General features: G+C 45.0%; 3 protein-coding genes across 10 annotated transcripts; 2 read left to right on the plus strand and 1 right to left on the minus strand.

The window, feature by feature from the left end:
* Positions 1–1,139: 1,139 nt before the first annotated feature.
* On the minus strand, positions 1,140–10,954 carry myb (v-myb avian myeloblastosis viral oncogene homolog). The gene is made up of 15 exons (XM_023806637.2): positions 10,530–10,954; positions 8,482–8,599; positions 8,188–8,259; positions 7,389–7,481; positions 6,873–7,093; positions 6,403–6,631; positions 6,058–6,117; positions 5,696–5,800; positions 4,990–5,205; positions 3,945–4,081; positions 3,745–3,859; positions 3,443–3,562; positions 3,206–3,301; positions 2,824–2,931; positions 1,140–2,276 (listed from the first exon to the last, which is right to left on the minus strand). The coding sequence occupies exons 1-15, from the start codon at positions 10,634–10,636 to the stop codon at positions 2,166–2,168; spliced, it is 1,908 nt and encodes a 635-aa protein (XP_023662405.1). The 5' UTR covers positions 10,637–10,954; the 3' UTR covers positions 1,140–2,165.
* A 3,538-nt stretch (positions 10,955–14,492) lies between these two features.
* hbs1l (HBS1-like translational GTPase) lies at positions 14,493–41,255 on the plus strand. 7 transcript variants are annotated; one of them, XM_072702849.1, is made up of 20 exons: positions 14,498–14,682; positions 15,168–15,233; positions 15,514–15,648; positions 16,782–16,982; positions 17,925–18,089; positions 24,863–24,913; positions 32,603–32,711; positions 33,373–33,617; positions 33,707–33,872; positions 33,973–34,090; positions 34,666–34,812; positions 35,102–35,176; positions 35,268–35,385; positions 35,565–35,633; positions 35,716–35,820; positions 37,585–37,675; positions 38,032–38,140; positions 38,216–38,316; positions 39,274–39,418; positions 40,224–41,255. In XM_072702849.1, exons 1-20 carry the CDS (start codon positions 14,640–14,642, stop codon positions 40,233–40,235), a joined length of 2,271 nt encoding a protein of 756 aa, XP_072558950.1. In that variant the 5' UTR covers positions 14,498–14,639; the 3' UTR covers positions 40,236–41,255. The 7 variants fall into 7 exon arrangements, with proteins under 7 accessions (XP_072558954.1, XP_072558950.1, XP_072558951.1 ...); XM_072702850.1 differs by lacking the exon at positions 24,863–24,913 and having other exon boundaries at positions 14,499–14,682; XM_072702851.1 differs by lacking the exon at positions 17,925–18,089 and having other exon boundaries at positions 14,499–14,682.
* Positions 41,256–41,411: 156 nt separating this feature from the next.
* aldh8a1 (aldehyde dehydrogenase 8 family, member A1) lies at positions 41,412–52,967 on the plus strand. 2 transcript variants are annotated; one of them, XM_072702856.1, is made up of 7 exons: positions 41,412–44,010; positions 45,023–45,170; positions 45,461–45,616; positions 46,330–46,479; positions 47,703–47,959; positions 49,911–50,072; positions 50,376–52,967. In XM_072702856.1, the coding sequence occupies exons 1-7, from the start codon at positions 43,864–43,866 to the stop codon at positions 50,826–50,828; spliced, it is 1,473 nt and encodes a 490-aa protein (XP_072558957.1). In that variant the 5' UTR covers positions 41,412–43,863; the 3' UTR covers positions 50,829–52,967. The 2 variants fall into 2 exon arrangements, with proteins under 2 accessions (XP_072558957.1, XP_072558958.1); XM_072702857.1 differs by having other exon boundaries at positions 41,412–41,534.
* Positions 52,968–70,669: the final 17,702 nt, after the last annotated feature.

Genomic DNA, 70,669 nt, shown 5'->3' on the forward strand with positions numbered 1-70,669 from the left:
GCTCTGCTTTAAAAACTCACCTGAGTCATCATCCACCTCTTTCAACCAATCTTGAATACCATTGGTGATTTACACTGGCATATATTAATCTATTATATTTAATTTTGAGCCGAGAAAGTAAAGTAGCCAGCATCCTGCCAAATATATGGTTGTCCATACTGGCATTATGAATAGAACATATACAGTGCCTTACTTTTCTTGCTGACGGTGAGTCGATTAGGCCCATATTAGTCAGCCTGTGAAGTCCTTTCGGTGAGTAAACAGGCTGAGCAGCATCCCACTGTGTGGCTTTCTTGCCCAGTGGAGCAAGGGATTCTGGGAGCAAAGCAAAGGGGCAGGTGGCCAATGGGGATGTGAAAACATGGAGTCTTAAATATAGACCTGTATGCCCACTGCTGCTGTTCTTCAAGGAAGTGTGCTCCCTCAAGAGACTATGCTGGACCTCATATTTGTCACAATAGCCAGGTTTAGTGGCACCCGTACTCTGGGGAATGAAGAGAAAGTGAGGAAGTCATAAAGACAGATCTCCCTGACAGGTGTGGGTGGGTGTGTGTGTGACAGATGCTCTTGCCTGCCCCCATAACCCCGAAAGCACTTGTTTTGTCGTGTGAAAACAATGGAAATACCCCACCATACCAAACACTGTAGGTCTTCATGTTAATTCCATACAGTACATAATCCTGGCATCGTACTCATTCTATATCACTAGTTCCACCAAAATAAGACCTTTCAAATATATAAATATATATAATATATATGTGTGAATGTGGACTGAGCTGTAGAGGAAAAGTGTGGAAGGCAGGGTAAGACTAACCACTGGAGATAGAAAACTTGGGTCATTTGTGTTTTTTAAATCATCATAAATATGAACATTTTTGGCCCATAATGTAAGAGTCCTGCTCAGAAGAACATGACTGACGGCTCCCCTTTGCACAGCTTGGGGTTTGTGGTCATCTACATGCTAACATGAAGGTCACCTTGTAGCAGGTCGCTACAGAATTAAAAAAAGTAAAAAATGTTGTGAGTGTTGTGAGGCTAAATCACCTTTCAATGACCACAGCTCTGAATGCTCGTACTGAACCTTTGGCCTGATTAAAATACTTCTTTTTTTTTTTTTTTTTTTAAAAAAGCAAAACAGCTGAAAAAAACACACCTTTATTTACAGGGCAGTAAACAAAATTTTTATAAAAACAGAATTGTGAGAGTTTTGCAAAATAATAGTATAAAAGGCAACCAAATAATACGTCTGTAAGCTAAGAATGGGTCACAGAAACTTTGCTACAGCTGACTTTGCATTAAGCAGATGTCATGAACGTAAAAAAACAGATCAACACTATAAAAACAATCTTGAAAACAAGGTTTTCCCCAGACCTAGTGATACTGTATTGTATCATGTATACAGTGAAAAAATAATTCTCTCATGCTAGTGCATGAACTGCCTTTTCGTTAGTTAAAACATGCCAACCTTAGCAGCAACAACACCCAGGTCCTTTAGCATTCACTGTACTACAAAACAAAACAAAACAAACAAAAACAAAACAAAAATGTACATTAATTTGTTCAAAAGAATTTTTTCCATACAGTATCATTTACGGGCAAGCTGGCAATCGAAACACAACTGAACTAGACAAAACTGAAAGACACACAATAGTAGTTTTAAAACCAAGTAGTCAAAATACGTCAGAAGAAATGTTATACTTTTTAAATATTTCCCTTGAACTAATTTGGTATGTAATAATGCTTTTAGACACATACTGTTTGTCTGTTTGTCACAAACGTGTGAGTCAGAAAGACCCAATACTGGAGAGAAACACTGCTTGTTTTGCCAATAGCAGAAAAACGACCTCATGGAAAATAAATTATTCTTGTTGTTCTTTATATTAATATCAATAAAAATACATTTAACAGTTATTAAGTTTACCTAGGGAGTTTAGGCATGTGTTCCATTTTACAAAAAAAGAGAAAAACATCATTATCATACATCATTGAAACATCTTTGGTTTGTTGAAATCCAACAAGCGTGTGCACCATGACACCTCCCAACTGTTGTACCACAACAAATAGATTCTGTGCTGCATCTCCACCAGCTTCATGCAGGGGAGAGTTGATGTTTTACAATCAACTTGAAGTGTTTTCCTTTGTTTCTATCATTACGCTTGAGGCCATCACATGACCAGTGTCCTGGTAGAGAAAGTGTTAATGTACTTGTGGCTTGGCTCTGGCACCAGCAGGTGGTCCTCCGTCTTCCCACAAGGCACCGCTTCCCATGCATTCATCTATCACCATCAGAAGGCAGAGACATGGAGAGATTTCAGCATCAAGTTTTCAATGGAGAACATTCGCAAAAGATAATCACAGCTGTGGGCAGCACCAAGCTCAAAGGTCTGAAGGTGAATTTGTTTATTTAGGTGAAGTTTTACACTGGAGGCCCTTTAGTTATATAACTGTGTACCAGTATCACTGCTACCTTAGCATGCTCACAACTCTGTAGTTACATTCAACGTACCAGGTTTACGAGTGAAATTGTCACAGAAGCTGTTTGATGTCAACAAAACCTTGATTTACAAGATAAGCTTTTATATTTTATCAGGATAATCAGTTTTGCCCCAGTGTTACATTTCCTACAAACCACACGGTCAGTCTTAAATTAGCAAAGACCTTCAATATCCAGACCTTTACAGATGCTCTCTAATCGGTATCACTAATTCCAACTGGTATACAGATTGTGTGTTGATATCTTTTCACTTCCTGATCATTGAGGAAAAGCCAGATGCACTGACAAAGCCCACAAAGGCCACAAAACCCACAAACCCCGCCCCTTACCTGTATGGGACTCCCTATGGGCCTTCGTGGAACATGGTACACTTTAACGTGGCCGTCTTCGTCCTTTTCACATCCTGGCACCATTAACACTGAGCTGGTAAGGAGGTCCTAGGAGAGAGAAACACAAAATAAAACAGCATTAATGCCAGAGATATTGTTGGGTCCGCAGCAGATCCTCCACGTTCCCATGCAATGGGGCTGAGACTCTTTACAGCTGCGAGTAGATCCTTTGGAAGGACTCAGTGTACACAGTAGCTGTTTGGGAGAGCCAGTGTGCAGCTAGATGCTATTGCAAGCTGTCCATTGCTGTCTCTTGACGATCAAGGTCGAGCTGGTGTGAGGGAGGCGTGCTGGCTTGTTGTGGACACAGGAGGACACTCACAGGCATGTTGTCCAGGGAGCTGCTTGGGGGAAACAGCTGGGTCTGGAGAGACTCCCCCTCCCACTGGAGGCAACTCCGCTCGCAGGCAATGTCAACCTGTGAGCACATCAAGGATGGGTTAACCCACACACATCCAGTCAGGTAACACCTGCACAAGCATGGAGCGCAGGTCAACCCACACACAGCTATTGAACCCTACACACCTCAGTGCATCGAGGCTTCGGTAATGGAAAGTACCTCTTGTTTGATCTTCTTCAAGGGTGGTTGGTCATCCAGCTCGATCCCTGGAGATGCTTCGTTCTCCAGGGGCTCCTGCTTGATCACTTCAGCCAGGTCGGGCTGCATGGGACTGTGTGGCTGGAAAACACCCGTATTTTCCAGGATCAGAAAGGCATCATAACAGGAAACTGGGCGCGTGGCCACGGAGAGTCACATTACTCTTCGGAAACATTAAGTGTCATGTGGGCTCAGATGATTTTACGAGATCACTGCATTTTCTCGGAGTAAAAAAAATAAAGTGTCGAATGCTGTTGACTCACCAACATCTTTAACGGACCATATTTGATCTCCTGAAGAGCCAGAGAGGTCCGGAAAGGTGTGGGCGTTCGAGGGGAGGTCTCCATGATCGATCGCCGGAGGTTAGGGGTTCGGAAACTACAAAAAAGCAAAGCACAGTGCTGTGATACCGACGGTCCTGTCACGGTGACGCCGACATGCTTGAGGAGGAGATGGGACTCACATGTCGTTTTCTTTTTGAGGCTTGAGCACATGGTCACGATGGAGAGAAGCTGCACTCAAAGACTTCTGGGAGCAAACAGGTGTTGAGGTTAATGGCGGAAGATCAATGTCCGAATTTTCTGGAACCGTGTTAAAAAACTGCAAGGAAAACAAAACAAACAAACAATGGCATGTTAATATCGACTGAAATGAAAACACAATAATTTCATTTGATTTTTCAGTGAAATGCCATGTATTGATTGTTGAGGACAAGTTGAGTTTAACGTAGGTTTTGGCTCTTGTTTCACGTTAACATCAATCTTGAAGGGCTTTAATTTTGAATTCTGAGGTTTGCATCTCTGCATACACCTCTTTACCAGTTACTGACACTTCATGCAGAACCTGGAAAACACATCGGAAGCTAAAAATATAACCTTCACAAAACTCAACTTGTGCTTGTCCATCAAGGGTGAAGAAAGGGAATTCATGAGCAACAGTGAATCAAAGAAGGATCTAGAAGGCCAAGGTGTGAATGGAGGTTAAATATGAGACCTACTCCTATACAGGACTTGACTGATCCAAGAAAGGCGGAAAATCAGCAGTGATTGAGCCTAAGGCACTGAAGAGGAGTTACGCTAATTAGATGCTGATCTACGTGCTGATTAGTCTGTTGATTCTGAACCCGTTCTCAGCCATTGTTGGCTCTCAGCTACCTGTGAAGGCGAGAAGGGCAGGTGTTTGACAGGGGACAGCCCAGGGGAGGAGCAGGCCAAGGCGGACAGAGTGAAGATTCCACTGTCGGCCTCGTCGCCGCCCCCCCCCTCGGGCGAGACGCAGCCCCCAGAGTCCTGACTGACAGCTGGCTCGTTCAGGGCCCCAGAAGAAGCCCTGCTGGCCTGGCCCACACCACCTGCTTTGGGCCTGTGCCCCCAGGCCCGGGGGTCCTGAAAGATGGAGGAGGCAGAGCTTTCAGGGGCAGTTTCTCTCCGTCTCAGCGGGTTTTGGCCAGGGGTGACGCTGCGACAGACCCCCTCTTGCAGAGCCTCTTCCGCCGCACGCACACTTACCGAGTCAATGACGGAGACGATGTAGTCGGGGAGGGTCGCCATCGGCTGTGGCCGGCCTGAGGACGCACCCTCCTCCGGCAGGCAGCCACGGTCAAGCGGAGGGGGCGGCGCTGCCGGGTGCTGCTCCCCCAGGCAGGAAGTGGTCACGCCCTCCCTGTGGGGCCCCGTCCCATCAGCCAAGGTCCTGTTCCATCCTGGGTAGCTGGGCATGTGGCCCTGAAGAGAGCCACAGAAAGGGAACTCAGGTCCGCCTTGCACAAGATAAGGCGATTGCATCAATTCAGCAGTTTGCATGTGAAATCAGGCCCAGATGTTTCCTTGCACTGATGGTACAGAAACCATTGGATTCTTCATAAACAGGTTGGAAGATAAGCTCTGCTCTGCAACCAGCTCGCAGTCAAGGATATTTAAGCTACTAGCAAATGGAGGGAAAACTGGAGGCTGGTCGATCTTACTAGATGTGCATTTGGTAAGATCTAGAGTTATGTAGCCTGCTCAGGACAATCGATTCAAATGAAAGAAATTCACTTTCAATGGATATTCCTCTAGTTTTAAAAACTCTTGTCTGAAAACCAGAAAATGGTATAAAAACCAGTAAATTAAAAAAACTTTTCTTAAAGTACTGAGGATTACATCTTTAAACATTATGATAGACATTATTAAAGTCTCTGGGAAATACCGCAGACAGTAAGCCAAGCGCTCTTACCGGCAAGGCTGCCTGTCCTCTCAGTTCATTCTCGGTCGACTTCAGCAGCAACTCGATCTCCTTCACCCGTTTCTCCTTCTCGGGATCTTCATCATTGTAGCACCTCTGTGATGACGAGTGAGGTGAAGGACCCAGTCAAAATGCAGGTGTACAGGTAGACACAGACAAACAGAGTCTGCTCTGGCCATCAGCATCGCCACAGTGTTCAATCCTTGGTATATAATTTGAATGCATATTTGTTTAAAAATTGTTTCTATTCACCTTACATAACCCCAAGCCTTAAAACAACATTTACGGAGGTAAGCGTCCACCTGTTACACACCCTGAGCAATATGCTCTTCAGCCACAACAACGCCACTTACCTGTATAGCAGCGGCCCTGCGATCTGGGATGTTCAGAATGTTGACATGCAGGAAAGGCACCTGATCACGAAATCAGAGAGCAGAAAACGCATTTCAGTCCGGAGCAAGTCTCAACAGGTGATCGCACCACCAGGTCAGGTCAGGTTTGGGCAACTGGAACAGCTCGCAGAATGGGTTTCTAAGAGATTCCTGTTACCTGCTAGCATCACAGTATAGCACGACAACTACAAGAGGAGCTCAAGCCTAGGGAACTAGCTACCTAATGCTAACCCTCTGCCACCAGCCAATAAGCAACCATGCTCAAGCCTCGACACATCAGCATATGGAAGTACAGGAAGCTCATACCCGGGGTGTCTCTGAGGTGGGGTAGTAGGAGAAGTCGCCACTGACAGGTGATGGTGGGGGTATCTGGGAGGGGGGCGAGGGGTGGGTGAAGCCCATGAGTTGACTAGACTTGGAGTACCCCAGACCCATTGCTGGGGGGCCAGGCTTAGGGGCCGGCTGCAGATAGCCCTCCTGCTCCACCTTTCGCCGCATGGTGGAGTTCCAGTGGTTCTTGATAGCATTATCAGTCCTGTGCAAGAAATGAATTAATGAAAAATTAACCTTCTGCAATCCCATCCAAACCATCAAAACATATATTACTCCATCCACTATGGTACATACACACTCTGCGTATATTACACCATTGGGAGATTTTGCTGAGTTCACACTGGGAGGAATTAAGAACTCAAACCCAGAGTTAGACAAATATCGCATCCCATTATAGTGCATGGGGATTTTACAGATATACAGGCGGGTGATAGGGGCCCTACCTTCCAGGCAGTAGTTTGGCAATCTCGGCCCATCTGTTCCCTAGCTTCTCGTGGGCTTGGTAGATGATGCGATCCTCCTCCTCCGTCCAAGAGGTCTTCTTCACCTCAGGGTTTAAGTGGTTGTGCCAACGCTCCCTACACTGTTTGCCAATCCGGCCCTTCAAGTGCTTGGCAATGACGGACCAGCGTTTGGGCCCATACTTCTGCACCAGTTCAATCACCTGCACGATCCAGAACATGCTGGACTTAAAAGAGTCCCTGACAAACAGGAGTGTTGACGACCCTCCCCCCCCCATTTAGAATTAATGGTTCCACAGAACCTTGGATGAGTGTTAGTAATGAACATAATTTGTCCTGCAGGAGACCTATATTTCATTGGTCCATTATTACATTACTCAAGACATCTAAACACCATTTCACCACAATGAGGTGTTCATGTAATCTGTCATAGAGTAAATCACCAAGGCATTTGTCCTAGAGATCTACCCATTATTTAGCAAGTTAAATGGTTCTTACCCGTTGGTCCTCTTCCTTGGTCCACGGGCCTTTGATGAGTTCTGGGTTCAGCACTTTCTGCCAGCGGTGCTGGCACTGCACATCTGTGCGGTTCTGCTCAGAAATGGGGAAAAAACAGAGCCATTCAGGCAAAGGGACTATTCAAGCTCATTTCTCCACAATTTTACCACCCTTTACTAATTCAGGACATTCAAAACGTACAGCTGTTTCTTGACCGCATTCGCCAGCTGATGCTCGATCAGACTTCTCCCTTAAACTACATATGAAAATAGCAGGTGCCTGAAATCCTTACATAATTTAGAAATGAAACAATTCTAGTTTTCTATTCTAATTCTACAACTCAATTAAAAGTTATTTGGAGAAATGAAATCACCTACAGGTGCAATGTCATTCTAAAGTGGGCTATCAAAACAGATTCCCATTTTCCCAAGCCAAAAGAGACACTTTACAAACCTCAAATAAATAACAACTCTCGAAATCTTTTCAAAGAAATGCAAATCGGCAAATACATGTCCGGATATCAACCTCAAATTCTGGCTTTAGAAACATGCAAATGGACTAAACAAAATGTTAGAGTGAAAAACCACTGTCATGAATGACATGGCCTGGTAGTATCTCCTTCGCTCTGGAACACAAGGCATTTCTTTAACGAGGTGGATATTACGAGTTAAGTATAGGCACATATAATGCGTAGATAAAAGAAAGATCTATAATGTCATTGCAAAAAGGAAGATAAAATTGTTGAATTGAGGCCAAGAGGCTTCTAGTGCCTGATCATTGAGAAAGATGCCGTTCTTACAGGAAGGAAACTGGCAATAACTTTCCAGTCTTCAGAACCATGGTGCTCAACGAGTTTCTTCAATTTTTCATCCTGCAAAAGAAAAATTAGTGACTGTTACTAAACACCAGCCATCATTACTAAGGTTGACTGAGAGAATAGCTAAGAGATCATTACACCCTGGTAGATAGTAACACATCATCATACTCTGCATTTGTATGGTTTGGAATCAGATGAGTCGCATGTGCGATGTAAGTGGATCATACACACATGCAGGTCAACTAAGTCACCAGATGATCGGTGGCTCTTGCCCACCTCATCCCGGGTCCACCGGGTTTTGCCGAGATGCCGTTTCCCTGACTTTGGCACCGGTCCATCGTAGTCGTGGTCATAGAGTTCCACATCATCATCTTCCTCGTCGCTGCTGTACACACTGTAAACAGGGGAAGAAGAAGCATGGGAGCATTAAACAAGAAGCTGAAACTTTTCCTTGTTCCATAAGAGAAAGTGGAATGAAAATTGTGAAAACAAAAATAAGCCCCCCCCCCCCGCCAAAAAAAAAAAAAAAAAAAAACTTACTACTGACAAAACCAGTAAATCTTGCAGGATCAGGTTTGAGTAAAGTAAGACGTAAGGTACATATTTTGAAAAACTGGTTTTAATGTTTTTGGTTTCCACAGATACGTGAACAAGAATTGGCAATGTTAATTACTTTTTCATGACTTCTGCATGTCCAGACCTGTGCATGTATTGTTGGACAACAAGATAATCAGCCATTTGGCAGAAACTCCACCAATCAAACTTCAAAACAAAGTTAAACGTGGAGAATACTACACTGAAGCAGGAGATAATGCCCTTTGTGCACAAAGCCTATATGAACTTAACCCTTACATTGTTGGCACAAACACTATTAGGAACCATTATTGCTACTGAACAAAGGAAAACTAGACAACCACACTTGCTTTATTTCTACTTCCCTAACTAGCAGGTATATTTTAAATAATATATGAATTAATTACCAAAACAATAAATAACGTCGGTGCAAATCAGTCAGATTTATCAGATTATGCATTATTCACCAAATGAGTCAGTTATTATGCGTAAGTACCAGCATTTCCCCCCACTGACAATATACGTGGAAATAACGTACGTCTATGAAACGAATATTGATTTTACTTTTATCACATCATAAACTCTAATAAATGCATCGGCGAAAACTTGAAGGTTGAGATTAGAGAAATAAAGCGCTCACAAGAATAAAACTAAAAGTTACATAAGCCGACTTGTAGCAGATGAAATTTGGGACCAGCACAGAGACGCTTAAGCGAAATCCAATTAATAGCATATACGGCACTAATATGCAAAATAAGTTGTTTTACTTCATACGTAGTTTCTGGATGAACAGCGATTTAAAAACGAGAATTTCTTTTTTGTAAGAAAACATTTTAAACAGGTTCTCTCGTTATTCGGTGACATTGGTGAGTCACTCTCTGGTCGTCTCATCTCAAACTCTGACTCGCAAGTCAAATTGCACGACGAGTTCATTCTCTAAATTACTTCAAGTCCGAGATCTTACAAAGTCACCTTTTACCAAACTCAGCTAAAACACTCAGTGAAGCGGCAGCGTGGCAGTACCATGAATGCGTAAGTTGTAACCTCTAATTTCCATAGAACAGCGATCTAAAGTAATTTTCAATTAAAAACACTCTTTCAAAATTCAAAACTATGACAAAATGTATTTAACACAAATTATTGTGAATAATAATCGCCTAAAGTATTCCATGTTAAAACAATAAAAACTAGATTTAAGATGGTTAACTTCCACTTAAATCAATTAGGAGCGATTGGCATGGTGGAGAACAGACCACAGCGTGTTGTGTATGAAGAAACACACGGCCGCTAATTCCTCACGCACCGAGTCCGTAAGCTGCCCGCATCTGCCGCATCCCGGCCGGTCGCGGCGCTCCCTTGCCCACCTGTCACCTGACCTCCTCTACCTGCTTCCCCTCGCAATGAATGAAAATATAAATGAAACGACCCGGAGGCACGCCGGGCTGCCCCGTTTCAAAACTTTCCCCATCTGCCATATGCTCGCTTTGACATTTCCACAAAACAGAACTATCAAAACCATAGCGTAAAAAAATTCAATTAAAATTAAAGTTCACGCTCCTTCAACAGCCTATTACCCGCACGCTAAGTGCGCCTTCATGTAGCAGGCATAAGCGCATTTATTAAAATAATAAAAAAAAACTATAGCAATAATGTAAATAATCTGCATAAGCATGCGTAAAATCATGTAAATAAGATTATGTTTTTAAAAGTGCAATGCGTTAATGCGGAAAACAAAAAATGCTTTACTGTACCTATGCCTTGGCCGCCTAGCCATCATCAAGGTAAGAAAGCGGTGACTTGCTGCAAGTATTCGTCTATAGCACTTGGAGTTATCTCGGGACAAGGAGCAGGTTGACATTAAAGAATGAAGGGAGTGTAAACAGATGCCATCAAACAAAGCTTTTTAGGGCCCTCCCTCCGCGCTAAATTTGGCGCCCCGTTTCTTTACGCAAGCGCAATATTCTGCTGCCCCGGTGTGAGCAAGGCGCGTTTTTCGGTCCAGTCCCCGCTAAACTCTCAGCACTTAACATTACTTCTTTTTTATTGAGGTGGGGCTAACTGTTACTGTGGAGAATATGCACAATTAAGGAATGGGGTATGTAGCAGGAGTGGTAACGATCGGTTTGACTAGGTTTCTTTCCCCCCCTGTATTTTTCGGTTTGCTATTGCTGTGGATACTTGGGAGCATAATATGTCCTCCATGCTTTTCTAGAAAGCTGCTAGAAGTGAATGGGGACTTTCTAAAGTTAATATTTAATTTATATTGTATAGACGCTCACATGTGTAATATTAGTTTCACTTTGCAAAATGTTTGTTTAAACCTACTTTGCTTAGTAAACTCCAGACGATCGAACAATATTATTTATGTCTCCGAAGCTTAAACGTTGGTCAGAAACTTATAAATGTTTTGCTTTTTCAGTAAATGAAACTTCTCGTTAAATGGAGAAAAAACTGACACGTGTCTTACCTGTTTCTAAGCGAAGAGAATTACCCCCATAATTCTCTATAATCCACCTGTTTGTAATGAAATACGTTATAGGCAAATTAGAAGTCGAATTGTTTTCCGGATATGAATGCGTAAACCTATGTATTCACAAATGAATAAAACTTTAAATATTTAATAGAGACCTAGCTGAATTAGACGCGCGTTCGCATGCGCTAGAGCCGCACATGGCGACGTGCTGTCAGACGGGCTCCGGTGGGTTTCCCACATGTCACATTAAGATGTAAATTTATGAGCTCAGTCCAATGTGGTACTACGTTACTGTCGCACATCAAGGCTGTTACAACGTGGCATATTATCTCTGCGAAAGGAAATTTAAAAACTACTACCCGCGTGGTTTTAATAAGGTCCGTAATCCTGAATGCCAATTTATTCTGACTTGAGCCTTTTACATACCGTTTCTAAAAACCGGTTAAAGTGATGTACATTTAAAATGGGCTGTATCTATTATCTGAGCAGAAAGCTTCGTGTTTTTGCTGTTGTACTACATTGTATGCCAACGTGATACAGTTGAATCTTCAAACAATTAGCAAGACGAGCTATTTTGTAAATGAAGGCCAATACTAATTTGATCACAATATAAACTCTCCGAATCTTTAACGTAGAAATATCGTTTTATTTCCATAGTCTATGCTGTCTTGCAGCCAGGTGAAATAGTACAGTTTCGTGGATTGTAACGTGAGCTGCCTACAACCGGAACTATTAAATAAGAGGAACAATATCACTTTCCCTGATTCATTTTACTTGTATGGTGCTTTTTCAGAAAATATTCGGAAGTTTTTTTTAAATAGTTTGGCTTACGCCACTCCTTTATGAATCAGAACAAAGTGGCAAAACCAAAGGGAAATATCCAATATGCAACGTTTTAACTAGAATTTTAGCAGATTGGTGGAAGTTTCAACCTCTGGTTTTCTGAAATTTGGAATTAAAGTTTTCTTGGAAAAAAAACTCCTTTGAATGTCCTTGTCACTTCCAATTATCTATCTATCTATCTATCTATCTATCTATCTATCTATCTATCTATCTATCAACCAATCAATCAATCATCCGACTGGGGCACGGTGGTTGTAGTGGTACCAGTCACATCCACTATGGGCATTTTACAGTCAGCAGTCAGCATACCTGCATGTCTTCGGACTGCAAGATGAAAGCAGAGTAGCTGGTAGATGCTTATGATCCATGAAGACTCCACACACCTCAAAGGTGGGATTTGAACATGCTGCCCTTTACATCCATTTGATCAGTTTTAATTTCCAAAACACATGACCAATCTTCAATAGAAAAAATGGGAACAAAAGGCCCTATCCATATTTTTTATTATTATTTTTAAATTACTGTCATATTATCTGGGTGTTGACCTCATTCAAAGAGAGAATTTCACAATTAAATCTCACCTTTTCAATGAAAGGAAAAGGTAATTCTAGAGCAGCTCATCAGCCTGGAGAGAGATAAGGCAAATGAAAAAAGACCTATCAGTTGTGAACTGCCTATGCAAATGTTTTTCGATAAGATGAATGCTAAGGTTTATCTCATTCAAGTAGTTTGGTTGTCTACTGCTATGTGTTGTTGCATTCTGTAGTTTTTGCTGAACATTGTGTGCCACTGAATGAGTGCCATATCAAATGGGCATCTCAGAAAATGCAACCAAGACAGATTGAGTCATTCGTATATATGTAGATATATACATAGTGTTCTTTAGCTCTGTGGGTGTTAAGGCTGCTTAAGTTTGTCAGTCTAGCTAGACTCAAGAGTTGTTGCATGGAAAAATAGCCCCACAGTTGAAAGTAGAAATGAAATGAGACAGTTAATAGTTGATTTTTTCAGTCGTCTGAACCTTAAGCAATGCATAGAAAAAGCCAAAGCTATCCATCTGCCGGCTTACGCTTCAGATAAGCTGACTGAAACCAATCCTGATAGCACTGCAGATGTCAATCTTGTCAATTTGGTGAATTTGGAGCATGTTCTTGAAGATTAATGAGTTATTTAGAAATATGTGCAAATTTTATGCTTCATTCGCATGACCCTCAGTGGTTAACACATTTTGAAAATGGTGAAGGAAGTACAGGAAATGAAAGCCCTGTGGGTGCACTCGTGACCCTTAACCTTGGATAGCGCTGGAGGTGAGTGTGAGGGCATGTCATTTTTTGTTTTCTTTTGATGATGTCAATTATTTATTTATTTATTTGTAGGGTTCCCTGCCTTGTGCCCATAGTTTCTGGGACCCCCATAATCCAGCATAGGACAAGTGGTTACAGAAAATGGATGGACTAATATGTTGTATGCAACTTGGATAGTTATCCCTTTATGTTGGACACATTGTTTTAATTAAGATGACTTTATCCAAATAACATCACTGTGTGTCGAGGTTCAGAGCACTGTTTTCATTTCTGACTGAATACTACTGGGACACCAACCTGGTTTGTGTAATTTAGATGTCGAGTAAGACATTTGAATCATCCTCACTCTCCGTCATCTCCAGCAATTCACAGGACTCATTTCTGGATACAACGTACCTTGAAAAAATAGGCTACTCTAAGCTTTTTGGGGCACATGGTGAATAGTTTTGTATTTGTCTTCATAAAACTTACGTGTCTGTCATACATGTCTTAAATTAAACCCTGACTGGAGACCTGAATGGGATTACTCAGATATTGCAACTAATGTAAGAAATGTAATACTGCTGCAATAAATGAAATAATATTTGTTTTCTCTTTAAACGGAAATGAATGCGATAATGTTTAAGATCAGTCTGAACGCGACTCCTGTCTAAATGTTTTGCAGAGTTGCCAACTTTGGTCAGCTGGCTGGAGCAAGGTTTTCAATTCGAGACAAGTCTGCACACATGCACACGCACTTACATGTATGTTTATTTATTACTTTGTAAATACTCTGTAGGGTTTGCAAACTATTAAAACAGTTTTAAGATAGCTCTTTTTAGGTTTATAATAGAATAATAAGGATTTGCCGTAAGATTTCTTACGTGAGAGTCTCAAAGCGCGAGTGTCACGCCAGATGAGTGAGAGTTGGCAACCCAGGTTTTGATACAGCGACACTGATCATGGATATAGAATTAGCTAGCAAGCCACCGTGTTACACACACAGTCCACTGTCAGTTCTGTCAGCCCAGTTACCGTTCCACCTAACCATCCCTTCCCATCCCGGAGCTGAGCCACGCTTTGCCTTGTACTTTACGACAGCAGCGTGTCACGTGACTGTGGAATACGCGCCTGCGCAAGCTGTTTAAAGTGGAAGCCGACATGGCGGACGGAGAGTGAGGCGTTCGCGGTGGCTACCAGATTCCTGTCAACTGTCCGTTTTTTCTGAAGCACACTAGGGCCGAGAAGAAATAACGTTCAAAATGTCTCGACACAGAAATGTCCGCGCTTATAACTACGACGAAGGTAGATGCTCTGAACCGCCTTTGAGTGCATTTTTAAAGTATGCCTTCAAAGGCCTGCAAAGCGATACTCAGACTTTACTGCTGTCGTGTCGGTTTTGAAAGGCTGTCAGTTCATCCGTACGGCCCAGACTAAGGTGCTGTTTCATCCGTCATTTGGATTTAAGGCTGTAAAGCAAAATAATACATACAGTAATAAACTACTACTGCCTCACACACGTTTGGCTAATGCTAGCTTCATATGTTGCTCGCTTCCTAGATATCTATTTAGTCAAAGTTGATTACGTCTTACTAGGTTAAGCAGTATATACTAACCAGATGACGCTCTGCACAACTTTATTAAGAACTTGTCCCTAAAACTATAGTTTGAATCATGAAACACATACGTAGCCAGCTAAGTCTATAAAGCCAATGTTTCTGCAGTTATCATAGTCCTGTATGTTTTATCATTTATCCATCATATTTATCTATTTGTCTATCATTTCATAGACTTTGAAGATGACGATGTATACGGGCACTCTGTGGACGATGACTACTGTATATCACCGGCTACAGGTTTGTGTCATTCCTTGCAAGTCAGTGTACAGTAATATTTAATTTTGTTGTAAAATTAGGAAATGCATATTCCCATTTAGTTGTAAAGTTAACAACCCAATTTCGTGAAGTAAGCCAGTACGTCATTAATTTCTTTGTCATTGAATTGAAGATGGATGAGTGTTGTTGTATGTAGTGGAATCTGCTTAGATGTAGGCAATGTTGAGATTGACTGATGCTTGCCGAACTGCTACTGTGTCCCAAGTATTGTTCTGAGGATACTCTCTGGTTGATTGCATAGCTGCCCAGTTCATCTACTCTCGGCATGACAAGCAGGCAAGCTGTGTGGAAACCCTAGAGGAGGAAGAGTATGAGGCTGAGGAGGAGACGCCCACGTCACCCAGTCTGAGTCACAACCTCAATCCCCTGGACCAAGGTAGGAACAACATTAGAGGCCCTAATGGAGGATTCACTGCCATGGACTTCAGTGTCTCTTTGTATGACAACTCAGAACTACAGTTTTTTTTCCTTCATGTTGTCTTACTAGACAGCAATATGCAGTAATCTGTGATACTAAAACTGAATGATTATCAGTCTTTATACATTAAAACACTTTGAATTCTAAATATTACATTTTAGTTTTCCGATTTATTGCTCTCTTTCTTGTTTTTATCAACTGTCATGTGCCATCTTTGCATAACATTCAGTGAGGGGAAAATACATTTATGCTTCTGATATGCTGTGTCTTGTGTTCCTAAGGGTGTCCGTTCAGTTGAAGTACTTACCTGCTTGCATAGATTTATTATCTAGCGTTAGGTAAAATCCTTGTATTTCTCTGTTTTATCTGCACTGTCTTAATGATCTTAGGTTAGACAATATCTGCTTTTTGTAGTTGCAGCTGGTTGAGCCTGTTGGTTTTGGCTTTGATTTACAAATTGTGCAGTTTTGGTGTGGGGATTGTGGAGCCCAATTTTTCAGTTTGTTAAAGATGATTTCATGCATTCATTGTCTTGAACAGCCTATCAGAATGTTTTAAAATTCTATTTGGTTTGAGGGGAAATAGTGCACATGAAAATCTGTAAATAGATTTGATGTTTTTCAGCCTTATTAATTTGTAACCTGGCTGTCATTGTAATTAATCTTTACTGTGTCAGAGAGCTTTTTTTCCCTCATGAATATGTGTCACGCCTTTTAATAAAGAATGAAGCTAGTATGTTCTTGCTCTTAAAAATGTTGAGTACAGTTTGACTTTGATGGGGATCCCGTCCACCCCCAGAATGAAACCAACGTTCAGCCACACAACGAGAAAAGCGGTTAACTGTCCAAATGCTAATTATTTTTCTCCCCAAAATGGATATTTTCATTTTATTCTAAGAGTGGTACACAGGATTCACTGAGCTTATAATGGAGCACTCAGGGGAAAAAACAAGTTTAAGAACTCCTTCTTGAGGGGGAAGCTGTGTTTGAGTATTTTTCTTGAGTTCCCTCTACCCGTTTTTATGATGCAGAGGTGCGTGTGTATGTGTGTCTTTTGAGAGTGCACATTGTAGTTTTCTGTGTGTTTTCCAGGGAGGTTGTACTCCTGCCTGGATCAGATGCGCACAGTCCTGGGGGACTCCACCCCAGAGTCGGTCCTTGTTCAAGCTGCTCTCAAAGTGGACTTTGACCCACAGCGTGCCCTTGACCTGGTGCTGTCTGATGAAGGAAAAGACCGTGTCGTCCCACGGAACCAACCAGAAGCACCGTCTCCTGCTTCCAAGCCTGACCGAGGTATGCAAGTGTGTTGTGCTGCTTATCTTACAGCTGTGGGTGGTGGCAGGTTAGGACTGTGGGGCTCTTCCTCGATATTGATCAATATACTAAAGAAAATAATGAACTTTTGCCTTGTCCCCTGATGTTGTAGAGCATAGAACAATTATAATGATTAAAAAAACCCTTTAAAAGAGTGTGATTATTGAATGGCAGGTATAGAGAAGTGCAAAGGGGATGTTGATGTGGTTCCTTTGTTCCTCTTAGGAGGGTTGTAGTCTGTTGCATTAAATTTTAAACAGGTCCTTGTTTAGTGTTCTTTAAACTTGCTTAGCTGGTTACGTAGAGATTTCTGGGTAATTGGCATCCAGGCCAAAAATGATGTATAACTAACAACTCAAGCAAGTCAGCACAACATAGTGAAGTGCTGATGCTTAATATCATGATAATGGGCTAGAGCATATCAAAGTTTTGTCGCTTTGACATGTCTTTTATGAAAGCTGCCCATCCAGTTAGTTTGCTTTAGGGAAATGCAAACAGGTCTGACTGAAATAGTTGCGTGCCAGATAGCTACTTAGCCCCGCTAGCTGACTTGCTAGATGTGTTTTGCTGCTCCAGCTGGCTGTGAGAAATGTTAAGCGCTCTTGTAGCTTTGCACGTGACACATAGACACTGGGTTTTTGTCGTGGATTTGTTAAATGTGGGCAGTACATGAACTTACACTGCAGTGTGAGACTTTAGTAATGGCACTCGTGAATGTCACCATCAGTTTACTAGATCTTCCGCATGATTAGTAAACCACTGATATCAATGTAATGGAGTTTCATAAACTCATTTAACAAAATGCCTGTTTTTCTTCTCTTTCCATGGTGTGAACTGTCCACTGTGAACCTGGGACTGTCTCCTGGTCCTCCTGTGACATTCTGAATCCACACTGACCCCCATTGGCTATCGTAAGGTAAGACGCCTTATTCTCTTCATTACAGACTGAACCCCTTGAGCAGAAACAAACGTTCAATAAACCTGCCCAGCCCTCCGGGGACATTTACAGTCTTAGTCAGCTCTTAGCACAGCCTGACATGAAGCCAGGTCTTCGGCGGAGCACAGCTTCCCAAAGAGAGTCCCAGGGTTCGTCTTCAGAATGTGCTTCCAGTTGGAGTCGGCGGCCTGTGGCTGACTGTTCAGTGCCGTTGGGTCAGCTGGACGCACGCGTGCTCGGGGGGGTGCCCGCGCTGAGTCTGGACTCCCGCAGTGTGGGCCTGGCTGCCTTATCCGGCTCTCTGGGCGGTCTGTCACTTGCCAGTCTTCAGGACTCTGGCCAGCACCCGCTGCATGTCCACAGTGAGGGCAGCATGTCACTGGCAGAGCTCATGCGAGAGCACAGCAACAAGACCTCTCAGTCGCCGCCTCAGCCAAGCAGCTCCCTGGGGCTGGAATTAAGATCTGGCTTGGATGGCCCACCAGGGTTCATTTCAGTGTCTATCTCAGAGGCGCAGCGGGGACTAGGACCCTCCTTAAATTCGCCACTGGGGCTCCCTTTGGGGCCTCCTTCAAAGGCCCCTCCAGGGTTCGATTTGGGATCCTCATTAAAGACCCCACTAGACCTGGGGTCCTGTTTGTCAGCTCCGCAGGCGTTGCTATCGGACCTCTGCTCAACAGCAGCAACAGGGACATCCACGTCGTCTAGCTTGGCTGCACCGGGGATTGTGTCTCTGGCCCAGCTGGCCTCTGAGCACAGAGCCTGTGCTGCTTCCCAAGCTTCTGCTCTGAGCTCCACCTTAAGTTCTGCCCCACCTTCCAAGGTAGACTCCACCCTGCCTCAGAAGGCCTTAGGGGGCTGTGAGGCGGACAGGGTGTTTTCACAGAAGCCCAGGAACAAGCCCTGTACTTTAGGATGTGACGGGGGAGCTCGAGGACCCCAGCTTCCACCTGTGGGGAGTCTGGACTTGACTGTTGATCTGAGCATGCTCATCCAGTCTCCCATCAGCTCTGCTGTCTCTAAGACTGAGTCATTGTCCATCTCTCCTGGGGCTCACTTGCCGTTGAACCTAGATCGCTCAGTGTTTGGCACGCCCTCTGTGTTTGCCCTGGCCCTCTCATTCCACTTGCCTAGCAGGTCCTTGAAGAAGAGGGTGGCCATTAACCACAGGTCATTCCTGTACAGTAGGCAGGTGCAGATGGCTAAGACCAGGGAACAGGGGCCTCTCTTTAACATCCAGCCATTTGACTTTTTGTCTCCCTCCCCTGATGACATTGTGAAAGCCAATCAGAAGAAGGCTTTCACCCGGGAGTAGCGGGGTGGCCCCCGGCGTGTTCCATTCAAAGACTGAAGATGTGTACCTCAGTGGCTTCCATCTTTATTTAAGTACCATTTCATAGCTTCTCAGAGTAAGCTTTCATCTCACTTTGAGGTCTCCAGAGTTTCCTTTTAAGTCAAAGCCGATAAGTATTAATACATGATTATATGTAAATTTGGTTCACCACTTTCAGTTCTTGCTTTTGGAATTAATAAAAAGATTGTTTCTTTGGTAAACGTTGGTAGAGGGCAGGCATCTATGATGGTCAGAGCCTAGGTTTTTGCTTTATTACAGAGATGAGCCCCTGTGACAGCAGTGACAGACGAGTCACCTGCTTCCCTCTCCTTTATTATCTGTGGTCTGGTTGCCCAGGATCGGCGGCCCACCATGGCCTTGGCGAGTGGGAGGCTGAGAATCTTTTAGTTCTTCCGGAGGCGGCCACTGCCTGTGGGAGGCTCCTTGGGGTTCACGCGGTCTATGGGAAAGGGCACGCAGCTTGCAGGTGTGCGGCCTGCTGCAGGACTAGCAGTTGGTTTACCGCCGTGAGAGCAGCGTCACCAGTTCGGGGCCACCTGGAACCTTTTGTGTAAGGTGGCACTGAGCCCCCGTGTGCGATTGTCTGCCTCTCCCTTCTCACGCAGCACAGGCTTTGCACCCCTTCACGGCCCGCAGGTAGCAGACCGTTCTGAAGTGGCCCCTCTCTGTGTGGCAGGAGTGCACAGCCAGGCATGCTCGGAACGTGCTCGGAACGTGCTCGGAACTTTCTCACAGTGCCAGCTTTGGCGTCTCTCCCCCACGCTCAGGCCCGCTAACGCTGTGCCTCAGTGTTTTAGTTTTTCCGTTTTTGTACCTTTTTTCACAACTTTTTTTTTTCTTTCTTTTAATCTGACATTTTAAATAGAAAATGTAACCATGGACATTAGTCTTTTTTGGAGAATAAAGTAATAATTTTAAGACTTCACAAGCTTGGTATTCTTTACATCTTCAGTGGCAGGACGGGGATTTTTGTTGGCATGCAGTTTGGTGTTATTGTTCTTTAGATGCCTTGTGCCTCATTGAGATGCTGACACTGAATGCAAACTGAGGCAGTGTACTTGGCCTTTGTGCTAGCAGGGTGTGTTGGGGGGGTACACCTTCCCACATGAAGGCGGTAGAATCCCCCTCCTAACCACCCTCTGCTTCTCAGTGACCTCATTTTTTTTTCTCTTATGGCAAAAACACTGTGACGTCAGGCCTCTGAGTCCAGGACTGTGACTAATGCAGGATTGCATTTTCTCTCTCTCTCTGTCTCTGTCTCTCTCATTCGCTTGTTGGACTTCTTTTTTGCGTTATTCTTAAAGGAAGGTCAATGTGAGTGGCTGTGTTTTTACCCCTGCTTCAGCCCACAATGCACAATATACCCCCTGTACATGCCCCCACCCCTCCGCCATCTGCCCCTAGGATTGAACTTATAGTAGGAGCCATTGTTAGATATTCATTCTAAACAAACATTGTCCCTGCAGTAGGGCTGGGCGATATCATATCGATATTATATTGTGCATGTGCAGTAATCACCAGGGCTTCAGATGACATCCGAAACATTTGGTCGGATGCCAGCTTTTCCGTACTATACGGACATTTATCTATGCTCACAATTTGTTAAGCAGGTTAGTAGTGCGTCTAAAATATTAATGAGGCATTTTATGCTGCTCAAAAGTTAGTAGTCAGTATTAATTCTACATATCCTTATGTTTAATAAATGTATCAGACTTTAAACTGCAAAAAGTACCTCCACACTACTAAAGTCTTTTTACCTTGTTTTCCAAAAGGTCTCCTCTTTCAAAAGTTGTTGTGGCTGCTGAGCTGTTCCTTTCTTCAAACCATAGTATACCAGAACAGTATTATGTGGTGTGCTCTGCTACAGTGCATATCACACTGAAGTATATCAAACCATAGTATACCAGAACAGTATTATGTGGTGTGCTCTGCTACAGTGCATATCACACTGAAGTATACCAAACCATAGTATACCGAACAGTATTATGTGGTGTGCTCCGCTACAGTGCATATCACACTGAAGTATATCAAACCATAGTATACCAGAACAGTATTATGTGGTGTGCTCTGCTACAGTGCATATCGCACTGAAGTATACCAAACCATAGTATACCAGAACAGTATTATGTGGTGTGGTCTGCTAACCGAATTTAATAAACATAAAGATACGCCAAGTTTATACAGATTACTAAATTCTGGGTGTCACAAAACGCATCTCATTCATATTTTTTGCCGTACTACTAATCTGCTTAACAAATTGTTGGTGTAAGTAAATGTCTGTATAGTACCAAAAAGCTGCCATCCGGCCAAATGCATTGCCTGTCATCTGAAGCCCTGGTGATTAATACACATGTGTGATATAATATCGATATGAAATTGCCCAGCCCTACCCTGCAGTCATATTTACAGATAACATTTTAAGTGTTAGGATCCACAGCAGGTTGGGGCTGTTCTTTGGGGGTGGGGTGTGTGTGTTAATGAGTGGAGGAAGCTTAGTTTCTTGCTGTCCTGGTTCCCCTGACGTGTGCTTGTGTGTGTATGCTTGTGTGTGTGCGCTTGTGTGTGTGCTTGTGTGTGTGTGTGTGGGCCCCTGCAGGAAGCGGTGCAGTGTGAATGTCAGCTCCACACTGCTCCTCTGTACTCCACTGTCTCTCTAGCCACCTACGTAGGAAAAAGTGATCCACTCACTTGGTCTGTATTCAGGAAGATAAGATTGACTCGGGTCCTGGTGCAATGCTATTTGGTTGCATGTTTCCTCCTGTAACATTTGTGGAGTTGTTTTTTTTTTTTAAAACTTTTTTTCAGGTCTAATGTTCACACCTTGAAAGCCAGTAAAGTAGTGATGCTTTCCCCATCCCTGTCCCCTGTCAGAGCCTGTTTCAGTCTGATGCTTCTTGCCTTAGTAATTCACACTTACATTTGTTAATACTGGAAATTGGAGAAGGGCTGGTGATTTGACATATTCCCTTTAACAGCTGAAGCTTGTGTCTGGTTACCATGTTCCTGCCTCTTCAGTGACTATCCTCAATCTAGCAGTCCTGCTTGGACAGAGCTAAAGGAAAAGGCATTCAGAAGGTGCATCTATTTCAATGGGATCCTCCTCCTCTTATGAACGCTCTGCTTAAAATATTATTAAGGTCAGAGATGTTCAATCCTGTAGTGTTGCTGGTGTTTTGTATGTAAAGGTTAAGCTTAAATGTCTCAGATCATGTTGTACCTCCCACTTGCTGCAGTCCTGCACTGTATTTCACACTGCCTGCTTCTGTAATGTTGCTTGCATAAATATTTCAGGTAAGTAAGTATGCCAGAGGCTGCAGCCAGACCATCACTTCGATTTTTTCCCAGCCTATGGAGCATCACTTACAGAAGTGCAACATACAACAGAATGAGGGGTCATCATTGACCATTTTAAATCATATTTTGAGGGAAATGTCCTGCTTAAAGTTCTTAATTGGAATGTTTTATTAGAATATGACATTGAGTTATGGGTTTTAGCCCTTCTGTGCCTTCAGCTCGTTGTCCCTTTGTGTACCTTATGCTCTGTTAAACCTCTTGCTGTTCTCATTGACAAATAATGCAGTTGAGTCGGGTGGCTTGAGTGGCTAAATGGTCGCTGAAGGCTGCAGGGGAGTGATGTGGACGCAGTATGAAGCGTGCTGGCTGATTCACACAGGAATGCCCCTGAAAGGCCGCACAGCCCAGCGCTCACATGACTGCCCAGTGTTAGCAGTGTTAGCACTCTTTAGCCACATATTGAAATGCAATGGGGAAAGCTCTCCAAATCCTACTAATATTTTTATGACTTGTCATTTAAGCAGCCTGTTGTTTTGCATACGCTTCAGTTCTTGGAACTTTGAAGTAGTACAGTGCTTAGTACTGTGATACTCTGAAGTACGTGCAGTGGGTTGTTCAGAGCACCCTCTTTTGGCAGCAGCTTAAAAGCTTCTCTGACATTTGTAGCAGTAATATAGTTTGTGTGTGAATAAGCCTCTTACTATATCTCAAGCATTTTAAGTTATTAGCAATAATAGTTAAAGGTAATGAACTATGTTGTATGTTCTTTTGGGATTTTTGGTCGTGTTCCCCCCACCCCCTCCACCCCACCAAACTTTTTGTGGGTGTCTTCCATTTGTGGTTTTAATAGTTGTCCTTATTTGCAGCTCACTGCCTGATAATGTGTAATGAGTATTGGTTTGAGCTGGACTGTCCCATTTTGAGTCGATATGGGGCCCGGTAAGGGCGGATCCCCTCCAAAGGCAGGGAACAGATAGCGTGGCTCAATAGCTGCCTGTTCTGATAGACGCACCAGCTACCATTCAACACCACCACACGCAGATAAAGCAACTGAACTCTGGCAGAGGTGCTGCATTAACCAAAACAATGTGCTGTTCCTCATCAGTGCTTTAGCGGGCTAATGGGGGCGCTGTAGTGTGGCTCTGAGGGCTGTAACGTCACTGTTTCAAATCCTGTGGTCAGTGGAATGATGTCACCAATGTGCCTTTAAGCAAGGCCCTTAAGCCCAATTGCTTCAGACTGACCCTGCTTTCTCAATTGTATGTCGCTTTGATAAAAATGTCTGATAAATAAACAAAGGAACTGACGAGCAAACACGCAAACAAATAGACAAAGATTTAGTCTGTCGTGACACAGAGGGTCCCATGTATTGGGCCTGGCTGTGTCCTCTGTGGCATTCTGACCTGTACGGGGGGGGGGGGGGCTGTCAGAGGACCCACTCCAGTGTGCCGATTGACTCTCTGTGCAGGATCAGCCAGCCCCTAGTTTGCATATCCTGTTCAGCGGTCCTTGGCTCTGTTCTCACAGTCCCCGGATTGTTTGCCTTTCCCTGCAACCCCTCCTGCCGTGTCTTCGTCGGCTTCAAAGGAATAAATGAAACACTCAGCATATACATAAAGTAAACAGTTTGTAACAGGATGCTGTGAAGGTGCCCGCTGTCCCCCCTCCCCGCCCTGGGGCTGTCAGGACTGCGTGTGTGCTGAATATGGTCCACACATCACTTACTCATAAAGAGCCTGTTTAGATAAGGGCCACTTATCTCAGTTATGAAATAAATCATAGATTTAACATCTTGGTGAGAATTAAAACCCGGTCACTTTGGTGCGTTCAGTTGCAGGGGCAGCGCGTCATTCAGGCTGCTTCCAGCTTTACGGGAGGCATTCCTTTCAGACGCCGTGTGATTAGTGCTATGTGCTTCATAAAGGTCAGAAGGTGTAGACCACCCCAAACCAAGATGTTTGACTACTTCAGCTGCGGGGTGACCTGTGTCTTGTAATCTTGTAATCAAACTTCATTGAAGTTTTAATCATAAACTTATTCAGGTGAAATGTATTATGTGTATTTGTCAGCAATTCAGTCTGAATGATTGAACATGTTTAAAAGAAAACATCTGAGTAACCTTTTTTTTTTTTTTTCTGTCCTCTTAAGGCACCGTTCAATCACAACTTTCAGTATCAATATTTGATTATGTAAAATAGCTCATAACTGTAAGACGGTTCGCGCTCTGCTGCTACGTGGGATGAACTTTATGGAGATCAGCTTTTCTTTCTGCAGTAGGAGAAAAGGCACCTCGGCGGCTGGCTGACTGTTTCCAGGAATCTTTAGGTAGGCTGTAAAACATGGGGGGCGGGGACGAAAAAGTGACAGGGGAATTATTAATCACGCAAAAAGTGTGCCCAAACTACTTCAAAAGTCTTAGATAACACTTTTTAATATTTGCTGCTTAACTAATAAATTGTTGCAAACCATTTGATAATACATCAGTAGAAGGATATCTTCATAAACACATTTTGAAATGTATTATAATAATATCTTGCCTTTGGTATTTACAAAACAGCTCTACTCTTCTGGGATGGCTTGCAAATATAAAACAATGGGTTAGTAAGCGTACTCAGAAATGAGTTAAAAATGGCTATTTACAAGCTTTTTAGTAAATACTTTGTGAGACGGGTTAGATCATTGAAATATATTTCTAAATTTAATTGTAAATTGATCTTTTTTTGTTTACCGATGTATTATCAAATTAGTAAGAATTCCTTAATAGGTAAGGAGCAAACTTTAAAGTGTTACCACATATTACAAATACTATCCAGCCATCAAAATTGAACATGTATCAAGGCTAATTTGTCTTTTATTCATCTCATGATTGTTTAATGCAATGTTGGTCAAACTCAAAACCTCCTGAGTAAATGTGGTTGAATATGAATCTGCTAATTCTCTGAATGGCACTGTCCAATCAGGGGTTGGCACAGTGTGCCTGGTGTTTCTCAAGAACCTTATTGGCTGCTGGTCTCTGGGGATTATTTCCTATGCAGGGTGTGCCCCTCAATATGCATGGATAGCATGTGGTCTGTGTAGGGACAATGCGAGGCTCATCTTAGGTTCTAAACTCTTGGGCTCATTGTAGGGTCTGGCGGGGCTGTAGTCTTCAGCAGCCTCCCTCTGTCAACGAGGTGCCTCTTCTTGGCATGTGTCTGAGAAGTGCCCCCAGAGACAGTTGCGGTGGTTACGGTGTGGACTGACCCCCGGTGGCTTGAGGTTCCCACCACTCAGCGCTCCTGCAGCTTCCTGTTCAGGTGAAAAGGTAAACGGTGCCGTAAGGTGCGATGCGTTGATAAGGGGCAAGGCGGCCCATTGTGGCAGGATGTCTCAGCTCTGCGCATCTGGCAGCTACGAGCAAGCTAGGGAGGCTAACAAAGCTGCCTGCGGCGTGTCGCAGGGCAGGGGAGGCTGTACCGTGATTGGTCAGCGTGGTGTTGCACCTTCCTGTCTGATTTGGCCTGGGGAAATGGATCCAAAGGGTTATAATGAAAAGGCGAAAGTACCAGTTAATGAGGTCAGGTGCACATAGGTGTGGTTTGCTGGATTAACAGCCACTGCAGTCGCAGTGAATGCTTGTATGCATACACGATGACCTCACGTTGACTGCAGAAGGCCGTGCACTGTGTTCGTCTCCCTGTGGCTATGCCTAAGCCTCCAGCCTGGTGAAAGCTGGAGGTGCGTCGCTCTGTTTACAGAATGCACCTTGCACTGTTTACCTAGCGGGTGTAACCGGGGCGGCCACGTCCAGGCCGTGCGTCTGGGCTCGGCACTCCACGAAGCTTCATGACACATGTGGCACAGTTGAGCCATTATAGTGGCGTGAGGTTTGAGGCCATTTGGTGTTGAACCTTGCCTGGAGCAGACAAAATTGAAGAAGAAAAGCCATAGTGACTTTAATCCCTGAGTACATATATGTAGACATTGTTCTAAGTTCCATGTTGTAGCTTTCAGTGAGTTATTTCATGTGCCATTGGGGTTATCTATGTTTGAAAACTGATGATGTGTAATGTGGAAGAGAAACTGTGAAACGTATCCTGATAATACACTCCACAGCCCTGCAGTCTCCATAGGGGCACAGGCATGCTCATTGATGGACAAGGGCAGTGCATGATGGGATTATGTCATCTAGTTTACTCCCGATAAAGCAAAAATGCTTCTATGGGAAGAGGGGAGGTCAGATCCTGGTTAATGTGATTTCCTCTCTCTTCTAAAGCCTGCATTTGTAGACATTTTGCCTTTTATGGGAGTTTTTTTGCAAGCTGTGCAAAATTCTGTTGACTTGTGGCTCACCTGCATATCACCTGCATAGCTTTCAAATCTCTCCCGGTTCCCACTGCCCCCTCACAGCCTCTGGGCTGCCCGAAGTATCTGTGAGCCCCCTGCACATGCATTTAATGACACATGGACCCACATCTACCTGTGCTGCACATGGCACTGCCAAGCAGCACCTTTGCCTTCAGTGCTGGTGCCTGCAGGCATGATGTATGGATTTCTGTGACATTGTTTACTGTCCCTGAAAATCTGACCCTGTTGACCTTTAGATGGTTTACTGATACTTATTAAAAATGAGCAGTTCTTTAATTTGATACCCAGAGAATAAACAATCCCATGCATATAACTTAATCAACAGCTTTCTCAATGAAAGAATTATCCTGAGCAAGCAGAAAAATATCAGATTACATTCTCTGCCAAGGCGTAGCTGAACTCGGATATCAGTTTTTGTTTATTTTGTCTACATTCCCTTATTTTTTTCTCAATTTATTAAGTCTTATTTTAATAGTGAGCCCTTTATAGCTGACTAGTGCCTGTTAGCTTTCTGCAGCACACTAATTTTGAAGATTCCTGCAGTGAAGTATGTTGCAAAAACACACAGTTGATAAAAGTGAAGGGCTCTTCATGTACGAAAAGGAATCATCTGCTGTCCAGCAGGTTCTACTGGGTGCGGCTTTGGGGCACTTTGACGAAGAATCAATGTCACTTTAATGCGTTAATCATCATCTGCTTAATACCTCTGCCCTTATAATTGCCAGTTAATTTCCTGGGTAGGCTAGAACTAACATTTAATTAACAAAACTATAAAAACTAAACCTTGTCTGGAGCTGTAGGTTCTGCTGACAGTGCAGTATTTAAAAAACATTCATGTTGCAATTGTGCAGTGGTGGCTTAATGGTTAGGGAAGTGCATTTGTAATTGAAAGATTGCAGGTTTGAATCCCTGACCAGCAAGGCACCACTGAGGTACCCTGAGCGAGGTACCGCCCCCAAGCACTGCTCCCCGGGCGCTGAATTAGCTGCCCCCTGCTATGTCACATTGTCCCATATGGGTTAAATGCAGAGGACACATTTCGTCGTCGTGCGCTGTGTGCTCTGGTGTGTCAACAATGACCACTGATCACCTAATTCTAATTACTAAAAATAACTAGTGACCAATGAGGTGATGTGATAATGATTTGATGGTAAAGTCTAGTAATGGCTGATTAATACTAGCGGGTAGTGTATTGTCAGGGTCTTTGTTTTAATCTTTATTCGTTTATATATTTAATCATACCAGTGTAAGAAACGATTAAGAAATGTGATTTACACAGATAAGAAAACAGGATGAAACTCAGGCCGCATGTTTGACGTGCATTAAGGTAGGTGGTGTGGAATCATTTTTTATTCATTTGACAGTTTGAATCGCTTTCTCCTTCCTTGCTTTTTCACAAGAACTCTCAGTTGTTCCAGGTGTAGTGTGTGTTGTCACTGAACCGAGTGCTGCACTTCATGCTCTGCTGGCCTGGGTGCCAAATCATATCACTTATTGATTAATCATGACTAATTGATTAACATAGCACGAGAATGACGTGTCCTTTGATGGACAATGCTACTTAAAGCTTAGCATCCAGATTGCAAGTGAAGAAAGGACAATTATAAAAATCCTGTTAGTGACCTATGGTTTGTTGCCAGTGGCTAATAGGCTTTTTTGGTACCTTTGTGTGGAATGTCGCCCCATCCCTGTTGAGATGGGCTGAAGCTCTCCATGTAAGAGGTAGAGCGAGCCTGAAACATGGAGTGGATGGAAATGTGGTACATGCTGTGGTACATGCTGTGGTACATGCTGTGGTACATGGGAGGTACATGCTGTGGTACATGGGAGGTACATGCTGTGGTACATGCTCTCCGCAAGCCTGCTCACATGGCTCCTGCTTCACTGCTCCTAGTGGAGCTCTCTGCTTGCTGACCCATAAGCAGTAACTGCTCAGCAACTGAAGTATCAAGAGTTGGTTTCAAGTCAAAGTTTCAAGAGCAGTTGTCACTAAGATCCAGATTAGGCTCTTCTGGTCTGAGAGGGGATGGTAATTTTGACATCCAGAACCTTCTGCAACGCCCCCTGCTGCAGCTTGGTGCTGGGTTTGGGGGGGGGGGGGTCCCAGTATGGCCAGTAAGGTGGGATGTGGTGAGCTAGTGGTTTGGAAGTTCACAAGATGCTTTATTTCTCAAAGTTAGAAATGGTTAGATGTCAGAATCGAATGTGTTTTATTTCTGGTACGACAGTTCCTAAATTCGTCTGAAAAAAATGAGTGAAAGTGTTCCGTTCTTTTGTGGCACGGTTATATTTGGAGTTTTAAGAATGGAAGTGTTGGTTTGTTATCGTGGCGGGTTATTCTTGTTCCTGTTTTACGCGAATAACATGTCCTTAACAGCCGGTGCCCTGTCACATGCTCACGTGGGGGGGCGGGGGGGCGGCACAAGAAAGGACCAGGAAAGGGAACCGGGGAGCTGGGAGATACCATGTGTCCTGAGACAATGCGCAGAAGTGAAAGCGAGTTCCCCGTAAGTCGGAAATGTCCATTGCACACGTAGGCTGGGAATGGTGGAAGCATCTGTCATAGTAATGTCAGGTGTTTGCGGTTTAAAGTGACCATATTGCTTTTATAATTGGGCTCGTGACTTTGTTTCTCGTCATTATGAAATGAAGTTCTTGGCCTTCTGTAGTAGCTTCTGGGAGTCTTGTGGTCTGACGATGGAGACCTGGTGGGCAGCAGATGGTACAGAAGCTTCTGGTGACCAGCACAGAGTGGTACTTAGGCGGTGTGGGGATGCCCCAAGGGCACATCATCATCTCACCCCTTCTGCTTTGGCTTCAGCCTTCTAGGTTATTTGATTTTTTTTTTTTTTTTTTTCTGTGGAAACATCCCCAGAAAAACTCCCCTTGGCTACCATGTTATGTGGAAATTCCCTGTGTCTGTCGCTGGTGTTAAAGATGATGATGATGATGATGATGATGATGATGATGATGGTGGTGGCAGGAAGGATGGTGATTGATAAAGGTGGTGCTACTGATTGGGTCGGCTGTGTAGGCAGTGGCGCTGGTCTTTATGACAGTGCTGTTGAGGAGGGAGATGGTGCAAGTGATTGGTCGTGATCAACTGCATTAATCAGCACTGCAGTTCAACATAATGCAAAGGGCACTGTATTCTGTCCCATTGGCTGTGGTCGAGCTGATGCTTGTTCGAATTATGTCATCATGGCCCATGTGTAAAATGAGAGACCGAGTGTGATGGTGCTCAGGCCTTATGTGAGAGGAGAACTGTTGAGCAACAGTGTATATCATCCCACTCCTGATCTTATGTTTCAGTAGCCATTTAACATTTATGGACAGATGACTTAAAAATCATGACCGCATTGCCAGGGAATGTACAGATGCATCTGAGATATTTGGCCCAGTAGTTAAAAATGAACTCAGTAAATCAATGGACATCTGATTTCATTGGCAGATAAGGTCTTTAATTTGATTGCATGATTACATGTTCTTTTCTTGACCATAAGAAAACAATTCAATGATTTAAAAAACATGAAACATTTGCAAATAAAATGTTTTTTTTAATTATTTAGATAGTATTGAGGAATCGCCACCGTGTGATCACAATTTGTCTGCTGACACTGATCTCCATGGCCGCCTTCTCATTCTGCAATGGCCATTTGTGAATTAGCTGGTAGGGATAGTGCCTCCTTATTGCAGGTGGGTGGGCAGGTGTCTCTGTCTCTTTCTTTGCTTGCTCCCTGAGCTGAAGGAGGTTTGCCAGTGCCCCCCTCCATCCGCTTGGTGCAGCAGCGTGCTTCTGCAGCCAATGCGCTGCTAAGGGTGTTTCCCTGCGTGTTTTTTCCCTGCATCATAAACAGGCCCCGTTCCTATCTGTAATGTGGACAGTATTTGTTAAAGCAGGGTTTCTCTCCTCAGGGACCCCCAGTACAGAGCTGGGAGGGAGCAAAAACGTCAACCATCTGTGGGTCCCGAGGACTGTGTTGGAAACACTGTGTTAAAGCAATTAATTAATATAAATGAATCAGAATAACTGGAAAACTGTAAATGGCTGAAATAGAAACCAGTTGTTATGCTTTTTCTCTATTCCATGAAGTCCCTGTGTCTCAGAGTATTTTGATACTGAAACTTTCATAAAAAAAAATCAAGCAGATTGGCAGAGGTGGTAAGCCCAGCTCAGAGCATGTTGGCCTGGAGTGCAGTCCCTGCCTTCGAGTGGCACAGTGAACTGAAACCAGCAGCTGCCCTTGCAGTCATGCCAGACCATGACAAGGCAGAATTGGGTGGCGCTGGGCTACGCCTCTGCGAGCTCGTTTCACTGTGCGATCACTTTCACAGCCTCCCTCCTTTCCTTGGGATGGAGACATGCCAGCCCAGGCCGGCCTGGCGCACTTCATGTCTGACTCTCCTCTGGCGTGTTTGGAAAGCACAGGGCATGTGTTTCTAGGCTGTAAAGTGATCCGCTTTTGTCTGGGAGTTGCTCCTCTGTTGGCCGGTGGTGGTATTGATGCATCTGTGTAAGAGCCTCACTCCTACTGAGTACAGTGACACCTTCTGGTAAAAGCGTCATACAGCACATTTGTTTGTATTTATATACATCTGTATTTCAGAGTTATATAATCTTTACAGGTAATAAGGTTCACAAGCTGAGACATTAGCAGTTTTCTATAATATTACCATTCGATTGTAGTTTTCCTATTACTATTTTTTAAAAACCTTTAGTTAATTAACGGTTTTATGAAGACAGTTTTGAGGTCGTTACGGATGTTTAGATCTAACCAACTCAGTTCCGCAAGAGCAGGACCCCTCCCAAAATTAATGCTTCTTTCTCCAAATTGGCGCCTTTAACCACTCTGCTTCCTGCTGGCGGATTGCTGCTACTACCGGCCCGTTGTGATTCAGCAAATCTGAGCGCCGCCGCCGTAGAAGAACGTGACGCTCTGTGCAGGGCTTCCCGGGCCCCGAGGTCATTTCCTGTTGTGAATCATAGTGCTGTGGAGCAGAGCAGAGCAGAACACGGCACTGTTTACACAGGTGGCTGAGTCATACCTGTGCTAGGATGTGGAAGTGTAGCTGTTACTCTCTAAATGAGCCCCTCGGTTTCACTCGCAGCATTCGGGCTGTTTTCATCTGAACCACTTCCCCTTATGTCACTGGTACTGACTTCATGCTGGCATTTTGGATGATGAGGCTGTTTTTAGTCTCCTGGTGTTGTGCAGCTCTCTTCGCAGCCCCTAGATGCATGCTACATGTGTCCATCAAGCATCGGAGTGTCTGTCTCTGCAGGTGGTGCATAAACCCACTGCTTGTCAGGCACCGAGAGTGGTGTGCTCTGACAGTCTGGACATTTGTTATTGTTCGGTTTGCGACACGAAAGTCTGCAACTCATTTTTTTTCAGGTTGGTGATTAGCTCCCTCCTCAAAGAGCGTGCAAACTGTTGCTGGGCGTTCAGCGTTAACCCCTTGCTCACCGGGCTGCCTGTGACCCGCCAGCATGCAGATGACACTTATGAGTCACGGTGGCCTTATGACTGGCTCGCTGTGACGCGCTTCTTCCCCCCCTGAGGCGCCTGGCTTTGAAGCAATGGCACAGACTCCCTTTTTCCATAGAGCTGTCGGTGACAGGGCGTGCAGCCATCCCTGCGTCAGTAACCCCCTCTGTCTCATCAGGTAGAGCACGAGAGCCCCTGGGAAGCCAGCTGGATGCTGAGGTGCTCCCCAAAGTGGCCCGCATGACCGTGTCCGGCAAAAAGCAAACCATGGGCTTTGACGTCCCAAAGTGAGTACCGAACCTGAGTCACTGCCAGGGCTGCTGGTCCCACTGCCTGACCTGAGTGACGTTAGCTCACCATTCAGAGCCTTTGCTGTCACAGTCATTCCTCCCACTTGTCTGCTTTTACCATGCTGACCTGGTTAACTGCAAAGAGACTTCTGTCCTGATTGACTCGTGGTGAACATGTCCCAGTATGAGGCTGGCATATGTGGGGCAGGTACAGTGAGTCAGTTTAATGGCTGCCGTGGGAGGGATAGAGGCCAGCCATTTGAAGGTTTCTGGATGCTCAACTGGCCCGCCAGAAGTTTCCCCCAGCCCCCCCCCCCCCCCCAATGTGGATCTGTCACCACCATTGGTGGGTGGCATTGCGTGACAAGTGACAGGTGATGGTGCTGAAGTCCAGAGGATGTGTTCGGCAGATGCACCGGGGTTCACACTGGCCCAGCGAGCACTACTGAGTTTGCTCATATGCGTGGGCGTCAAAGAAGCCGGCACCTTTTTTCCATGCTTTTTTTTTCTTTGTTTTAAATGTCATAAAAACACAAAAACAAGAGTTTTTAAGACGCTGGCCTGGCTGTGGGTGATGTATTTTTTAGCAACTAATAAAGCTCTCACTTTAAAAATAGACCTTTAAGAAGGATGCTGTGGTGTTCGTCTCCCCCCGCAGCCCTGAGGACACTGGTGCCCCGGGGTCATTGGTAAGCAAGGGCATGGCGGCTGAGGACAGCCCTGGGTTGGTGTACCCCGACACCCCGGTTAAGACGGCACCCCCCTCGGCTTCAGCGGCGGGCGAGGAGCCCACTGTGCCCACGCCCAGCAAGACCCCTGGCAAGGCCAAGCAGCAGTTGAACGTGAAGGCGGAGCTGGAGAAGCGCCAGGGCGGGAAGCCGCTGCTCAACCTGGTTGTCATTGGTATGGCTCACTAACCCCCCCCCCCCCCCCCAGTGTCATGGCCATGTGATGTTCTGTGGAAGGTGAATAGCTGCTGTGCCTGTGTGCAGGTCATGTGGACGCGGGCAAGAGCACTCTGATGGGCCACCTGCTGTACCTCTTGGGCAATGTCAACAAGCGAACCATGCACAAGTACGAGCAGGAGTCCAAAAAGGCCGGGAAGGCCTCATTCGCCTATGCCTGGGTCCTGGACGAGACGGGGGAAGAGAGAGACAGGTATGTGCTGCTGGCTCCTGTATTTCAGGCGTCTTCCAGTCCCATGTCAGACTCATCTACTCCAGCACGGGGTTCCACTCAGCCATTTGTCCCATGTTAGGGGCGTGACCATGGATGTGGGCATGACTAAGTTTGAAACCCCGACGAAGGTGATCACGCTCATGGACGCCCCCGGCCACAAGGACTTCATTCCCAATATGATCACTGGAGCAGCGCAGGTATGCCGCAGTGTGGCCACGTGGAGCCAGCGGGGTAGCGATGCTCTATGTCAGGGTTCCCCAGTTCCAGTCCTGGAGGGCCACACCTACTAAGCCTGGTAATTAGCTGATTGAGCTGTGTTTGAGCTGGGAAATGTGCAAACTGTGTTGTAAACTGGGACCGGAACTGGGGATCACTGGTCTACAGAGTGCTCTGACACTGCTGACTGGCTGAATGGCATGTAGGTCACTCTCTGAATTACGCATGACGTGTGTTAAAAACTCCCACAACTGTGACTAGTGGTTAGAGGATGCTTGGATGCATGGATGTGCACAGGAACAGGCTTCTCTGTCTCTCTTCCTGCATTGTCTGCTGAGCTGCAGTGAGTGTGAGTAAATCACACTTGATCACTGCCGATTGGAGGAAGGAGGCACCGAAAGCCACAGTGGGTGGGTGGGTAAGCGGCTCAGAACATCCGCTGATTGAACATGCTAGATAACCTCGGCGTCAGTTTCGAAGTCTCCTTTCTCGCTTCGTGGTTCGCTGGCAACTCGGCGACATGGGTGGCAGGACCTTACGGGCCTTTCTGCCGCAGGCGGATGTGGCGCTTCTGGTGGTGGACGCCAGCCGTGGGGAGTTCGAGGCTGGCTTTGAAGCGGGCGGCCAGACACGGGAGCACGGCCTGTTGGTGCGCTCGCTCGGAGTCACCCAGCTGGCCGTGGCTATCAATAAGATGGACCAGGTGAGTCGTCCTGCTGTAGCCCCCTGCCATTGCCCCAGGGGCTGGGCCACAGCAGTAAGCTGATTGGTCCCTGGAATGGCCTCTCCCTTGTCACCCACCGAATCAGTACACATCATCAGCTATTGATATGGTTGCCCCCCCTATATGAGTTATGACCAATCTTGTGCCCTCCACTTTAAAAAATCTCTTGGAATTGCCCCTTCCTTTGTTGATGGCCGCCTCCTTTGTCCTGTGGTCCTGCCCTGTCCCCACACTGATCGTATCTCCCTTGTCATTTGGCGGCCCGCAGGTGACCTGGCAGCAAGAACGCTTCCAGGAGATTGTTACCAAGCTTGGGCACTTCCTGAAGCAGGCGGGCTTCAAGGCAAGGCCCCGCCCCCCGCCCATGCGAACGCGACTGTGCTGGGCCCCACCCCACGTGCTGATCGCCGCCTGTGTGTGTCATTGTCCCCCAGGACTCGGACGTGTCCTACATCCCCACCAGTGGCCTGTCTGGGGAGAACATGTCTGTGAGGAGCACACTGCCCCAGCTCACGGCCTGGTACCAGGGGCCCTGCCTTCTGGAGCAGATCGGTACGGCTTCCCACGCCCATGGGGCGGGAGGGGGTTGGGGAGGGAATGGAAACCCTGAGCTGACGGGACAGAGTAGCCAAATTTTTCTCCTGCTATGACTTGCATGCTGGGGATGAATCTGCAGCTGATCTTGCCAGGCCTCAGCTTTGACCGATTCCTGATATCTCCCTCCCCTCCAGATGCCTTCCGGCCGCCCCCACGCTGCGTGGAAAAGCCTTTCCGGCTCTGCGTCTCGGACGTTTTCAAAGGTGGGTGCCACCTAGCCGCCGTACAGCAGCTGTCCGTGTGAGGCTAACCCCCAGCTCATCTGCGGCCTCTCTCTGCTTCCAGATCAGGGCTCCGGCTTCTGCGTCACCGGCAAGGTGGAGGCTGGCTACGTCCAGGCTGGTGACCGTGTGTTGGTGATGCCTCCCAACGAGACCTGCACCATCAAGGGTACTGAGCCTCCGCCGTCGCTGCCCCGCCCCGTGTCGCCCCAAGGAACCGCCCACCCAGTAACGCGTTGCCATGATGACGCTCATGCGTTGACTCATCGGGTGTTGTCGTGTGGATCATTGTATTCTCGTTTGTGGTCTGGATTAGCTCGTAATTAGCCTTGATTGCTGAGCCAAAATCTGACTTTGCCATCACCCATTTTTTTGAAAGAGATTCTTTGTGGGTTTCATTGTACAGGAACAAAGCATAAAATTCCATCCCTTCATTCATCCTGGTGTCATGCATGAAAGAAACCATTTAAAGAATGCGGTCGAGTTCAAGTTTTTAGTTCAGTATTTTAGTTTATTTAATAGCTCATAGGCAGTTCATTTATCAGTCAGTATTAGGAAGATGCAGGTAACGTCCATTTTGCATTTAGGCTGATTGTCTTTGCAGGTAACATAAATTCAGTGGATGTGAACAGGGGGTCACTATGGTGCACTGCTGGCTTGCTTCACCTCCCCGGAGCTTCATTTAACCTCCTCAGAGTGCCATTTTCCTATCGTGTTATTTATTGCTCTCAAGTCACCAAACAGACATTCAGCATTTTTTCTGGTTTCCTCAGCTGTCTGGCTAAGAGCAGCTTGGTTCGAGGCCTCTCTCCTGCAAGTGCCAGGCCTGCTTTCTGCTTTCTGGCCTGCCTGTCACTGCTGAGGGGTGAGGGGATGCTGACTGCTACAGGAAGCTAGCAGAGGGCTATCTGTGCATTCCAGCACCCCCCCCCCCAATATGGAACAGGGACAGGTTGAGCAATCGCCTTTCCTCTCAACATGCAGATGTGTTCCTTAAGCAGTTGGGACATTTGTTTTCCCCTTTCGGTCCATAGATAATCAAATGCATATGTTCTATGACCGTGTCTTATCAGAGTGAAAATGCAGAAGTGAATTCACCATATTTCAGTGCACCATGTAGGACTGTCTAAACCTGCTTTTTCAGGGAATTGCGCGTTGCATAAGCATTTCCCATGCATTTGTGCATAGGGTAATTACCGCGTATAGTTATACATTTGTATTAAGCGTCATGTTTCTGAATGTATGAGGTGTTTGTCATAGAACCTGACTTTTGAGTGCTACTGTTACAGGTTTAAAAAAGTCTACATCTGGAGCTTGTTTATAGATCCCATGAACGGTGGGCTTACTTGGTTTTGTATTGTAATACCTTCTTCTGTGTAATATTCCAAGCTCAGGAGCATGATGGAACCCAGTACCTTGCACTCCCATGATGTAATGTCATCTGGGTGTGTTTACTGTATCAGCTTTCCTGTATGGAGTTTAACCTGTATTCTTTGGTCATTAACCAAAATGGGTTAAACACTAATAGCTGCCTGTCCATCGTGATTTGGGTGGTACTAGTAAGAACCTTCATGGTCAGGGACTGACTTTCTTTTAGCTAAATTTGTGATGGATATGGCGCTCTCTGCTGGCTGGAAAAGTAACTTCGCTTTCTGACTTGTTGATTCACTTTAACATCAAAGTGCTGTGTGAAATTGAAAAGAGTCTCTAGAATCTAGATGAATTATTTTTGGGATTTTTGTGTGCGGAAGGTCTGTATTTGGCAGCGTTCAAAGGACTGTCGAGGGCCACATGTTGTCCCTCCTTTTGTAGTGAAATCTGATGAGTCAGAGCACACTGGGGAGAGAGAGTGCGAGAGAAAGGGCTTCTCTATCTGCACCTCCAGACCGAGACTCTTTCTGATCAGGCAGTTTTTGTTCTTTCTCACTTCCAGGTATTGCTCTGCATGAGGAGCCAATCGAATGGGCGGCCGCCGGGGATCATGTCAGCCTTACCGTGACTGGCATGGATATCATCAAAATCAAGTCAGTGCACACTTCCTCTCACGCCCGTCTGCGGTGCCTGCGCCACCCTCTAGCTTGATGAGGAAACCCGCTATCTGGCCGTCTGCTTTGAGAGGGGCGAGGTCCTCTACCAGTTGCAGTTTGAGGCCTCGTAATGCTATATTTGGTGCCGCGGGTATAATTTCATTGATTTTTTCTTTTTTTTTTCTCGAACTGTGAATCATACCGTGAGCATTTTGATTTCCCTGAAAGACTTCTGTGGTTTGTCAGTTTGTGACATTGTGGAAAATAAAAGGTGACACATGCCTCAGACTACAGCGCTCTCTCGAGGCGAATGGTGTTCTGGCATGTCCTCATTGGCTTCCGTCTTTTGGCAGTGTGGGCTGTGTCTTCTGTGACCTCAAGGAGCCGATCAGAGCCTGCTCCCGATTCCGGGCCAGAATCCTGCTCTTCAATATTGAGGTCCCCATTACCCAAGGGTTTCCAGTAAGGATGCCACACTGTTCCTCGAGTTGTACTGTAGCCTCATTCAGCATGCTAATGTCTGTTCTGCATAACCAGGTGTTACTGCACTACCAGACGGTCAGTGAGCCGGCTACTATCAGGAAACTTGTGAGCGTCCTTCACAAAAGCAGTGGGGAAGTACTCAAGAAGAAACCAAAGTGAGTCTCTCTTGGTAGGGGCTGTCTGCGCACAGGATAATGTAGGGTTTAGTGAGTCTCTCTTGGTAGGGGCTGTCTGCGCACAGGAGAATGTAGGGTTTAGTGAGTCTCTCTCGGTAGGGGCTGTCTGCGCACAGGAGAATGTAGGGTTTAGTGAGTCTCTCTTGGTAGGGGCTGTCTGCGCACAGGAGAATGTAGGGTTTAGTGAGTCTCTCTTGGTAGGGGCTGTCTGCGCACAGGAGAATGTAGGGTTTAGTGAGTCTCTCTTGGTAGGGGCTGTCTGCGCACAGGAGAATGTAGGGTTTAGTGAGTCTCTCTTGGTAGGGGCTGTCTGCGCACAGGAGAATGTAGGGTTTAGTGAGTCTCTCTTGGTAGGGGCTGTCTGCGCACAGGAGAATGTAGGGTTTAGTGAGTCTCTCTTGGTAGGGGCTGTCTGCGCACAGGAGAATGTAGGGTTTAGTGAGTCTCTCTTGGTAGGGGCTGTCTGCGCACAGGAGAATGTAGGGTTTAGTGAGTCTCTCTTGGTAGGGGCTGTCTGCGCACAGGAGAATGTAGGGTTTAGTGAGTCTCTCTTGGTAGGGGCTGTCTGCGCACAGGAGAATGTAGGGTTTAGTGAGTCTCTCTTGGTAGGGGCTGTCTGTGCACAGGAGAATGTAGGGTTTTGCCATTTAACCACCACACGCACTTTTTGGTTCTTTGGTATTTCCAGTTCTTGTAATTATGCATTATTTTTCCAGAGATAAAGGTATGGGAAATTACAGTGAAAACACACAATAGACAAAATCCAGAGTGATGAAAAACCACAATAACACAGGAAATGACCACAGGACAGCGCTTATGTGGGTGATGAGGCAGTTGCCATGGAAAAATGTTTCGAGCTAGTCCAGGTAGTCTAGTTTTAACTGTGCAATCCTGTGTCTCAGGGATGTCTGAAATTGCTGTGTGCTGTGCTCACAGATGCCTTAACAAGGGGCAGAATGCTATAGTGGAGATACAGACCCAGAGACCTGTGGCACTTGAGCTCTACAAGGACTTCAAGGAACTGGGTCGCTTCATGCTGCGCTACGTTGGGTCCACAATAGCTGCAGGGGTTGTGACCGAGGTAAGAGCCAGGATGATTTGCTCTTGCACTTTCGACTTTATTGTCGTGGCGCATGCCCAATGAAAGATCATAGGCTCACTTAGTGCAAGGTAAGAACATAGTATTAAAGACATTGAATAACACAACATTAACATAAATAAAATAAAAAATAAATTATTAAATCAAAATACATAAAAAATAATCTGATTAGACCTACAACTGCTATATATACACTATATGACCTAAAGTACGTGAATACAAAGTTGTCTAACACCTCATTTTAATAACAATTACTATGAAGTCGATCTGCCCATTGTTGCTGTAATAGCCTCTACTTTTCTGGGATGGCTTTCCATTAGATGTTGGAACACTGCTGATGGGATTTCCTGCCGTTCCGACTGCATGTTGATATTGGGTGATCAGGTCCCTTTCTGAGAGCCTTGTGACCACCACTTCACAGCAGAACTTGCTCTCAGACATTTTGATCTTCACAGTCACTTCACTTGCAGTTGACCAGGGCAGCTCTAGCAGGGCAGAAATGTGGCAAACTGACTTGTTGGAAAGATGGCATCCTGTGATGGTCTCTAAGTGGGAAGTCACTAAACTCTCTTGTATAACCATCCATTCTGTGGCTAAATTTTGTTGGAGAAATTGCGTGATTGTATGCTTAATTATACACTTGTGTCATCAGTGGATGTAGCTTAATTAGGCAATTCTCCAATTAACAGGGGTATCCTATTTTTGGCCATATAGTGTATGTATGTTGCAATACTTTAAACTTAAGCTGTCTCATGCCTCTCGAATCTTAATCTTTATCCTTTTGCAGATCAAAGAGTGAAGATCAGTTTCCATCTCAAGAGACAGATGGATTGCAGAAAAGTGCTGCACCTTTATCTCACCAGACTGGCAGAAAAGTTTCACCCATTTTTCGTCTTATGAAAAGACGCGTCGCAAAACAAAGGCTCCAGAGCTTACACATAACCTTCAGGACAACAGCCTGCAGAAGGTCCCCTCATCATTCAGCAGATCTGTATCTGTCCGGCCTATGCTGTCTCCGCCGCTCCTGGTCGGCACTCTCAGCGGTCAGCCTGCTGCTTCCATTCCCCCTCAGACAATATAAACAACAGCAACAACATACCTGACAATCCAGGGACTCTCATATGTAGCTTAAAAGTTGTAATTTTGAGGTCATTTTCAAAACCTAATGTTACCTGCATAATCTCAAGCACATGCAAATGTAGGTTGAGTATATCTATTTCAGCTGCATATGAAAAACACTTGAATTAAGAACTACAAAGGTAAATCTATAACAATATCTGAGGGGGTTGGCTATTCAAATAGTAATATTAAAGTCTAGGAATAAATATAAATTGTTGCCATTTTTGGCATTCCAGTTGAACCTGTTTGTGAACAGGTTTGCTTGTGCTTTTTTGGAATGGCTTAGTGAATTTGGTCTTCTAGCTCTGTTAATTTACCACAAATTAAATGACAAATATGGTCAATTAAATATGCCCAAAGAACTAATAGCTAAGGACATGGTTAAGTAGACCATGTGTCTTCAAAGATTTCAATTCAGTGGTTTCCCAATGATAAATGCTGTGAAAATGAATTCCTGAAGTGAACCATGGTCATGCTTCGTGTCCTGGACAGGAGTGGGTAATGGGGACCTTTTATCACCCAGTTAGTCAATCTTAATGGTCCTGATTTACAGTCCTTAACTTCTGTCTGATGCCCACAGCAGCGGCAGGCCGCCCAATCCATTCCCAGCATCCTGTAGTGCCATAGGAAACATAGATGTCCAAGAACTGAAGTGGTTCTGCCAAGAAGACCAGTTTCAATTAAATTTGATGTAAAACTATTATTGTTGCCTCTATTTTTCTCTATCGTGAATGACCCAAAGTTTACAATGGTGTACTGATGGTTTTCTTTAAAGGTTTTTCTCGTCTTACTGGTTGAACAAAACTCTGAATGGTAACTTAAGGGTTGACTCAAAACACCCGGTGAGCTGGCTTACTCTCATTAAACATATTTTTTTCCCTGTAGGACGATCCTGATTTTTATCAAATGGTTTATTCATCTGTGAAATACTCTACAAAAGCAAAGAATAATGAGCATGCTGAAACCTGGTCTTAAGAGGGTAAGAGTTTAGGATCACTGGTTGGGTAAAAGTCATTCTGTTCAGTGGTACAGAACCTTTGACTTTGTGTGTCTGTCTAGGTTTGTGGTGCTGGGTTCCTCATGCACCTGCATTCAGTTATTACACTGCAGCACTTGACTGCTGGTATTGTTGAAAATGTACCGAACTCAAATCACAGCTCATCCTTAAATAAGCTGGGTAGGAGATGGACTGATGTGACAGATAATCAGCTTGTGTCTGATTTCCTTGATTCATTTAAAATCAAAGCAGAATAGAAGTAACTGCCAGTTATTTCTAATGCCTATTTTATTCCTTAATTCCTGAGGAATTATATATTTGTAAAAAAAACTATTACCTCCTGTCTCCATCTGTTATACACTTTTGTATCTAACTGTCCATTTATCAGTGCCCTTGAGCTTTGACTCTCCCCTGGTTAAGTCTTCCTTCAGCATAAAATGTGGTCTGTGTGACCTGGCCTAACCTTGTCGGTTACATGCACATCTTTAAGCATGAAGCTGATCAGTGGTTTCCTGGAAAACTAAAGCTATGGGTAGGCTAAGACCTTTCTTGGAGAGATTTTCAGATGCTTGGTAATTGTACTTTTAAATGCATTAGATAAACTACAGTATATGTATTTGGAATTGGATCGATAAATGGGGTTTATTTGTACAGTGAATGGTTGTGTTGAGCTGTGCAGTGTTATATTTAACAAAGGGGAACCATTGTTGATTTATTTTCCTGGTGGGTTTCAGGGCACTGAATCCCCTAGGTCCATGTTTCACTAACCAGTCCTTGGGAACCCCTAGACCAGGGGTCTCAAACTCCAGTCCTGGGGGGCCTGAGCCCTACACAGTTTTTGGTTCACCCTCATTTAACACACCTGATTCAACTCCTTGTGCTAATTACCACACAGCTCATGAGCTGAATCATTTGTGGTGGAGCAGGGAAAGAACTAAGCTACACAGGGCTCCGGCCCCCCAGGACTGGAGTTTGAGACCCCTGCCCTAGACAATCCAAATTCTTGCTCCTTCCCAGGGAGCAAAAATGTGGACTGTCTGCCAGGAAGCTGGGAGGGAGCAAAAACAGACTGTTTGGAGGTCCTCAAGGACTGGGTTATGAAATACTGACATTGGTTCACGTGTATTTCCCAATGTGGCAGAGGAGGGATGGGCCTCCTTAATATTTTCTCAAATAAAGTTGTTGACTGAAAACTAACTCCATTACTAAAGACAGGGCTGCACAAGTTGGTCAATATTTATGTCCTGTAATAATTATCTAATCCATTATGAGTGTACTGTTAAAGTCACATAATACATATATATTATCTGAACTGATGAACTGACCTAGGGGACAATTCCTCATCCTTGTTTTTATTTAGAATATATCATATACAGTATAAGCCCCTTTTCCCTGTTGGATAACCCGCAACCCCTAGTTATCAGCAACTGGTGTGGACATTCTACCATTTGGTCTTTTGTATTTTTGTAACCGAGACAAAAGGCTGCATACAGGTTTTGTACTGTGGTTAAACGTGGTAGGATTTTGTTGCGGTTTTAGCACGGTATTAAAATTATAAAGTTAAACATCTAAACTTTTTGATGGGTTTGTTATATACCTACGTTCAATGTTTAGTTTTCTTTTTGTAATTTATAAGTTATCAAAGACCGCTTGTTTACGAGACGATTTGAGTATGTCATGCATAATTTATTGGGGAAAATAATGTATAGTGCGATGGGGTCTATTTTTGTAACGCACCGTTAACTGGGTCAGAAGGCATTGCGAAAGGGGGTAAAGTACAAAGTCATTTAAACGCATTCATTTTGTAAATCCATACAAATTATGTAAGCGACATAACTTTCGTCTTCAAACCACTTATCCAGCACAGGGTTGCTATGTGTGTTTACCAGTTAACCAATTAACCAATTTGTAGAAATTTAAACATATTTAGCAAGCGACACCCCACAGATGTTACTGGAACATAAATAAAATACATAGGCAAATGGCGAAAGGCTTTAGTCTACATAATTCCTCTTACGCTGTAACTTCCAGTGTTTTCATAGAACCATATTTTCCCGACAGTGGGTGCAACTACCACTGCCGCTACCGTCTCCCGGAGAGCTACTAGCGATACGCATGCGCATTTTCCGCAGCGGTGATTGGCCGTCGGGACACGTGGTTGTGTGTATTCCTCAGCTACTGCCTTTATGGTGGGAGGGGCGGTGTCTGTAGACTGCCTTTTGCCTGGATAAATGCACCCAAACGCGGGGCTGGGGACTCTATTTTACGTTAGAGCATCATCGGGCCAAAATTTAGATCTACGTCAACAATCATGCCCAAAACAGCAGACCACAGGACTCATTTGGTTCTGGAGAATTACATAGGGGGCAAATTCGTGCCGTTCTCCAGACATATAGATTCATATGACCCATCCACGGGGGAAGTGTATTGCAAAGTGCCGGACAGTGGCAAGGAGGAGGTGAGATTATGCAATGTGATGCTGCACTGTCATACATACACGTTGCTGTATGCGTTTTTCACTCGATTTGTCCTGTGCAAATCAGGTCAAGTTTCTTCAAATTAACGTTTAGATTGCCTGCATTGTTAGCTAAAGTGTAGGATGCACAGTCGTTCAAAATCCATGTGAAATCCTTAAGTGACAAATAAATACATGTATTGACTAAAACTGTCTATTGAGAGAAATCTCGAAAATTGGGCTGAGCTCAGTGATTTCGTATTATGGCCTGACTGTTAGTATTTGCCTTTTTACCACGAGAAGAATTGCAATTTCTATTGCATATCACTTTTGTCGTACGTTGTAACTGTCAAAATTTGAATTATTTGCAGGCAAATGTAGTATTTACCAAAGCCTGAGGGGGATCCATCTTAGTCTGGGAGCTGTTTTATATGCAAATGATGGTTTATAACTGACACGGTGGCCTAATCAAGCATTGTGAACTCTGGGTTAAAGTGTTGATAGACGGCTTTGCTTTAAATCATATGTTTTACCGAGTTTACTCTTGGCAGTTAAAAAGAAAATATACTGCTGACTCACAGCAGTGGACCTTCGATCAGTACAGAGTCAACAGTGTGCTGCCTGTCTACTAATTATTAACCTTTAACCTGTTTAATCCCAACTCCCTACCATGAGAGTGCATGAAGCAATTAAACTGCTCTGGCCATGTGACCATTGACACTAGTCACATGACATTGCTCTTATACTATCAAGACAATATCTACTTTAAGTCATAGGAAATCTTTTGGGCATACGGGCACCTTTTTTTTTCATTTAAAGTACAATAATGTTGTCACAATCATCACCGGTGGGATTAAACTGGTTTAAGTGCTGTCGCTGTCCCAGTTGCAGTAGGATTTTTAGGGCTGGTTTTTGCCCTGAGAAGCAGTTGTGGCCCTGCAAGGCAGATTGTGGTGAAGCATGATTTGGGCTGCTTCAGAGTACTCTTGATGTCCTGGGGTATGGTCCCTGCCAGGTGGAGCTGGCTGTTACAGCTGCCACGGAGGCTTTCCCAGCCTGGGCTGCACGGAGCCCCTCGGACAGGGCGCAGGTTCTCCACAAGCTTGCGGATCTCATCGAAGCCCACCTGGAGGAATTTGCACAGGCTGAATCCAGAGACCAAGGTAGACTGAACACCATACTCATGCATTCTGACTCCGGGTTTTTATACCCGTTGTTTAAACAAATCACATAGCAAGGTTAAAATTAGGCAGCACAAATGACGTGCAGGCTTCCTTATAAAGAATTACCGAGCGATATAAAAAAAAACCCACTAACACACCTAAATCCTTTTGTTACCCTTCCCACAGGATAAGCTGAATGCTGCTCTGTTTCGCCAGACAGCAATGCTCCTCTGCTGCCTTTCATTCTTGCCCTCTCTCTGTCTGTCTGTCTCTCTCTCCCTGGATGGCAGGGAAGACAATCACCCTCGCCCGCACCGTTGACATCCCGAGGTCGGTGTACAACTTCCGCTTCTTCGCGACGTCCGTCCTTCACCACACCACTGAATGCAGCCAGCAGGACCACCTCAGCTGCATCACCTACACCATCCGCAGCCCTGTGGGCGTAGGTATGGGTCTTCTGTGAATGCAGGGATGTGTGGGCGTAGGTACGGGTCTCCTGTGAATGCAGGGATCTGTGGGCGTAGGTACGGGTCTTCTGTGAATGCAGGGATCTGTGGGCGTAGGTACGGGTCTCCTGTGAATGCAGGGATCTGTGGGCGTAGGTACGGGTCTTCTGTGAATGCAGGGATCTGTGGGCGTAGGTACGGGTCTCCTGTGAATGCAGGGATCTGTGGGCGTAGGTACGGGTCTTCTGTGAATGCAGGGATCTGTGGGCGTAGGTATGGGTCTTCTGTGAATGCAGGGATCTGTGGGCGTAGGTACGGGTCTTCTGTGAATGCAGGGATCTGTGGGCGTAGGTACGGGTCTTCTGTGAATGTACGGATCTGTGGCCGTAGGTACGGGTCTTCTGTGAATGCAGGGATGTGTGGGCGTAGGTACGGGTCTTCTGTGAATGCAGGGATCTGCACTGAGCAGCCAGTTAGTAACAATATGGCTCAAATGCCATTGTTATTGTATAGGAGAGGTGGGTGAATCTTTACTAAAGGTCCAACAGCAGCAGCCCACATGGGATTCTAAACCGTGGTGTAATTTGGAAGGTTGTCATCTGCAGTGTGGTGTTATGTATTGCTATAAGCATGTGTTTATTATGAGGCATTATGGGTGGCTCCTTCCTCGTGTGACCCTTTTGAAACAATTGTCTATTGCTTTGCCTGTTCAGCTGGTCTCATCAGTCCCTGGAACCTGCCGCTCTACCTGCTCACTTGGAAAATTGCCCCCGCCATCGCCGCGGGCAACACCGTGGTGGCCAAACCCAGCGAGATGACCTCCGTCACAGCCTGGATGATGTGTAAGCTCCTGGAAGAGGCAGGTAGGTGATGATGCACAGAAAATGACTCCTTTGTCAACTTCTGACTCATCTGTAACAGCAACTCTGTGCTTTAGAAGATATCACCGCAGCTTCCTGTAGATAGAGGAGCCCTCTGTGAAGTGATGATGTTTGTCAGGATAAGATTTCTGCTGTAGGTTAGAAGGTCTGGTATTCAGAGTTGAATAGTTCTGGTCCAGAAAGTAAAAATCCAGACCAAGATTTTGTTTCATCCAGTTGGTTGGTTTTATTTGAAATGAATGGTAAAATGCGCTGTTGTCAGCTGAAGCGGCTTGCCACTCCATTCACACTGCTGCTCCAGCAAATGTAAAATGAATATGAGGAAACATTACCTGCGTCACTTTTTGTATCTTTTCGAAAGACCACCCATACCCTATTGTAATAGTGATTGAAGTGATCAGTTCTTTTGATATTTATGTTAAATGTTAAAGCGAGGGCTTTATATTATTACTGGTGTGGGATTAAGATTCATAAGATTAATCTGTTGAAAGCAGTACTTAATGATAGGAGTGTAACAGTACACGTATTCATACTGAAAATTTTCAGTATGGGTCTTTTGGTTCGGTGCACATATGTACCGAACGAATGCTGCACATGCATACGTAGGTCTTAATGTGAAGCTGGAAGCTGTTAGTGTGAAGACAACTGCAGCACTGATTTTTTTAAATGTTGCATCATAATGGATATTTGTTTATTTTGTTATACTTTGTATTTTTTTGAGACAATATTTGTGTTGCACGAATCAGAAAGCTGCTGAATACAGTACAAATCAGGTGCAGTTAATTTTCTAAATGTGCACTTAATGGATATTTATTTTATTTTTATATACTTTTATGTACATTTTAGTTTTCTGTTAGTTGGTTGCAGCAAAATTGATGGAGACTTTTTTTATTTAAGAAAGACAATCACACTTTGTCAGTAAACCACTGTATAATAAGAAAAAACAGAAACAATTTATGTTTTGTTTTTTATCCCCGCTGTACCGAAAACGTACCGAAAAGTGATTTTTGTGCACCCCTAATTAAAGAGCACAAAAACAACATAAAAAATGACTGTATTATGGGTTTTAAGTCTTTTTTTTTTGGGTGATACAAACTCTACTGCTGTGAGGATTGCTGACTGTCCCATTGTTTTCTGGATGGGTTAGCAGTATGCTAATGCTAATGGCTGGCAGCTTGAATATTAAACGTTTGGCCCCTCTGCAGGCATGCCCCCTGGGGTGGTGAACATCGTGTTTGGGACCGGCCCTGGGGCGGGGGATGCTCTGGTATCCCATCCGGAGGTGCCCCTTATCTCTTTCACTGGGAGCACGGCCACAGCCCAGATCATCACCGAGCGCAGCGCCCCCTTCTGTAAGAGGCTGTCCCTCGAGCTGGGCGGGAAAAACCCTGCCATCATCTTCCATGATGCCGACCTGGAGGAGTGCATCCAAACAACAGTCCGGTCCAGCTTCTCCAACCAGGTCAGAGGTGTTTACATCGCACTCCTTCTCAGTGATTCAATCGAAGTGTACATTTGGACAGGAAGTTTCTTAACTTTGTTTTTGGTGATTCCCATCATAAGTTGAAAATATTAATCGAGTATGATAAATAAATAAGTAAATAACTAACTACTGTTACTGAATAAGTAAATACGTAACTACTCTAACTCTATGTGATCTGTTGCTAAGCGTTGTATGAGATGTTTGCGATCAGATCACTGCAGAGACTGTAAGTGTGGCTGGGTGGATGCTGCCATCACCTGGCTTCAGTAGAAAGTATCACATGGCAGTGCAGGGTGGTAAGCCATGAGCCGGAGCCAATGGCAGTGCAGGGTGGTAAGCCATGAGCCGGAGCCAATGCCAGTCAGTGCGGGGTGGCAGTGAGCCGGAGCCTATGCCAGCCAGTGCGGAGTGGCAGTGAGCCGGAGCCTATGCCAGCCAGTGCGGAGTGGCAGTGAGCCGGAGCCTATGCCAGCCAGTGCGGAGTGGCAGTGAGCCGGAGCCTTTGCCAGTGCAGGGTGGTAAGCCATGAGCCGGAGCCAATGCCAGCCAGTGCAGGGTGGTAAGCCATGAGCCGGAGCCAATGGCAGTGCAGGGTGGTAAGCCATGAGCCGGAGCCAATGGCAGTGCAGGGTGGTAAGCCATGAGCCGGAGCCAATGCCAGTCAGTGCAGGGTGGTAAGCCATGAGCCGGAGCCAATGCCAGTGCAGGGTGGTAAGCCATGAGCCGGAGCCAATGCCAGTCAGTGCGGGGTGGCAGTGAGCCGGAGCCAATGCCAGTCAGTGCGGGGTGGCAGTGAGCCGGAGCCTATGCCAGCCAGTGCGGGATGGCAGTGAGCCATAGCCTATGCCAGCCAGTGCGGAGTGGCAGTGAGCCGGAGCCTATGCCAGGGAGCGCGGGGTGGCAGTGAGCCGGAGCCTATGCCAGCCAGTGCAGAGTGGTAGTGAGCCGGAGCCTATGCCAGGGAGCGCGGGGTGGCAGTGAGCCGGAGCCTTTGCCAGTGCGGAGTGGCAGTGAGCCGGAGCCTATGCCAGCCAGTGCGGAGTGGCAGTGAGCCGGAGCCTATTCCAGCCAGTGCGGAGTGGCAGTGAGCCGGAGCCTATGCCAGCCAGTGCGGAGTGGCAGTGAGCCGGAGCCTATTCCAGCCAGTGCGGAGTGGCAGTGAGCCGGAGCCTATGCCAGGGAGCGCGGGGTGGCAGTGAGCCGGAGCCTATGCCAGCCAGTGCAGAGTGGTAGTGAGCCGGAGCCTATGCCAGGGAGCGCGGGGTGGCAGTGAGCCGGAGCCTATTCCAGCCAGTGCGGAGTGGCAGTGAGCCGGAGCCTATGCCAGCCAGTGCGGAGTGGCAGTGAGCCGGAGCCTATTCCAGCCAGTGCGGAGTGGCAGTGAGCCGGAGCCTATGCCAGCCAGTGCGGAGTGGCAGTGAGCCGGAGCCTGTGCCAGCCAGCGTGGGGTGACAGTGAGACCTAGAGCAGATTTTGCCTTAATTATTGAGTAATAATGAAGTTCAGTAGTGATTGGTGCTCTTATTTTGCAAATACGGATGATGATGTGAACATACTGTTACTGCACAGACCGACCTGTAAAAGTTTGCTTCCACACAGTTTCAGCTTAGAAATCTGACCTGTAAATCAGTGGCTTTGTGGTCGTCATGTCCCTGGGGTGGCTGGGGGGTTCGATTCCTGCCTCTTTGTTTCCTACTCGTGCTGCACATGTCTCCTCTGGGTATTCTGATTTATCCCCACTGTCCAAAAGCGGAATTTGTCCTATAATGGGCAGGCATCCCCTTTGGGTCGTTACCCTGCCTTGTTCCCCATGCTGCCTGGGATGGGCCTTGTAACCTTGTCCTGGACAGGTGGTTGAAAATTAGATGTAAGGAATTTGTGGAGGGAAAAAAAAAAAATCACTAATTGTAGTTCCTCTTTTGGTCTCCAGGGGGAGATCTGCCTCTGTACCAGCAGGATCTTTGTGGAAAGGAGCCTCTACCCAGAGTTCTTGAAGCGGTTTGTGGCTGCCACTCGACTGTGGAAGACGGGGGCGCCCTGTGACAGCGGCAACAACAATGGAGCCCTGATCAGCAGAGAGCATTTAGAAAAGGTAGAGGCTTTGGGTTTGCCTGAAAGGATGAGTACTTGTAGAAGATAGTGGTTTATTTGTCCTTACGTGTTTTTTTTTGTTTTGTTTTTTAATCTGGCCTTTTCTAGTATACAGGAAATGCTTTTCGCATTGCTAGGGCCATATGTTCTATGGTATAAAGCATTTTTGTAGCATTAAAGAAATATGTGAAATAGTGGCTGTACAGTAAGTAGAATTGATTGTGTTTCAGTGAACTACAGTAATAACGTGGCACAGACTGGGCCTGTTCGTGATGCTGATTGGCATCTCTTGCGCCCCCTTCAGGTGAGGAGCTACGTGAAGCTGGCTGTGTCGGAGGGAGCCCAGGTGCATTGTGGGGAGGGCGTCGACATGCTGGAGCTGCCCGATCGCCACAGGGGCGGCTACTTCATGGCACCGACGGTGCTCACCGGCGTGGAGGACGCCTCGCGCTGCATGCAGGAGGAGATCTTCGGCCCCGTGACCTGCATCGCGCCCTTCGACGGCGAGGAGGAGGTTATTGGACGTGCCAATGGCGTCCGCTATGGCCTGGCGGCTGTGGTGTGGTCGCGTGACGTATCGCGGGTGCATCGCGTGACGCGGCGCCTTCAGGCCGGCCTGGTGTGGAGTAACTGCTGGCTGATACGGGACCTCAACATGCCTTTTGGAGGCATGAAGTGTTCCGGCGTGGGCCGCGAGGGCGGCCGCGACTCTTACCATTTCTTCACCGAGGTGAAGACCATCACGGTCAAGCACTGAGGGTCTGCTCCCTTCTGGAAGCCTCTAGAGCAGGGGTAGGTAACCCTGATCCTGGAGTGCCAGTATCCAGGTTTTACATCCTACCTGGTCTCTGATGAACCATGCCTGATCTCAGGCAGATAGTAATTGATCGGGCAAAATAGAAAACACGCTAGATTCCAGCACTCCAGGATCAGGGTTGCCTAACCCTTCTCTATGGCTTCAAGGCTGATATATACTTCTGCGTGGAGCCTAAGCCATGACCTTTCCAAGTGGCATTTACATTTGTGTGCTGGTGTGTCTGTGTCTCTCAGTAATTACACTGCCATAATGGTAGGTGATGCATAGTTTGGGATCTTGCATTTGTTTTCCCACCCTGCGATTTATTCATTTGTCGAATCATACAATTGAAAGAGGAAAAAATAACAACCATTTAGCAAAGTATCTATTTATCAAGTCCTGGTCACAGTTGCGCTACTTCAAACTTACGGTACACAATTTTGGATGGTCACTTCTTATGCATTTTCCCGTCGAAAGTTAGTGTCTATACTACTTTTTACCTTTTTTTTTTTGTTAGTCTTGTGACGTACAAATAAAACCCTCATCTTGAGTGTTTTGTAGAGCGGTTGCTGCGATGCCTAGGGTGTGTTACCTAATGCTAGGTATAAATAATGCTTCGGTTTCAGTCAGTGGTACAAGTGCACCTGGGTGTACGCTTTCTTCGCCCCTATAAATAAACAAACGTTAACAGAGTGAACCAATCGCAGTTCTCGGTCTGCATCAACGTACCGCGTAGTTACGTTTCTGGGAAGGTGCACATCAGGCTATGGTGCAGGGTCCACAGCTACGTCGTACTTATGGCATAGATTCGACGCAGGAATATAAATCAGCCTTTAGGTCAGGCAATTACATCCAGCCTGACGAGCGTGTGAATGTATGTGACATGACTTTAACATACATGTTTCTGATTTGTGCTTCCCGTGGGTCGTGTATGTTCATGACTGTGTTACACTTTTCAGAGGCCCGCTAACTGCTAACATCTCCTCACCAGCTCTCTGCTAACTTAGCAGAGCATTATTTGAGTTGGTAACAGCCACTTCCTCTTTCCATACAGAGCCACAGAGTTCTGTAGAAGTTAGGATTTAATGGTTAGATGAAAAGGTCCTTCACTTCCACAATTTTCACTTGCGTAAGCCCCTCCTCTTCTTGCTCATCTGGAGGTCAAGCGTACCAAGTGAAACTGATATTTTGACTGATGAAATTGACAAGAGTTAGAAAGTCAGGGTGCAGTGAGATTTGTGTTGCACAACCCCAATAACTTCAGCTGAAACCAGAGTGAAACCCCTTCTGAAAAGGAAGTGTAGTATTTTAGTAAAATATCAACCTCTTCAAATGGGTTTGAATGGCACACATACTGGTTCTGCTGGATACTTCCTAAGTAGTTTGTGTGATTTCCCACTAGAGGGAGCTAGAGGATTTATGCACAGTGACAGCTGAATTAATGGCATGGCTGATGGACCACTGATTTCTTCTTTCATTTGATATTATTTAAATATTTAAAAAGAAATGGTCCGATAAAATCAATTTTAATTTTCCAACAGCATTTTACATAAGCACAAATCGATTATGGAATCTGGTTGCATGTCTTTACTCTTAATGGTGATTTAATAAATTGGGTAAACCATGAATTTCTGAGCATAATTTTGCAGTGAAGTTTTCAGTTTGAAAGCAAAATATCAGCAGTTTATCCATCATTTCCATTTATTTTGCATACATGGTCAATATAGAAATTATTTTGGAAAAACAACATAGAGATACAGAAGATGTCTTGTAACTCAGTAAGGCAGAATGTTCTGGGTTATTTGCGATGCACTAACCACAGGAATCCTCTGACTGGCACGTGTTGTGGAAATGCTTATTATTGCAAGATGCAGCACCCTCTGCTGCAGGGGCATGGAACAACATCTTGCACAATTTCCAGTCGTCATCTCTAGTTTCTCTGTATTCTCCGTTACTTTGCGGTTCTGTAGTTGGTCACTGTGCCCCTTTTCATGCTGGACTGGAAGGTCTGACTCATTATCCATCACCCTGTGGTTTCCGAGTAGTACTTACAAGAATAGACTCTGTATGTATGCCAAATAAAAACTGAACTTGACAATGTGTAAGAAGGAACAAGGGCAATAAATCAATGTACACGATGTAGAAGGTGATGTGCTCGCGTGCCATGGTTGTCTGGATGGCAGATGAGGAGCCAGGAGTGCATTCTGTCACGTCCCCGAGCCCCGGCAGCAGCGTCGAGAAACGCCCTGGGCTCTCTGCTCCCTCTCACGTCTTCATTTCAGCAGAACGCACTGCTTGCAGTCCCACCCATGTTTCAGGCCAACATTGACACAGTTAAAAGCCCGAACCTATTGCTTTTGGCTCCATTCCCTGAGCACTGTGTGAGGTGAAGCTGGGTTCAGCAAGCGCCCCCTGCTGGCTTGAATATGGTCCGTGTCAGCAGATTTCTTTTTCACTTTCTCACGGCGGAAGAGTACAGAAGAGGAGAGTGTCAGGAGTCTCCTAACTTTAGCCTTGATATCTCCCTGGGGGAGGGAGGGATGCAGCTTATCAGGACCGGCTGTCAAAAGGTGGGGGGGGGGGTGGAGGGAGGCTCCGAAATAACGGAAAAGGGAAGAGCGGGAGAATCTCCCAGAAGAGGATGACCTAGATAAAGAGAGGAGTCGCGGTACATAAATGGCCTGTGCCAGGAAAAAAGGGATTCAAAATAGCTACAGTGACCAGGGTCAAAGGTCACCAAAGGGACTGAAAGGACCAGAGATGTCAGTGAAGGGAAGTGAGACTCTGCCCACGGTCACATGACAGAAAATCACGCTGATTGAGCAAGTCAGGGAAACCGGAGTGTGGAAAAGCCCAACTCTCCCCCCCCCCCCCCGAGGATGAAGCTCAGTTGGTTCTGGGCTGATAAGAACATAGCTGAGGACACTGGTCAAGGGGTACCGCAGGATGGTCAGAACAAATGATGAGAAGTGGCACGTTCCTGCAATGGCTGGCTCGAGACTCTGAAGTGTGTGACCGGGTGTGTGAGTCGGCGTCATGTGACCCTGCACTGGGAGATAAACAAACATTAACCTGTTGCAATTCCAGAATTTTCTGCTCAGGTCTCTCATGTATTTCTGAAATTCACTGTAATACTGAAATTGGTAATTAATTTTTATTATTATATCTATTGACATTTATATGTCGTGTCCAATTTCTACACCAAAGTCAAAATGACAGTTAGGCAGTTACCAGATTAGCCCACATACTTCCTGATTGTGGAGAAAGTAAAATGATCATCAGTGATCTTCCTAGGGTGGCCCCTGAAGAGATACCTTGATTCTTCCATTGTAATCCACTGGCCAGGTAAACCCCCCCCCCCCCCCCCCCCACTGATAGGAATGAGGTTTCTCTGTGGCGTTCCTTGCCTCACTGGGGTGGTTGGGGGACTGGGGGGTGGCAGATCTGCTCATCTCAGCAGAACGTGAGGTCATTCTCACTTGTCCTCTCTGGAGCTCAGTCATGAAGTTCTACTCAGGATTAATGGATTGACTTGGTAGGAAATGCCACTGCTTTCTGCTTGTGCACTGTACCCTGGCTTGTGGTGTGGTTGGGGGAGCTTTCCATTGTAATGGGCTGCCCCCCCAGGAGAGCGTGCTGGTGTGGGGTCTGCTTGCTGAGCCTGCTTCTATGTGGGGGTTCCACAGCCATGTCTCTACATGACATGCTCATAGATGAATATATGAGCTGTATGGGGGTGGTGTGTAACTCAGCAAGATAAGCTGCGCTGCTTGTAATCCGAAGATCACTGATTCAAATCCCAGAGTTGGAAGAGTGACTTAATAGTTGGGCCCCTGAGCAGCACCTTTGGCCCCCAATTGTTCCAGTCACTGTTTTAGATAAATAAAATGTAAATATGCAAAGAGCTGGTGCCTCACAGGCTCTGCGATCAGCTGTGCAGCTCATAGAGCAGACACGCTTCTGAATAATTCACATTATCCTTCTCAACCAGACCCAAGAGCATTTCTCTATCCTCACATGAGGCGGTAATATTCGTACAGATGTGCTGTGACACGAAACGAAACATTCCTGTGCAGGTGCACATTAATGCAACCTTATCTCTAAAACTGACGACAGATTATGCACGTAAATCAACAGCAGGGGGTGCTTTTGCGATTTATAGTGACAGAGGTGCTTGTGGAAGTTTGAAGGCTATGGCAGCAAATTATGTTTGCATGTACTTGACTGCAGATTGAACAAGTTATTGATACAGTTCAGCTTATCCATGTCTTCCCCGCTGGGCTCTGAGAAATTAAAACCGCAGCTCCGGTAGTAAATTTCCCTGTCGGCTCTCTGTACTAATACTCAGGACACTCCTTACTCCCTGCTCTTTGCCTGCCCCGGCAGCCACTGTGCCGACCCTCTACTGCCAAAGAAAAATAGAGCAATGCTAACAAAACAGCTCCTAAGAGGCCGAGACTTTGTGGGATTTTCTCTAAATAACTATCTGCTGCACAGGCATGGAACTGATTGGACGAGAGGCGAGACTTTAGCTTGTGACAGAAGCGATCAGGTGACTGGACAGGCTGGCAGCATGTTTTCCTAGGAGCTCAGATGGTGAAGGATGCGGTGTCCTGTTCCGCGTCTGACCCAAGCGGAGACCCAGGCCCCAGCTCAGCGCTGGCGCTTGCATTCGCTTACACTTCTGACCTTAGACTTGGGGCCAGTTCGGTCGCGGCTTCTCTGTGCATCCGGGTTCCGCGTTTGCCATGGTGCCGCTCGTACTTCTCCATCGCGAGTCGGCGCCATGTTCTTGCAGCCACTTTAAAGCGAGCCAGGGAGGCAACAGAATGAAACGGCAGATCATTCTGGAACTGACCGAATACAGACTGGATGAAGTTAGTATCAAGGCGTAGTCGTGAACAGGGACTGCATATTTCCAGATTCCCTAAACATTGGTTATAAAGAAAAATACAATGAAAATATAATTATGTGTCACCCACTGAATGTGAATATAGATTGCATATTTCTTAATGTCCTAACACAGTGGTCATAAATTAATGAAAAGAACAATTAAAATATAATTGTGTGTCATTCTCTGAATGTGAATGTAAATTGCGTATTTCCAGGTGTCCTAACACAATAGTCATAAATTATAATAAGAATAGAATAGTGGTACTTTATTCATCCCCCTGGGGAAATAGTGTTTTTGCCTGTCCCATCTTCCTCTCCATGAGACACACAGACACATACAGGTGAAAGCAAGTTCTGGGGTCAGCCAGCATCTAGTGGGAGTTAGGGATTGTGCCCAAAGGCCTAAGAGTGGCATCAATCTACTGGCCACAGGGTTCAAACCGGCGGCCTTCCAATTGAGCCACACACAACTTCAAAACAGCTGATCTTTTTCATGCTTCTAAGGGACCCCTGCCCAAACAAACACTCGAACCCTAGAACTTGAGATTATAAGTCTGATGCTTTATCAATTGAGATATCCTGATTCTCATGCTATGATGAAAAAGTAAAATATAATTGGGTGTTTCCCTCTGAATATAGTACACAGTGATTTTCGAGTTAATGGTAGCGAAGGACAAATTTAAATGATGTTGTTTAAATGACAATAAGAAGATTAGTCATTTATTCATGTCACTACTTTTCATCTACCTATTGCAAACACATATAACTGCATATGTAATATTTCCATGGTCTGAGATTTTAAAGCTTTTAATTCTTTTAACATTAAATAGTTTCTTAATAAATAGTTTGGGGTGATTGCATAATGGTTGACATTAGTCATTAATCTGAGCTGCACCTGCCCTTCTTTCCCTGTATGCATAGCTGTTTGCATTGTGTTCAGTCTACACATGTGGCCTTGCCTGAGTTGTGAAATCTCCCCCATGTGTTTGCGTGAAGCATTCTGAATTGGATGAGAAGCGACACACCACCAGAAACGCCCCCCTGACGCGATGTCGAAAAATCCCCGGGTCACTGTCCGCCGTCACCGAGTCAAGAATGGTGAGCTTTGCTCTCGTGCCGGCGGACGCCGCCGATGTCCGTGGCTGCCTGCCTTTGCCTCTCCTTGCTGCCGTCTCTCTGAACACTGCCGGGCGCCTCATATCACACCTGAGCTCCGATCGCACCCACATTCCCCACAGGACATGGCAGCGCCAAGCTTCACTGCTGTGAAAATAACCGGGGGGCTTGATTTGTAATGTTTCGGTCCACCTGGATTTATAGACGTCTCAGAGCCTTTTTTGGGAAAGCGGGAACGCACTACCAAAAATCACCTAACCAGAATGCCACACAGTAAAATTTTTTTATTTTTTGCATGAATTTTTGGTAAAGTCGATTATAATGCTAATTTAATGGTCAAGCTACAGAGGGCATAGGAATAGCTACCAAACTACTTTATAATCCCTGCATAAGATGAACAATGCTTGCTTGGCAAGTATATTGCAATTAGAAGTATATTGTTGTTAAAGTGTTTCCCTTAGAGAATCTGAAATTCCTTCCATTCAGAGGAGGCCTCAAGTTTGAACTCTAGCTACAGGGCTGCATTGTTTCTAACCTACCCTGTTCAGATGAGCGGCCTCTATTCGGTCATCCTCACTGGTGTTACTCAAAGGCGATTGGCTGACAATTGACTTGCTGGATGTGTTTTGTATTGTAGCGATAGTCCATCCATCTGCTAACCTCTTATCAGGGGTACTGGGTCACAGGGAACTGGGAGCTCATCCCAAGGGCAAGGGGGACCCAGCACAGGATGGACGATTCAAAGACAGAAATTCAGACAACAGTGGGAGAAACACAGAATGCCTGGCTTCATGGGAAGAACACACACACACACACACACACATTCTCCCAGCAGTACTACCCACTGAGTCACCATATCTCCATGCACAGCGTAGCTGCAAAGACCATTTGTACTGTGTGTTATGTGCTCATATGTTTGCTTTGTTTCCTGACTGGTAATCACTGAACTCATACACTCACTGGCCAGTTAATTAGTTTAATGCAAGAAGCCTGATCCTATAAACAGCAAAGTATGTGGCTTCAACTGAATATATACAGTCTGCAAACAGGACGAAAACATCCAGAATTTGTGCAGCTGAGCAGCAGAATGGCTAACACGTCATCGTAGTGATTTTGAAGCTGATGGTTCCAGCACCTCAGAAGCAGCCGCCCTCCTGAGACTTTCACACATGGAATGGTGTGAGAACAAAAAAAAAAAAATCCAGTCAGGGGAATTTCTATGGCTGAACACACCTTGCTAATGAGAGAGGTCAGAGGAGAACGGCCAGACTCGTTAAAGCTAACAGGAAGGCCACAAGTGCAAAAATGACTGCTCGCTGGTGTTCACAAAGGCTTATTTCAACGCAAACTTGTCAACCCTTGAAGTGGTGTGAGAGATGATAGGGGGTCCTACCTGTTACTACATAGGGGTGCCCAACAAAGTGCCCGCTGGTTGTATATTTGTTTAGCATTGTTTCAGCACAATCTGGCTCTTTATGAAGTGATTCCTCCTCAGAGGCCTTCCTGGGTGAGGCAGTGGCTCTCTTCATGTTAATACTGCGCACTGAAAGCCCAGAACAAGGAAAACAATCAAATGGGTGGAGGTTCCTTTCACGGGCCCGCCGGCCAATCAGGCGCAGGGAGTTTATTAAATAAAATAGAAAACTTTCCGGGGCTTTCGGAGCCACATCTTAATGTGCTCACGTCGGCCGAGCACTGGCAGGAAACCTACTTTGAATTGACGCTGACAGACCAAAGCGGCACTGGTGGTACAGGCACGTAGGCATGGCACACCCGCGTGACAGAGGTGGGCGGGGCTTTCTCCGGGCACGTCGTCCACCAGCACAGGGACCTGGGCTGAAGGCCGCAGTTACCTGAGATGGAACTCCGGTCTCCCTTTTAGACTTTAATTGAAGGGTGATTTGCAGTGCCCTCCAGAATGTTTGGTAAAGATGAGTAAAAAAAAGTCTCGAGAAAACGTATTTTTGGTCAATGAGCTACATCTCACACTGAAAAACTGAGTGATATTCATTCACCTTTAACTGAAGTGAATTTATTTCAGGAAAAAAGCCTTGTCAGAAAGTATTTTAACCAAGCCACATTAGCAACAACAACAAACAACAAATTTATTTTTGTATAGCGCATTATCACAACAATACATCGTCTCAAAGCGCTTTACAGCATCCCCACCCAAAGCCCCCAGTGAGTAAGCCATAGGCGACAGTGGCAAGGAAAAACTCCCTAGAAGGAAGAAACCTTGGGAGGGACCAGACTCAAAGGGGAAGCCCATCCTCCAGGGGCCGGCAGGGAGAGTCAAATACAGTAAATGTAAATTAGCCACAATTAATGGCACCTCCTAGAAACGTCTTTGAGCATATTCCTCGTTCTATTTGACTTTATTAAGTTCACCTGAGAGCTCTGCTTTACTTGGGTATAAACATGAGATGACACAAACATGAGGCCAAATTCCCTTAGTCATTCATGAACATAAGAATAGAGAAGCAAGACAACTAAGTGTGACCCTTCATAAATCAGGCAATGGCTATTAAAATAGCTACAGTACATGCCTAACAATTCCCAATTCCACTATTAGGGTAATAATTAAGAAGTTAAAACAGCAGGAGCTATAATGAACCAGCATGACCCTGCCTGAAGGAGGACACAAATGTGTTTTGCCCATATGCAGCAAAGAGAATGGTTAGAGGGGCCAAAAATTCTCCAGGGATCGCTGCTGGAGACTTGCGGAACAGGGTAGCATCTTGGGGTCACTAGGTTTCTGACCACAGAATCGAGCTTTTGCTATGGCCACCCCAGTCCCCTGACCCAAACCTCTCTGGGTTAGCTGAAGAGGAGAGATGATCTATAACACCACGGGATCTGGAGTGATTCTGTATTGAGGAAAGGTCTCAGTTTTCTGCTCTGAATTCTCCAAAATCATCAAGCATTACATGAGAAGACCCAGTGCTGTTATGTTGGCAAAGGGAATTTGCATGAAGTAATAAATGCAAGGGTGCTGATAATTCTGGAGGGAATGTGAATGTTGAATTGCATCCATTGCTAGGCTCTGTGTTAAAGTCCCTCTTGGCATGTTGATTTTGGCATGTGGAGTTTGTATCTCTAGCCCAAGCCCGTCACGTGACGGCCTCGATGGACCGCCTCGGCCGTGCCCTCTGAGGAATGTGGCAGCCATGCGTCAGTTTGCTCAGAGACGGGAGAAAAATCACGTTTTTGACTTGTTTTTCTTTTTGGGAGGTGGGGCCGTCTGTGAAGTTCAGGGCTGTGACCTAGTCTGTCATGTGTTCCACGAAGAGCCCCCATGCACGTGTCTTTGTGTCGTACTCCCAACAAATAGCGCCTATCGACTTCTGCCAATGATTAAGTTCCAGAGGCTTGCCTGTGTGCTGCGGGTGGGACGTCATGGGTGCAGGGACGGATCTAAGAGGCAGCCAAGGGTGGCCGCCACAGTTGCGACCCCTCACCAAAAAATAAAAATGAAATATTGAGCATTTAATTCTGCAAGTTTGAGCTGCCTGATTGGTCGATCAGTCAATTGTGGCGTGTTTCCAACACGATCACGAGATGATTAATGATAAAGCTCGCAATATCTTCTGGCAAAAGACCGTAAACAAGTTGGGGGGGGGGTGTCCCCGTGCCATGCAGAGAAACAGAATGAGGGAAACCAGCATCGCTGTAGCTGGCCACTGTCGTATGGGGGCTCAGTGATGTCTGCCACAGCCGCAGGGGGGTGGGCCCCTAGTCACCCCGCAGCAGGGAGCCGGCCAGAGGACAGGAACAGACTGCCAGAGACACCCCCACACTGACTCCACTAAAGACAAACAGAGAGTGGAGATGAGGCCCCTTCTACCATGAGCAGGAAACCCCCCCCCCCGACCAAGTTCCTGCATTGGCGCTTCTGTGCAAACAATACACGGCCCACCCTGACTCCAGCCAGTCTCGAGGACAGAGCTTCAAACAGCCTGCCTGTCACTACCCCCCCCTCCCCCCCCACAGGAGGCTTGGATGCTGTAGCGAGTGGCCAAATGAAACAGGTCTGACCGATCCAGTCACGTAGCAGAAGAACCAAAGACAAGACTAATGTTTAAAGGCCATAAAGTATAAATGTAACATTCCAGCAAGGTGTCTGAAAATGACTGGTGTTACTTTAACAGAGAGAATGTTGTTTCCCGAACTCACTGGCCTGTAGATCTTCACCGCCGAATTGGGTGTTTAAGTAAAGGCTGCAAGTAACTACCTCTCCCAAAACATTAGGTCTACTTTATTCCTTATGGTGATTAAACATTTTGCAGCAGATATGACCCAAACCACCATTGTCAGTTAGAAATTGCTTGTTGCTAATCCCAAAGGCCAATCTTTAGTTCAGGATTGTTGAATTCCAAAACCTATGACAATACATAAAAGGTTGGAAGAATCTGAAATTTTTGTGGATGATCTCACCTTTTCGGCTCATAACTGTGAAAATCTTTATATATAAAGGTCCCAGCCAAATGTGTAGTAACTGTGGTATAAGCACCTGATGGTTTTAAAACATTTAATGCACAGCTTTCATGCATTAACATATTAAATTAGATTTAAAGATTATAATCATGCTTTGATGTACTACTGTCATTTACCTGGGTGGCATTATGCCTGCTGTTATAGGAAATTAATCATCACATTTCCGACCAATCAGATTCCAGAATTCAATAGCGTTGCAGTATAACTATTTTTTGTTTTTAGCATTATTTCCTTGTCTAGACTATACTGTCTGTCTTATGTTTATATGTTATTATTACATCTTCATATTGTTTATTACTTCTTGCCCTATGACCAATGACCAGCGATACCTCTTCTCACATTATGACCCAACACATGCAGAGCAGCAGTGACGATTAGGCCGCTGTGTCTCTGACATGAAGAGGCTGGGGCCCCCTGTCCCTGCTCACACGGCCGCCTGGCCGGCGCTACTCCGGAGAGCATCGTGACGGTGGAGGAGACCTCTGTAGAGGCAGAGGGACGAACAGGTCATCACCCCGCTTCCTTCATCCTATTTAAAGCCTGCCGTGTGGTGAAAGGCAGCGCCCGCCTGCCCGCCCGCCTGGGGAGGGGGCCGCCTGCACTCTGAGGAGCATTTCCGGGCGTGGTCGCCCCAGACTGCCGGCTTGGGGCCTGGAAGAGGCTGCGTCTTCCCCCTGCACTCTGATTGGAGGTCCGCCACTCCCCGAGACTCCCGGCCAGCTACCAGAAACACGCCACTGACTGATTCAGCCGTTAATCACAGAGCCACGATCGCAACAATGAAATTGGGCCTCTTTTGTTCTTTCATAGTCACTATGGTCACTTCAAAAGAAGCATCTCTCAGCGTTGGAGGCCGGTTGACGGTGCATTTTTCCACATGTGATGACACCTCCCTGGACCCCCCCGCAGGAGGCTGATAAGCATCTAATTTTCCCAGAGTACTGACTCGGAGCCCCCCCACCCCTCTATATTCTGGTCAGACTTTGAAATTGAATCATTTTCGATTTACAAACTTCAGATCTGTCTGGATAGATGGTGGTTTGTTCAAGCTGCAGTGACTTTATTCTGGATGCCAGGGACCAGGTGGCAGAATCTTATTAATGAGACAGAAGAACCAAAAGGCAAATAGACACGTGTATAGTCCCTGTGAAAAATGGTTACACTTTCCCCCCAGTTTCTGTGGATGTGTGAAAATAGCTTAGAATTTTTCATCGGATGGATCCTTTTCATCCTAACCCTCACAGATTAGCTATCTATGTATTTGTGGGGAATCTCCATTCGTTTCTATGGGCAAAAACCTGATCCCAACAATGATGACCTTTACCCCTACCCAGACCTAACCTTAACCATAAGTAACCAAACAAAATACGAGACTTTGGGCCTTTTCACATTTTTGATTGCATTCACTGTTCTTTGTGGGGACAGGTTTTTATTACATTGTGAGGGACATTTGGTCCCCACGATGTAATATAAACCTAATCCACACACACACACACACACACACACACACACACAGATGGCTTACCCTTAACTTTTTATCTCCCCCAAAGCTTGGATGGTGCTTTTCCCTGGGAGCTGTTACTGGACATACAGAACAGTGCATTTTTTAAACTGGCAGGTAATACTGAGATTTTTTTCCCCCAGGTTTAAATGCAGTGAGGCTGTTGCAGATAGATAGCAGATAGACAGCTGGTTAGCAGAACGAGCATTTTAACAAATATCATCACAGAAAAAAGAACGTGTCATATCTGGGGCCAGATATGGTCTATGGTCATAAATATTAGCACCTTAGCTTAAATGTGCCCAGCTCAGTGGATAACTCAGATATGTCTGAATGGCAGAGCCTTGCCCATGATGAAGTGCTTGTGGCGTGTTTCCGCAGTGCCCCTGGCACGGCACAGACGCTGGGCGGACTGGCACCGGCCCTCCGCATTTTGTGTCGAGTCTCCTCAGCGACAAGGGCAGTTGCGGTGGACGCTATTTATAATCAGCTTACGTAAGCGTCTGTCCAGCTGCCGAATGCGTCACTTTGCTGCCGCACCGAGGGATCGCAGGCGAAGAAGCTGTAGAGCCATGGGCCCCTGGGGATTCCCACAGGCACAGAGGGCCGCTAACGCATCGCCACAGGATTATAAAATGAGCAAACGGCAGAAAGATGGCAAAGATGGCCTAGTCATGATGCATTCATGCTGGAGCAGTCTAATATGGAGTTTGGTTGAGTAAATCTTTTCCCAGTTACCATTAGTTACCATTTATGCCCAGGATTTGGGCCACCTGCTTTAAATGATAACTCTAAATGCTCCTTAGTCATCTGGACCTAGGCTTGGTTCTGATTGATTGGAGAAACAGCTACTTGGGTGTAACCCAGCACAAATAGGAAGTGTGTCCAGCTCAGTGCCTCGTCTCTTGCGTGCAATTTCTTCATGAGGCAGGGATGACTCTTCTTCAGGTTTGCGACAGATTGATGGACACCATATGTATCTGCGGAGGGCTGGACAACCTGGAACCTTTTGTTGGCTGTGGCTGCATTGTGATGTGAGAGTTATTATTCCCATTGATGATGTTGGGGTGTGAGATATGCCATGCTCAGTGACAATAAGGGAGTGTGAGATTCACTGTCCTCATTGATGCAAAGGAACGTGAGATCTGGCATTGTGATGCTGTGGACGGACTTAGAACCAGAGCCTCAAAGGGAGGGTATGTACAGCGGAGCTGAAAGTATGCTCACAAGCCTCACAAATTTAAATTAGTAAAAATAGGTACAACCAAGGAGCTGGGGAATTATCTGCAACTCTACTCTACTCCTAGCCATGGCATAAACTTGTATTTGAATATTAAACACCATATAAGCTTTGTAACACTGTAAAAAATTTATGATAAGCCATTGCCCTGCATGCAAATGGACTATTGTTAAAAGAAGTTACTACCTGACTTTAGCCCTTCTTGTTACACATGCTCTCTGCACCGAGGGCTCCCTATATCTTATGATATAAAGCCGCAGTAGACGTGGGTTGGCTGACTCTCCTCTCTGCATTTCTCCACCTGTGATATAATTAGCTCCCCTGTGTGCTCCAGCGAGGCGTGCTTGTGCATATTATATGAACTCCACTAACAAGCAAACAATATTTAAATGTATATATAAATAGATAAACAAACAAACAAAGACTTGATTCTGTCTTCCAACACGAGCAGATCAGGTTAATTTTAGACAAATTCTCCACTCTGCAATTGGTCAGCACAAAGCGACTATAAACTAATTAACATTGATATCCGGCCCTATAATGAATCTCTCCTGTTAGAGAGTTGGGCGAAGTTCCCAGTTAAAGAGGTGTCAGACTGCTCAGAGTCATTCGGAACAGTATGACAGAGCCCTGCTGAGTCCATGCTTATGATTACCCCAGGTGACTCAGGCACTTTTTACAGAAGGGAGTTCTCCAAAAGCCCAATAATGAAACGGTGAAAACCTGACATCATCTAGGAGATCAACCATGACATCAAATCAGAAGGTGTGCTTGATGGAAAGTGTCTGTGAGGTAACGTTCCATAGAGTCCTCCTTTTCTTTATCTTCCCTCATGTTTAGTACACTCATTATTTTATTTACGAGGGCCTGGGGGGGAGGGGTGCTTAACAATTACCGTAACTTTTCAGGCAAACAGCCACGTGTCATGAGATATATGTCCCTCCCCAGCTGACTACATACAGTAGAAGAAGTTTATTTCCGGAAAGTCATGTGGGATCCAGTGAGCATCACATGCTGCATGGGAATTGTGTGTATCTTCATATTATGTAATAAGGTTCTTGTGTGGCTTCAACTTTGCTGTCGGCATGTCAACAAATGCTTTCTCCATGTGCTGGGTGATTATTTGTTAGTTGGCGGATATGGAAATGCCCCTAGGTATGTACGGGTTGGGTCTTTGGTCGGTACGTACTCCATCAAAAGATGTGGTTGAGAAGTGAGGATGACCTTGGGCCTCCTGGTGACTCATGACTTGTGACAGCCTCTGCAGTTGTAGGCGTGGTCATAGGGTGGTTGTGGGGGATCGGTGTGCGGAGTGGAGGGCTCTGGTCTATTTTGAGGAGAGCTGCTGGCATGGAGCTCTCAGCTGAAGGGTTTCTTTGCAGAATTATTTAACAGAGGTCCACAGAAACAGAAGCAGCGAGTGACTGCTTTGATCCTGAATAGCCTCGATAACCACACAGGTTCTGATGTTTTGACAAGCCCATGTGGACCTATTTACTTACTGCTTTTCTGTCTGGCTCTGTGTGCCATTTTCGTATGAACAATGCCATGTTATCACGTTAAAGATTTCATCGCTATTGTCCGTACACTGTGCTTATTTATTCTTATGTCTGTGCACTCAGTATACAAACACAGCTTTATTTTAACTTTATGTTAATTTACGGGTCTGTTTTCTAAATTTTTGTATCAAATAATTTGACAATATATGCATTCTAGCTTTCCAACTTTAGTCTGTTAATTTAGATGCATATTATTATTGTTCATTTGTTTATTCATTCATCCATTCATTCATTTTTATTACTCCTTGCCCAGTGTATACCCCAGCTTTGTGCCTTATGCTGCCTGAGATTGGCTGCTGGCCCCTCTGTGACCATGACCAGGATATGTGGTTAGAAGATGGGTGGATTTTTATTATTGCTATTGTTTTTCTTTTAACCTGCACCTTTCACTGGTATTTATACAGCTGGGTATCATGCTGGAGTACCTACTGTAGTCACAGGTACAACAGACAGCTTTGTCAGTGGATGTCACCTGGGGGTCTTTCAAGTCTGTAGTCCGTGTTGTGAACTACACACTGAGTTTGGGCTGTGCATGCTAATGTTCACTGATGACACACGGGGCCTGTGGTGTCTGTGCAGACTTCTGCTTTAGTGCCACCCATGCACCTGTCAGATTAATCGCGGTAAAGCCACAGACAGGCACTGAGTTAACTCTTGCTTCTGGGGGAGCTCTAGACTCTGACTCTGTCGACTCTGATAGGAAGCCTTCATTAATATGTCCATCAATCCCGCTGTTATCCATTGGTAATGGCTGGCTGCCTCCCCCCACGCCACTTTATGTAAATCAGCCGCAGATCTTGGCAGTGAGCTTCACACGGGGGTGTGCTGGGGGGGGTTAAGGAGGTTAATGGGGCTGATGGCCATTACATATTCCTGCATTAAGGGATTGGTATCAGTCAGCTTGTTTACATGCACAGCTAAGACGTGCTACGGTCCAGGTACGGTTGACCCATTACATCACAGATGTAAAAAATAATAAAGATAATGATAATGGATGCGAGGACAAATGAAGTGACTCAAGCTTTAACTGTGTTCTGGTTGGAAAAACCAGAGATCAGGATAGCATAAAAAGAAATAAAGTATTTTGTATAATAAACTAAGCCTGCACAGTATTGGATTTTTAAAAAATATTATTTTGTAATAAATATTGGGGTATTTCTGAAACAAAAAAGGAGTTTAGCATACATTTCTCATGAACCCGTCTAGGAATGATTTAAACATCAATGGTAAAAATGATTGATTGTCTCAGAGAACGCATGCGTCGCTCATGTAAAAGCAGTGGAGGTAAACTTTAAACTGATTTTTAAACATATACTAGATAATCTTTAAATAATCATTAAAATTGCAAAACTTGCTAGTTTTTTTTCCTATGACAGAGTAAAAATGTTTTAGTGAAACTCCCTGCTATAATATTTATACCAAATTGAAGGTAAGAAAAAGCATGATCTTGACTAGCGATGTAAGAATTGGATGTGCATAACATGCTATGTAGGTATTAATATCGCACCTCGTCCAGTTGTACTTGAGCCATTTTTCGAATTCAGTGCAAAATATCGCACCTCGCATTCTGATATAGTTCCGAGCCAGCACGTTTTTACGCCAGTGGAAAACCAACACCTTGAAGTACCGTACTTTTAGTACGTTCTTGAAGTACTGTGGACTGTGGAGCATGCGCAGAGCGCCAGGGCCAGGTTGAGTCCGATTAAACATATACATGCAAAAGTAAAACACATTATCTGGGTGTCTTAGTTTGGCTTCAAGGAATTTGATTTAGGACGATTTCAATCGGTACATGTACTTTAAAAGTCCGGTTTCAGTCAGACTAATACAATAATTCAATTTTCTTAGTGTGCATGTCAACATACTGAGTGAGTGAGAATGTGAAAGTGCAAGGAGCTCTGGGTCAATAGGAGCTTTGTTCTGTGGAGAGGAAGATTGGTCTGATCCCTATCTGTGGAGGTGGGTGTCTCATTTCAGGGTTCCAGATTTCCATGTAACCATGACAGATGGAACCTCAAACTGTGATTTTCTCTGAATGCTGTAAGACATTCAGTTACACTACGCTTATAGTCAGTATTTTTTCTTAGTTTTTTGGGAAAATAAACTACAATTTTAATTACAATTTTAAAACATCACAATTATACAAAAAATTCTCGCCATTCCTCTCAATTTTGTAACAGTGCAATTTTAGAAAGAATTAATAACATTTAGAATATGAGGTTAATATCCTTCACATCATTACATTATGTATGTCACAAACCTAAAGATTCTGAAGCATTGATGTATAACAAACTAAAAGCTATTGATAAATTCCGGCTTATCTTTACATTGTAAAAACAATGCAAAGAAAAATCTGTGGTATTGCAAACACCCTAAATGTTTGTTTTTTAAAATTCTTAAAGCATTATAGCAATTGCAAATCTTTAAATAGTATGCTGCACCATCACGTACCATCTCAAAAAGCACTGCTTGTTATAGATTGCATGTCATGTTTCTGAGACCATTAAGATCATTTATGGTTGTATTTATGGTGCATAGTGATGAAAAGATTCTTTATTGCTAATTACAATATTTGGGATGAAGGTATACATTACACTTTACATTAAGCCTGTATGTAATTGCAGTTATGAGCAAATTCTATGAATAATTCGCCCAGTAACTGATATCCTGTCTTCTGCTTTGTGACCCGCGGTTCCTTGGATTGGCTCCAGACGGACTGTGACCTTGCACTAGATAAGCAGTTGATGGATGGATGTATGGATGGATGGAATGTCCCTCAGTGTGACCCTTATGGTCAGGTTATTATTATGAAGGTAAGATTAAAAGAAGATCTGGATGACAGCTCATCAGTGTAGTCCTTGTCTTGTATTGCTTTTACAGTGCATTGAAATTCAATTGGTAATTGGCTTTAGGATGCTTACACGAATAGTATTAGGCATTAATTAGGTTGAAACAAACAAAAGCATGATGTTAAAAGCATGAATGGAATGTTCTAGAGTCACTCCCCACTCCCTTTAAATTCAAAAATATTATTTAAAGCTGGAGTGGCCTTGAGGGATTTGGATTCCCATTCCGAGGTGAGGGATTTCAGTATCTGCCCTGAACTCACGCAGTGTGAAGTGCTGTATAAATCAGATTTACATTTCAAAGGCCGTTGGAATAAAAGTTTTTCTTAACTAGTTTTTCCCGAACCCGCGGCTGAGGACACGGCTTGCAGAGTGAGCGGGGGAGGGTCCCGCCTCCAGCAGCTCGTGCAGCCTGTCGCCGTCATTCTGCGCCTCTGAGACGTGTATCCTGCTCACGCCGATGCCTTTCCTTCATCACTGTCATCATTTCCGCTTTCTGCTGTAGCTCATGTCATTTTTTCCCCCCAAACACCATAAAAACAAAGATGAATGACTTTAAGATCATATTTATAGCTGATAATAACATGCAAAGAAGGTTATGCAATGCCTTGGCAATGCTAGATGTTTGGTTAAATATGGATGGTTTATTTAGGTATCATTTTGATTAAGCACATACATATACTGTAAAGCAATTTCGTATATTTATACCTGCTGAATCTTCAAACCTGATTGGTCAGAAGGGTACTAATTAATATCCTTTATTACACGGCTCTCTGGAATGCTTGATTCAGATTGGTCAGTTGAGACATTTGCAGGTTCGTTCTTTTCAAATAATGACCGCTCCAAAGTAATAACGCATAGCCGGTACTACTTGTATGTTTAAAATCCCTCCGCGCCAACAAAGATTACCGTTTAAAAATGTTAATTTAAAACAAATATGCCAATAAAATGTTTCAAATTCATATTCATGTCCAGTTTTTTTCCTTATGTGGCAAGTAGCCGTGTAATAAGCGGGATAATGTACAGGCAGCCGGTAGTTATCGTGAAATAAGCCCCTTCAGTGTGATACAAGACGTTCCGCTTCGCGTCGGGTCCTGATCACACTGTCGGGGCTTATTTCTGCGATAACTACCGGCTGCCTGTACATTATCCCTTACATAAAGTAGTGCCAGTCAGGCAAATCACAGTAGTAAATCACTGTGCTATTATAATCTTAATTAATGTTACTTAAAATTCCAGAAGTAGAACACAATTTAAAATTAATAGAAACTAATCAGAAATGCTTACTCTTTGGTAGACAATAGTCATTTCTACTAGTGTGTTTTCGGGTGCATCTTTGCTTTTTCAAAAAGTATAATGCCTCGCTTGTCATGCAGTAACACTTAAATGACTTAAATGCAGTGTATCTTGGTACTGCTTTGAGTAAAAAACAGTACTCTTTGCTTATAATGGCAGTGGGTTACAATCAAGCCTGTTGCTCTCAGTGGAACATTCCAGAAGGTGTCATATTTATTACCTCGCTAGCAGCACTGTGGTCAAATGAAAAAGCCCAACTAATGGTACCAAAGTGCTCGACATCATTTGATGATGAAGTAAACTGACACTGTATCCTTGCGGGGTGATGAAGACATTCCAGACTACAAAATGTTTCAGCAGAATGCCACAAATTCTGCCTTGAGAATGCCGAGCTTCAGATGGAAATAATCTGACCGGGTGAAGTTCTCTGCGAGGTCTGCTGACACAGGCAGTCATCGTTAGCATGACCATATTAAACAGGGCCCTACAAATATAACAAAGAATTACTGTAAAAGAAAACTAGAAACTTTAATAGAGTATTACAGCTTTAACAGAACTTCACAGCCAGAAAAGAACAGAGGTCCGGATACTGCGTTTTAGGGAAATTTTGTACAGACAGGTATTCTCCATTAACATATAATAAAATGCATTCAGAGAAAGGGATTCATGAAATGCTAATCAGACTACAGTTTACTCCCGATTTTAAATGTAAATCTATTCTGTCCATTAAAGTCTTTCAGCTCTGTGGATTAGTACAATCTGATCTTCATTAGACTGTGCAAACATTAGGTTAGGACTTCTGCTGAAAACTGAAAATAATTCTGTACAGACAGATATTCTCCTTTAATATTTAATAA

This window comes from Paramormyrops kingsleyae, chromosome 19 (assembly GCF_048594095.1).
Source record: "Paramormyrops kingsleyae isolate MSU_618 chromosome 19, PKINGS_0.4, whole genome shotgun sequence".
Classification (NCBI taxonomy): Eukaryota; Metazoa; Chordata; class Actinopteri; order Osteoglossiformes; family Mormyridae; genus Paramormyrops; species Paramormyrops kingsleyae.

Coding starts and splice junctions, on each gene's coding strand:
- hbs1l (XM_072702849.1), top strand. CDS start 14,640: ATGTCTCGACACAGAAATGTCCGCGCTTATAACTACGACGAAG. Junction 15,234..15,513: donor CTGTATATCACCGGCTACAG/GTTTGTGTCATT, acceptor TTGATTGCATAG/CTGCCCAGTTCATCTACTCT. Junction 35,634..35,715: donor CGTCTCGGACGTTTTCAAAG/GTGGGTGCCACC, acceptor CTCTGCTTCCAG/ATCAGGGCTCCGGCTTCTGC.
- myb (XM_023806637.2), bottom strand. CDS start 10,636: ATGTCAACCTGCTCCTTGTCCCGAGATAACTCCAAGTGCTATAGACGA. Junction 8,260..8,481: donor CCCGGTGGACCCGGGATGAG/GTGGGCAAGAGC, acceptor TTTCTTTTGCAG/GATGAAAAATTGAAGAAACT. Junction 4,082..4,989: donor TCGTCTCCGTCATTGACTCG/GTAAGTGTGCGT, acceptor TTTTCCTTGCAG/TTTTTTAACACGGTTCCAGA.
- aldh8a1 (XM_072702856.1), top strand. CDS start 43,864: ATGCCCAAAACAGCAGACCACAGGACTCATTTGGTTCTGGAGAATTAC. Junction 45,617..46,329: donor CCGCAGCCCTGTGGGCGTAG/GTATGGGTCTTC, acceptor TTGCCTGTTCAG/CTGGTCTCATCAGTCCCTGG. Junction 47,960..49,910: donor GGTCCAGCTTCTCCAACCAG/GTCAGAGGTGTT, acceptor TTTGGTCTCCAG/GGGGAGATCTGCCTCTGTAC.